This window comes from Dasypus novemcinctus, unplaced genomic scaffold, assembly GCF_030445035.2.
Source record: "Dasypus novemcinctus isolate mDasNov1 unplaced genomic scaffold, mDasNov1.1.hap2 scaffold_98, whole genome shotgun sequence".
In the NCBI taxonomy this organism is placed as follows: Eukaryota; Metazoa; Chordata; class Mammalia; order Cingulata; family Dasypodidae; genus Dasypus; species Dasypus novemcinctus.
The window spans coordinates 1,231,830-1,303,918 of NW_026688629.1; positions in this window are offsets into that span (position 1 = coordinate 1,231,830).

The following is a 72,089-nucleotide window of genomic DNA, read 5'->3' on the forward strand; positions in this document are numbered from 1 at the left end:
GCAGTCCCCTGAGCAGTATGTGCGGTGGTTCCCGGGGCTGTGAATAAGCAGCCAGGCTGATGGAAGGTCCTGGGTCCCGGGAACCCTCGGGCCGCCTTCCCACCCACCAAGAACCAGGAATAGGTCTGCACCATCTGGCCCGGCCCCTCTGGAAAGATGTGCGTGGTGGGAAGAGCTCTGGGGTCTAAGCACCGGAAGCACCCAAGAGAGGGCAGAAGGAAGGAAGAGAAGGGTGTTCAGAGTTGTCCAGGTCACCCATTCCTTTCTTTTCAACATTGTTACTGTCCGTCCCCAGGGCGTTCCTCAAGGCATCTGATTAGATAAAAGCCTTGGTTGAGGACCCTCAGCCTGGCGGACAGCTGGGCACCTGGGCTATCCATCAGCCCTCCTGGAGGGATGGTAGTGCCAGAAGAGGGACATCTCACTTTTCTCAGGCTGCTGTCACAAGTGCCATGAACTAGGTGGCTAAAAACACCAGGAACCGCTCTCTCAGCCCTGCAGGCTGAAGCCTCAAGTGCGTGGGCTGTTCTGGTGGGTCAGTCTTGGCCGCTGGGGAACCTGTCCCTTTGACAGCAAGCCTTCGGTTTTCAGTGCCTCCTCAGTCACCCTATGGCCTGCTCTGTCTCTCTTCCCATGGCGCACTCCCCTTCTATCTGTGCCCACACCTCCCTTCTAAAGACACCAGCCATCCTGGACTAAAGGTCCACCCACTGCAGTCGGCCTCATTCAGTTTAAATGATTCTGCTTGCAGTAATGCTTTTGCAAAAAGTTCATGTTCCCAGGTACCTGGGATTAGGACTTCAAGGTATCTTTTTGGGGCACACAGCTCAACCCATAATGTGGAACACAGATTCCCTTGGAAAGGAAGTTAATGGTGTGGAAAATAATTCCAAAAAATGCCTCCTTCCTCTTCTCCTAGCCAGCCAGTATTAGTGGTGCCCAGGTGAGTCCCCAGTTCTGGTCAACTTTCGCTGGAGTACTAGTGGGAGGCCTCTTGAGTCTCATGAGCTTCACTTCACACATAGAAGTGTAGTTTCAAGTTGAAGCAACTATGGCCCTCAGTCTGCCCCCTGGGATGACTCTTGAATCCAAGGTATCCCTCTGCCTGGCTTCTAGCATGTGGAAGGACTGGATGGAGGAAGGAAGGAAGGAAGGGGACTTCTGGGGCCATCTGACAAGGTACCTGTCTCTGCTGGCCATTGAAACGGAGAGGGGTGGAACGGAAGGGTTCCCGAACTTCTGCCAACACACACTTCATGTATTTTCTTCCGTGAGCAATAGGTTTTGAACAACTGTATAAATAGTTTCACTTATTAAATGGGGTTTACATTTTGAGTCTATGGTACCTATGATACTGCCAGTGAGTTGATGGCCATCATGTGATAATAGTGAAAAAGCCAGGACTCTTGGTGTCTGAAGTTGTTCAATGCTTCTTTATCGAGAGAATATAAAATTCATCTGGATTTTCAGAATAACAAAGAGAGTTCATGCTACACCATTTTGTTTGTACCTTTGAGGAGTCCCTTTCCATAGCACCCTAAGGTGGATTGTAGATTGCTCCTTGATAGGGTGTCACTGATGGAAAGTACTGTTGAGGACTGCACAGTGGGGCTTGTGGTTTCTGAAGCTTGAATGTGGTAGAAATGCAGAGCAGAGCCCCTGCCCCCTGCGGGCCAGGCCCAAGACAAAGAAGGGCAGAGTGAGCCTGAAGACTCAGTATCTCCTTCTTGAATTTGCCGGTCTGATAAGCAGTCCCACCTTCCAGGGCTGACTGAACGAGGGCGGGAGAGTGGCCTGGAGGTAGGAAGTGACTGGGGCTCTGCCCCTTGGAGGAAAATCAAGAATGAGCCATAAGCACCCCTTTCTATATGACACTGTAGGCACACTAAGGCCTGTGGGCCAAATCTGGCCCCCAGCCAGTTTTGATAAAGTTTTATTAGAACATAGCCACACCCATTCATTTCTCTATCCTCCCTGTGTAGGATGTCTTGGTTGAGTGATAGTGACAGAGCCCCTGGGACAGGAGAGTTCCCACCTGGCCCTTCACAGAGAAAGTCGCTGACTCCTGCTCTAATGCCTTACTGCCTCCTGGAAAATGGGAATTGTCTTTAGAATACATTCATTCAAATGGGATTTTATGTGTTTAAAGCATTTCATGGCCGTTTTGATTAGCTGGGGTTACAGGCAAATTCAAGTCCTGGAGCTTTGTTTATGCCAAAAGGAAATTATGCAACTGAAATAAATATTAATTAAAATCTAAAGAAAAGAGCCTTAAAAGCAACAAGAACAGCAAAAGGCATTTCAAAGTCCATTTGTGCCAATGTTCTCACCATGGTATTGGGATTATGGGCACTTGTATTTGATCAACTCCAGGGCTCCAGGCGCAGTTTCTCCAACCTTGGGATCATTGATCATAAAGAGTGTGAATTCTGTACTACAGGTTTGCTGAAGGACCAAACTGCCCCAAAATTCATTGCAGGTACGTTCAGCCCCTAGCAAAGCTGATCAAATTACTTCCTAAGTCAATTTCCTTGGAGCACAGTTAACAGTAGTCAGTGTGTTGGTTAGCATCCCAGGCTGAGGAGTCCCGGGTGGAAGTATCAGCGCTACGGTGACTAGCTATGGAGCCTTCACAAGTCACAGCCTCTCTGTCTCACTTTGCCATTCTAGGACAGATCAAACAGAACCGACCTCATGGTCCACTTATAAGAATGAATGTAATTAGCATGCATACAGTGGCTCACGGTAAGCCCTGGGTTAGTGGAGCTCTAATTACTGTTTGGTTTTTAATTTTTAATCTTTTAATTATCTTTTTTTAAAGTTAATAGATCACACAAAAAGTTACATTAAAAAACATAAGAGGTTCCCATATACTCCACTCCCCACTCCCATCAATTTTTTAGTTGTATTTTTTAAAGATACATAGATCACAAAAAATGTTACATTCAAAAAATATAAGAGGTTCCCATATACCCCCACCCCCCTCACTCCACTCCTCCCACATCATCAACCTCTTTCATTAGTGTGGCACATTCATTCTATTTGGTGAATACATTTTGGAGCACTGCTGCACCCCATAGACTAATTGGCTTTGGCTAGTGATGGTCAGTGCCCTTTTGCTAAGGATTGCGTCCACAGGGCCAAGCCTTTCCTTCCTGATCTGATCACTGTCAGAGAGGCACATGATAGAACCTTCAACCTGGGGGCTTAAATAAGCAGTTCTGGGGCATTGTCAGACTAGCCCTGGCAAACTGAGACAGTGGCTAAAAGTAAAGATTGACTTCCCATGCCAAGGGGTGTGTGTGTGTGTGTGTGTATGTGTGTGTGTGTGGCAGGGAGGCTCTGCTCAGTCCAGTCTCAGGAACCCAGGTGGAGGGAGGGTCACCAGTCAGGCTGTTGTCCTTTCAGTGTGAAGACTTTGGAGCTCCTGGCCATGGGTGCTTACATGCTTCTGCCTGAAGAGTCACACATGGTTCCTTGATCACATGCAAGCACCAGCAGAGGAACAGGGACGGTTATTCCTGTGGGTGGCCAGGAGTGCAGGAGAATTGGCTATTGGTGCCATCTACCACTCAGCTGATCCTGAAGTGCCCTCCACTATTGGGTCTCTGGCTCCATTTCCCACTGCTGGAAAGCCCTTGCTTCTCCTACCAAGTGCCCTTTCTCAGCCAGCAGCTCTATCTGCAGTACCAAGGTCTCCTCCACTGTCACGTCCATTTCCTACCCCCAGCACCACCAACATCAGCAACCCTCCTTCTGTGTCACCCTGCACTTTGTTCACACCTCAGCTATTTCCTGAGGGAAAACTGATGGTACACAACAAGGGCCAAACAAGTATCAGGAAACACTCAATTTCAACAATACTCAAAACACAAAGGGCCAAATGGATATCAAGAGAGAAAGGTAAATGGAGTTTGTTTTGTTTTGTGTTTTTATTTTTTTAATTCATTTTTAAAAATATTACATTAAAAAAATATGAGGTCTGCATGTACCCCCATCCCCCTAACCCCACTACTCCCCCCATAGCAACATTCTCCTCCATCATCATGACACATTCATTGCATTTGGTGAATACATCTCTGAGCATCGCTGCACCTCATGGTCAATGGTCCACATCATAGCCCACACTCTCCCACGTTCCATCCAGTGGGCCATGGGAAGATCTACAATGTCCAGTAATTGTCCCTGCAGCACCACCCAGGACAACTCCAAGTCCTGAGAATGCCTCCACATCTCATCTCTTACTCCCATTCCCCACACCCAGCAGCCACCATGTCCACTTTTTCCATACCAATGCCACATTTTCTTTGAATACTAACCACAATAGTTCATGAATAGAATATCAGTAAATCCACTCTAATCCATATTCTATCCCTCCATCCTGTGGACCTTAGATTGGTTGTGTCCATTCCACATCTATGTCAACAGGGGGCTCATATTCCACATGGATGCTGGATGCATTCCTCCTGCTTTCAGTTGTAGGTACTCTAGGCTCCATGGTGTGGTGATTGACATTCTTCATCTCCATGTTACCTGAGTGGGGTAAGTCCAATAAACCAGAGTGTAGGAGCTGAAGTCTGTTGAGGCTCAGGGCCTGACTATCACGTGGTCAGTCCAGAGATTTAGATGCCCTCGAAATATCTTAAACCCCAGCACCAACTACAATTCTGATAAAGTAACAGGAAAAGCTTGTGAAAAGAGATCACATCTGAGTCCAGCTCTATCACACAGAAACACAAACTCCAAAGAAGGGCCAACTGACATGGCACTGAACTCCATCTGCCATGACCATAAGACCTGTGGGTCTCTGTAGCCCTCAGAAGAACCAATACCTGGGGTTGTATCTACTTTATCTGTCTCTGAGACTCTGCTCAGGTGTGCATAATGGCAAACCCTCTGATAACGTCCAGGCTCTTTTTTAGAGACTCATAGCCATATAAACTCATTTGTCCTTTCCATTTCCCCCTTGATTTAGGCCAAAAAGCATTTTTAACTCCTGTTATTATATGTAGACAGGGATATTCTGCTGGTCCAAGTTGAACCTTTTATTCAAGGACATTTTCTAGTTACTTCATCAGCTGGTACTTGGTATTAATCCCTCGGCACCAGGGAGGCTTATCCCTGGGATTCATGTCCCATGCTGGGGGGAAGGCAACAAATTTATATGCTGAGTTTGGCTTCAAGAATGGCCATATTTGCGTAACATGGAGGCTCTCAGGAGGTAACTTTTAGGCACATTGCTGCTCTAGCCCTTGTTCTTATTTCAGGTGCACAGGCTAACAAGCATAGTCATTAGTATCAGGGGCTCATTGTTGGACCTTCATTCTTATTTGTCTTTGTTGTTGCACTTGGGGAGTTGTTGCTATTCCTTTAGGGACTGTGATAGAGCTTCCCTGGCTAGGAACTCAGCACTCCCTCAGTTGTTTTTAATTGTTTCCACTATGAAAATATCCAAACATTTTTATGTACCTTGGATATATGCCCTGTAGAACTCCCTGTCAACCATGTGTCCCCTGTCAATAACATCCCACACCAGATTCCTCCCCTGCCATTGTTGAACCTCTCTGTGATCCAAAACTTCCTGAAAAGTGAAGCCCAATATATTGCCAGGTTCCCTTAATAGTAAAATGGAATAAAGCGATGAGGTTAAAGGTTAGATATACAGTACATATTAATTTGGAAAAATTCAACATCCTATCTTTTCCTTTTCTTTTTTCTAATTATTAAGCTTATCTTCACAAGAGTTTTAGATCACAGTAATTCATATATACAATATACAGTAATCCCACATATCCAACATAATATCTTTTCCCTTCCACAGCAGTAATCTTTTAACATTCATACCATATTTACTAAAACTGATGTACAGATATGAGACAATAGCTTTCAAATAAGGTAACATATGTGTTTACATTGTGGTTTATTTTTTAGACTATACAATTTTCTATATTTTTAGATATCTTACGTTTTAAATTATGATTTATATTTAGCCTATCAGCCCCTATATATTTTTTGTGTAATTTTAAATGTCTTATATCCATCCTTGAGAAAACAGTGTTGATGATATAATAAGGAAGGGTTACTATTTTAGGGTATTGGATGGTGTACATCTTGCACAAGGTGCACCAGGGGCAGGCTTCTAAGGATTGTGTGAGTGCTCATTTCTTGGCTTTTTAAAACTGTGAAAAGTTTGTTAGGAAACACAGTACCTTTGTCTTCTCTTCATTCGCAGAATGTACTTTAGGATTTACCATACAGTATTGCTGAATAAATATTGTTGAATGACTGAGAAACCAGATGGTTGTGTGGGTTGAACAGATATTGCTAATTATGGGCGAGAAAGGAGAAGCAGTGAGACAAGAGGAAATTCACTTGTGAGTGGGTGTCTCCATTCATGACAGCCAACTCCAGAGGAGAAAAATTGGGAAATAAGATAGTTGAGTGTATTCAGAATCTTACTCCAGAAGCAACAAGAGGGAAATCAGTATGGGAAACCTTACAAGACTAGAGCCCACACCTTAATAAGGGTGACCTCCTCCTGGGAGGTAGGTGTCCACAGGGCTAAGAGATGAACATGGAGCTCCAAAGCTGTCACAAGGGACTAAACTGGTGCAAATTTGCATTGTGTTTTCCTTTCTTATCTCCAGAGAAATAATTATCTCAGGGAGATTGATACAAAAGAATACTTCATTAATGTGGTTCATGGGAATGGAATCCCTAATTGCTCAGATACTCTATGTGCTTCTCCTTCACTGTATCAAAGAAAACACAATTTGTCTTCTACAGACCTTGACTCATTCCATCTCACTTCACTTCTTGGGAACAGAGTTTCCAAATTCATTCATCTGTCAAGGAAGAACCTGCATTGGTGAACTTAGACCCTGACTTGATAATTTCAGAGCGACTTACAGAATCTTCACAGGTACTGGGGGAATATATTTTTGACTCCATGGACACCTTTTATTGGTAGAAGCTTTAAGGAAATCAGCAGATTATGACCACAGAGAAAACTTAAAACACAAAGTTCTGTCTTATTAAAAAGCCTGAGTGAAAATAGCAGATAAACTAAAATAGGTTTTTTTCCCAATCTGCTTCCTCTGATCTCTTACTCTTGGGTCTTCCCTCTCTCAGAAGCATTGTTTCCTTGTTTCTCTCATTCTTCTTTCTCTATACTTGTAGAAATTATCTGTTTACCTGTGTTTATTCATTTTTTTTTCTTTTAGTCATTCAATATATGTGGCTCTGGAATTCTGGTGAAGTGGATCAGAAATTACCGACTCATCCTGGGGAGGTTAGTAAAGGCATCACAAGGGAGATTTTAATTGCAATAAGGCTTGAAGGAGGATTTAGAGTAATTTCAGAAGGAGAAAAGGCTAGAAGTACATGAAGAAGAGATGACATGGACACAAATATGGAGTCAATAATTATATGGTGTGGTGAGGTGTTAAAAATAGTTCTTTTTAAAAAAGAAATCAACTTTATTGAAACATATTAAAAAGCATACAATTCCTGTGACATGTAAAATTTGTTGCATTTGCCTTAATGACATAATTGTGCATTTATTACTTCAGTCATTATTAGAGTATGTTCACTGAGATGTAAAGATTTTTCTTGTTTGTTTTTATAAATTCGCTATGAGATTTCTTTAGCAAAAATTATTATGGTCTTCTTTTTTTAAGATACATAGATCACACTAAATTTTACATTTTAAACTATGACATTCCCATCTACCCCACTCCCTAAATTCCCCATCCTCCCACATTAACAACCTTTCATCAGTGTGGCACATTCCTTTTATTTAATGAATACATTTTGGATCATTGCTACAAAGCTTGGATTATTGTTTACATGTTAGTTTACACTCTCTTCCAGTCCATTCAGTGTGATATGGTAGGATATATAATATCCTGCATCTGTCCATGAGATATATTTCAGGACAACTCCAAGTCCCCAAAAAAGCCACCACATCACACCCTCTTCTTCCCTCTCCCTGCACTCAAAAACTCCAGTGGTCACTGTCTCCATGACAGTGACACAATTTCTTCCATTGCTAGAGTCACAATAAGTCTATAGTAGAATACCACTAAGCCCACTCTAATTCTTATTTTATTCCTCTATCTTGAGGATCTTGGGATGGTGATGATCACTCCACCTCTAAATCAAGAGGGGCCTTAGATCCCACATGTCTGATGAATGGAATTCTGCTTGCAGTTGTGGACTCTCTCTGTTCCCTGGTGTGGTGGTTGACCAACATTTTGTTTGCTTTCAGATTTGGAGTTTAAAAATATAGCTGCTGTAAACGTTCATGTGTGGACTTTTGTGTGGACTCTAATTTTCATATTATATATATATATATGATATGGTGTGTATATATATATACCTAAAAGCAAAACTGCTGGATTGTATGGTAAGGCAATGTTTAGTTTTAAAAGAAACTGTCTTCTGGATGAACCATTTTGTGTTCTCACTAGCAGTGAATGAGAGATGTATTGCTCCATATACTCAACAGCAATTGGTATTCTCAGTTTTTAGGTTTTTATCTCTTCTAATAAACATGTGGTCATATATTATTGTGTTCATAGTCTTCCAAGTCCCTAATGACAGATGATGTTTAATTTTTAGAAGAGTTTTAATGAGTTTATTTATTCATTTATTTATTTAAATTTTAAAAATTTTAAAACAGGTTTAGATTACATAAATGTTACATAAAATATAGAGGGGACCCATATGTCCCACCCCTTCACCCTCCCACTCTTTCCCATAGTAACAACAACTTTCATTAGTATAGTACATTTGCTACAATTGATGAATGCATATAGAAACAATGCTGCTAACCATGAATTATAGTTTATATTATAGTTAAGAGCCTGTCCTGCACAATTTTAGGTAATGATAAAACATATAATGGCCTGTATCCGTCATTGCAATGTCATGCAGAACAATCCCAATGTCCTGAAAATGCCCTGATATAACACTTATTCTGCCTGCTCCCTCCTCTCAGAATCTCTGGTGGCCATGGCCTTTATATCAATGATAAACATTCTTCCATTGCTAGAATAGTAAGTCTATAATATAAAAATAATGTCTACTTTAGTCCATTGTTCATTCCCCAATCTTCAGGATTTTGTGATGGTGATGCCCACTGTTTCTAGTTGAGAGGGGGCTTAGATCCCTTGGGATATATGGGTGGAACTAGCTTGCTTAGAGGTGCAGACATTCTTTGCTCCTTGGGATAGGTGTTGTCCATTACCATCTCCTTATTAGTTGTTCTACATAGGTCCAATGAACTGGAGAGTAAGTGTTGAAACTCTGCTTAGATTAAGGGTTCAACTGGCACATGAACAGACCAAAAACATAATGCTCTGGCTCATGTATTTAACAAGGATAGTGCCAACACATGGCTTTATGTAAATAACATTTAGAGAAGAGCCACATGTTGGGAATCTACAAATGAGGCTAACTCTTTTACACTGGGGAGCATAAATTCCAAAGTAAGGTCTACTGACAGGGTGCCAAATTCCTGAGATTCCCTGCACTATTTACAGTGTCTAGATATCTCTAGAACCATCAGAATCCCTACTGTTTGAGGCACTGTTTACTGTAACAGATAGTGAGATTCTGCTGAGATGAGCATAAGCATAACCTCTGGAATGACCACCAAACTCACTTTAAAATCTCTTAATCATAAAATTTCATCTGCACTGAATATTTCCCCTTTTTGGCCAAGGTCTTTTTCAGAGACATTGCTAGTTGGCATTTGGTCATAATACCTAGGTGCCAGTGAAGTTGAGTTTCTTTTTATATATTGTATTTTGTATTTGTATTTTGAATTTCTTCCTAAGTTAGGATTCTGTTTATATCTTTTGCAGATTTTTAAATTCAGCTTATGCTTTCTTATTTTGTGGTGTTAATATTAATTTCTACATTTGTATACAAATCTTTTATCAGATGTGTTTTGTAAGTATTTTTCCAAATCTGCATGTTTTCTTACAACCCCTTATCAATGTCTTTCACAGAGTAGATATTTTACATGTGAATAAAAACTGACTTATAAATTTTAATCTCTCATGAATCATGCTTCCATTACTATATCTAAAAACTCTTTTGCAACCTATGGGCCCTTAGGTTTTCTTCACATTTTAGTCTAGCACTTTCACAATGCATTTTACTTTAACATGGTATGATTCATTTTGATTTAATTTTTGTGAAATGAATTCAATCAGTGCCTAGGTTCCTTTTTTATTTGACATGAGTGCATCCTATTGTTACCATATTCTAACTAAGTTCTTGGCTATGCTGCAGAAGTGAATTTCAAGAACACGCCATGTGAGTTAGGCCAGTAATTAATTCAGGTAGGAAGGGAAGAGAAATGGGAGAAAATAACAGAGCAGGGCCCCAGCAGGTAGTGAGGAGGAGGCTGAAAAGGGATGAAGAGGGCTAATTTACAAGCTACAATTCCCCATTATAGATTATAAGTCCCGAGGGTAACTTGCATGGCCACATGGCAGAGGAAAAATGATGAAAGTGACATGCAGAAGGCAAGACGGGTCAATAGGCAAAAAGCTAGGCAAGAGCAAGCTCAAACCTCATGGTTTGCTTTTAAACTGCTAGTTATCCACCCCTTTGCTAATGGCAGGGGAGGGGGTTTCAGCTGTTTGCTCTTTGGATTAATTACCCTGCCCATCAATTCCTTAGTGAGGACCCAGTGATAAAGTTCCTAGGGAAGATCCAGGCTTTTCCATATTCTCAGGAAGGAGGCTTTGTTCTGGGTAGCAAATCCCAGGGTGAGATTCCTCCAGCAGCCATCATTAGGGGGTTTTGATGTCCATGTGGACTCTGTCAGGTTCTAGATCCATCTATTCCCTATCTTACTAGCCTGCTTCACTTTTGTTCCAACACCACTTCTTGAAAAGATCATACTTTCTACACTGAATTACCTTTGTCCTCTGTGAAACATCAGTGGAACACATTTGTGTGGGGTCATTTGTCCATTTCACCAAAAAGATTTTTTAAATTAATGTGTTTTTATAATAACTGTTACAACCAAATAACATGGTTCCTACTACTTTGTTCTTCTTTTCTATTTTGTCACAGGGTACAAAAACATGGTCATAATGTTTGTTGCTTAAAATAAAGTCTGAGAGAATTTATCATGGAAATTATTGCCTTGGCAAAGTGTATTCTATTATGACCAAGGGTTTCTAGCCATCACAACTATCAAGGAGACGCAGGAACATATGTTTTCCCTATTTTCAGAAAAGGGTACTAGATCTCTATAAAATCCATAAAAATATTAACTTAATGTAATTACAATACAAACAGTACCATTTATTATATTTTTCTGATTATGGCTTGAGGCTAAATTGCCCTGCTTTGAATATCTACTCAGGAAATTCATCATCCACATGGAAACAGAAAACCAAACATATGCTTTAGAATTCATCCTCCTGGGGCTCTCAGAAAATACAGAGGTGCAGCCCCTCCTCTTTGGAATGTTTCTGTCCATGTACCTGGTTACATTCATTGGCAGCCTGCTCATCATCCTGGCCATCATCTTGGACTCCCATCTCCACACACCCATGTACTTCTTCCTCTCCAACCTGTCTTTTACTGATATCTGTTTCACCTCCACCACGAAACCAAAGATGCTGCTGAACATTCAGACAGGCAACAAAATCATAACTTTTGAAAACCGTCTCACCCAGATGTATTTTTTCATGCTTTTTGGACAATTAGATAACTCCTTCTTGACTGCAATGGCCTATGGCCGCTTCGTGGCCATCTGTCACCCCCTGCACTACACAGTCATCATGAACCCCTGGCTCTGTGGCCTCCTACTGCTGGTATCCTGGTTATTGAGTGTTTTGGACTCTCTTTTGCATAACTTAATGGTCTTACAATTGTCTTTTTGTACAGAGATGGAAATGCCCTACTTTTTCTGTGAACTTAATCAGGTAGTCAGACATGCTTGTTCTGACACCTTCCTCAATGACCTTGTGATGTATTTTGCAGGTGGACTTCTGGGGGTTATACCACTCACTGGGATCTTTTTATCTTACTATAAAATTATATCCTCAATTTTGAGAATCTCAACAGCTCGTGGTAAATATAAAGCATTTTCTAATTGTGGATCTCACCTCTCAGTAGAGACCTTGTTTTATGGTAGGTATTGGAGTGTATCTTAGCTCTGCTGCTACCAAAATCTCAAAGGCAAATGCAATAGCCTCAGTGATGTACACAGTGATTACTCCCATGTTGAACCCCTTTATTTACATTCTTAGAAACAAGGACATAAAGCAGGCCTTTAAAAAGCTCGGAAACATTCTGTCTATAAGAGGACACTTTGTCTCAAGTTTACAAAAGTGCTCATGATTAACAGAGATCAAACACTAGAAGATTCTTTTTTTGAAAATGAAATATTTTGTTGTCTTTTTTTGAAGATACATAGATAACACAAAATGTAACATTAAAAATATTAGGTTCCCATATATACCACTCCCCACCCCACCCCCACTCCTCTCACACCAACAACTTATGGTTGTGTGGATTATCATTTGCATTGTAGTTTGCAACTCCCCACAGTCCATTCAATGGCTTATGGCATGATATGTAATGTCCTTCATCTATCCGTACTATATCATTCAGGACAACTTCAAGTCCTAAAAATGCCTCCATGTCACACATCTTCCCTCTCCCAGCACTCAGCAACTCCCACAGCCACTGTCTCCAGACAGACTAGTGTGTCAAATCCTCAGCATTGTTGCAAGTATCTGTGAATCGTGTATTTCAGGCAGTGAAGCTTGGTTGTCACTGTGGGCCCCAAGGGGTGGGGGAGAGAGGAATAGAATAGATGGAAGATGGGACAACTGGGGGCAGTGGAAGTGTTCCACAAGATTATGCAGTGATGGATATAGGCTTTGTTAAATTTCACCAAAAAATTAAATGTAAACCATAGTACAACCAAATTTTTATAAAATTGTACAATCTAAAATATAAACCATAATGTAAACCATAGTGAAACCATGGTTTGTATCTATGTTTCAATATCTGTTCATCAGCTATAGCAAATATATGCACATTAAAAAGATAATTGCAGGGGGAAGAGAGAAAAGTGTTTGATGTTGGCATATCAGATTCCCTTATATTGTATATGTGACTTTATTGTGATCTAAGACTTTTTTGAAGACATTATAATTTTTTTTAAACAAAGGATGAAGACTCTGAGAAAAGAATGGGAGAGAGAGCTTTTCTACTGTACATACACAGCAACACCTATTACAGTGATGAAGGCAAAATGTAAAATATATTTTATGATATTTTGCATTTTAATACCCTGATTTATTTTTTACTTTTAGTTTTTCTTAAATATAGAATAAAAATATTCTATTTTTTATCTTTAAACCTATCACTAATATTTCATTTTCCTGTTAATTGAGTTTAGAAATATATTAGCATATAGTTTTGAAGAAGTTTTGGATCACAGAGTGTTTCAACAATTGCAGGGCAGGAGCACTGGTGTGGGATGTCATTGATGGGGGATGCATGGGCAGGGGGCAGTTCTCCAGGGTATTCATGCAGGGTATATAAATATATTTTGGATATTAATTGTCATATTAGGTAGAGTTTGACATGACAACTGAGGAAGTGCTGAGTTCCTATTCTGGGAACCTATGTTGCACTCCCCCGTTGAGGAGCAACTATCCCCCAAGTGCAAGAACAAAGAGCAGTGAAGAAGGATGGTCCAATGATGGGCCCTTGATACTGATGACAATGCTTATGAGCCTGTGTGCTTGAAATTTCAACTAGGTCTAGAGATGCAAGGTGCCTAAGAGTAACCTCCTGAGAGCCTCCATGTTGCTCAAATGTGGCCACTCCCTAAGTCAACTCAACATTACTTTCCCTCCAGCATGGGACATATCCGCTGGGTTGAGAATCCCTGGTGCTGAGGAATTACTACCAACCACCAGCTCGTGATACAATTAGAAAAATACCTTGAATAAAAAGGGGAAATGGGAATGACAAATGAGTTCATATGGCTAAGAGACTTCAAAATGAGTCAGGTCTTCAGATGAGTTGGACTGATGCATCTTTCAGCAGGATCTCAGAGACAGCCTAAGTAGGTACTACCCCAGGTAGTGGTTCTCCTGAGGACTACAGAGACACCTCATTCCTACGGTTATGGCAGATGATTCTGGAGTTCGGTGCCTTGCCAGAAGATACTACTTTGGAATTTGTACCCTGAAGTGTGATGGAGTTGGACTCAGATGTGATCTTTCTACATGTGCCTCTCTGTCACTTTTACTCAACCTTTTGTTGGTGCTGGGGTTGTTGTATGGTCAGGAGACTTGAATGAGCTTCAGGAGAGTTGCAACACCTGCTCTCAAATTCATTGGATTTGCCAGTGTCAGCTAACAGGGAGGTGAGGATGGTCAACCACCATACCAGGGAACCGAGAGAGTCTACAAGTGCAAGCAGGAGAATTCCACCCATCAGCCATGTGGGATCTAAGCCAACTTTCAATTTAGAGGTGGAGTGGACATCACCATCCCAGGGTACACAAGGTGGAGGAATAAAATATGGATTAGAGGAGATCTTAATCTAGGTACTTTGTAAGTGTATAGAGAGATAATCTTGCATTTGCCTAATAAAAACTTACATTTGTTTCATTTTGGTATATCACGGATTCCTATTTCTTTTGTATTATTTTACATCATGTGTTCCCTCATTGTATTCCTGGATTCAGGATTGAAGATAGAAACTGCTGCCTGGATTTTCAGCAGTAAAATATTTCATTCAGTTTATTCTGTATATATAAAATTATAGCAGGTGCTGGAGGGATGAAAGTGTATTGCAGTCACTCCCAGATGAAAGAAACTGCTTGTGTTTTATGGTGTTAGTGAAAAATAAGCTCTCCTAGCAAAGGCTCTGTACCACCTACCAGGGCTTGTTCATTAGTTCCTGAAAGAGGTCACATCCTGAACTGGAGATGTCATCTGACTGCTTTATATTAATCCACATTCTATCTCCAATATGTGCCTTTCTCCTGCACCTTCAAAATCATAATTCAAGTGAGGTTGTAATCAACAACACATTCCCTGATTTTTCAAACAATGATGGTTTCAATAATTTCTATCATTCTTCCAGCGATGTAAGTTTGCCCTTTAAAAAATATTTCCATATTGAAGGATATTTTCTGGAAATTTCTTTCAGCACTCCCTACAATAATAGTCCTCATTTATGGGTCATAAAAAGCAAATATGTGTTTTTCTGCCTTTCCTACTATATCTTATTCTTATATTAAACCCAGATATTAAGACATAATTTCAGACTTTTATGGAAGCTTGCTGTTTTCTTCTGGGTAGACTAAGGTGAATGCTTCATTCGTCAACTGATTTCCTTGCCATCACTACAAATGGCAAAGCAGAGTGGCATTTTGGAGGTAATGATTTCTCTGAGCTAATGGTCATATTTGAAGATGTTAATAATTGCTTACATATTTGTATTCACTTCAAATTCTTTGGCAAAGCTGTGAATTCATTTTCACTTGTAATTTATTGACACACAGGTTCAGTCTCTGATGTGAGTCATACACTTATCAGAACTGAAATTTTCAGGAAAAGATATTTCATTCATGCAGTTTTATAAAATGTCTATGTTTTGATTATACCTTAATCTGAAAATTAAAAATCCTCACCTTGTCACTTTTTTCTGGAATTCTCTCCAGTGCAAGTAAGAGCCCCACCTTATTCCACATTAACTTGAATTAGGATTCTCAGTAAAATCATTTTTCACATAAACCAGTTTGTCAATACCTTTCCTAGGTGCTTTCTTTAAATGTTACTGCAAACAATATATTGTGAATCATTTTTTCCAAGCTATACAAGAGCAATTATGTACCTTTACCACATGGAAATAGTGTCAGTGGTCTTCTCACTCCCAACAATTTGATGTATCAGTTCCCAATTGCTACCCTGCAAGACTGCTATTTTGTAATCAGGTCTGGTACAAAATAGTTTACATGAAAGGCTTATTTTTGAGCAGAAATCTCTTTCCAAATAAAAGCTTTTAAGAATTTTTACTTTAGTCCATTGTACATTATAATAACTAGATATTATTATTCTATTATAGATGTGTTATTATAGTAATTAAAGAATTTTATCATTGAAATAAAGGCATTGGCCACCAGAGGTTCTGAGGGGAGGGAAGGGAAGAATAAGGAGTAATATGGAGACATTTTGGAGACATAAGAATTCTCCTACATGACCTTTCAATGATGGAAACAAGGCCATTATACATTTTGTCACAGCCTATAAAATTGTCTGAGACTGAGGGTAAACTATAATCTACAGTGTAGTCCATGGTTAGTAGCAATGCTTCAATATGTGTCCTTCAATGTTAACAAATGTACAACTCTAATGAAACAAGTTGTTAATGAGGTAAAGTGTGGGATCTTGAGGGGCTGGAGCATATGGGAATCTCCTGTATTTTTAATGTAACATTTATGTAATCTAAAGCTTCTTTAAAAATAAAAACATATAAGAAAATTTTGAAAAAGAATCTTGAGAAAAAACGTGGTAGTCATGAACACTCATGTTACTGAAGAAACTAGAGTTATGTCTTTCAATATTTGGAAGTATGGAAAAGAGTGAAAAACAGTCCAGCTAAGAAAGGTGATACTTCTGTTATAATCAGGAACACTGTATAATCAAGAAGACTCCACTGGAATTATTCACCACACAAATATGCCCCCTTTCTTCAGTCAGGGAGAAGGAGGCTCATGTCTTCAGTATTGATTAAATAGGCACCACCACCTGCAGTTTCCCCATCTGGAGGACAGGAATACAAACCAGAAAGAGGGAGAAAAGACTGCTAAGAATAACCTACCCTACTGAAGTCACACCCTAAGAAGACTCAGTTGTGGATGCCAAACTTACTTGCACTTTGATTGTATTTATGAAGAGAGGGTGATTGGTATCTTTCAAAATCCCCTAAGAAACTTCCTGTTTCCTTTCTAAATATTTAGCTGGTACACTGATTCATAAGGTAACATTTTTATTAAGCAAATATCATATGTGAGTGATGGAGACCTTTTCAACTCTATTATATTCTCCTCGAACTTATGTTATTACAAAGATCTTTTCTTATTTCCCCATCCTGCATCTTCTCTTTTCCTTTAAAATAAAAAAGTATTCCTGGTTTTGTCAGTAGAATTTTATTCTTCTCCAGGATCCTAAAATATGTGAAAACAATGATTCACTCTAAACTGAGGGTAAAATTTGTTCTCATGTAAAACAAAGTTTATTCCTTAAGAGTCTATAAATGGCTATAAGGGGATAAAAGCATCATATTGTCTTTTATCAGTGAAACTTAAGTACAGTTAGGTTTTTTTAAAAAGGGAAACTTTGCAGAGAGTTCCTAAAATATAGATTTCATTGAAAGACACTTCCATAATTTCAGTGAGAGATAAACACCAAGTTACAGAGGGAAAAACTGTTTTTTTTCCTGGATAAGTGGGGGATTTATTTGCTGTCTGAAAACCATGAAATATATGTTACATAGAAGGAGGGCAAGATACATTTTGAGTGATCTGTGTTCTGTTTAATTGAATGTTTTATGAGTAGAATAAATACTTTGGGACCCTAACATGAGAAATTTAGAAAAGATGAATACTGCCAATTGAAGATTTACTGTCCAGAGTGGGGAAGTGAGAATAAACACACCCAGGTCCAAGGAACATCATTTAAACCAAGAGAAAGTAGAAAACTGTAACAGAACGCTTACCTATTATAATGCATTGTAATAAGGTAGCCCATGCCTAAGTGAGTATATTTCAAACATAGGAGCAATTACTCCTCCCTCCACTGCCAAGAACAGAGTTTGCAAGAGAAGCAAATTCTAGAGTAACAGTATTGAATGAGAAGGTCCTGGATTTCACATCCTAATGTCTTTCTCCAATGTCACACTTCCCATTTCTCCTCATTTCCAGATCATCCCTCTCAGAAGAATTGGAAGCACCTGCATATTAATAGCTCTGAGATACATCATCCTAAGTGTGGTTATATATATATATATTTTTCGTTTCCTGAATGAAAATATTTTGTATTTATTTATTATCCAAGAAGGAAAACATCAGTGGAACAATAAATCACTGAAATCAACCTGTAGATCTGTTTCACTGTGCAAAGAAAATATGAAAGGGAATGTTTTACTGGCAGTAAATGGAGGGACATGGATAAAATGTCAAGTGTAGTAGGTCCACAGATATAAATTTGGTTTATTTTCCATTTCTGTTTCAGGATTAGTGGGTCTTTGATTCCCATGGTAGATAAATTACTCCCATTCCTACTTGGAAATTTTACATTTTCATCATTGTACATTTTAGCTTCAGAGGTTCTATTTATTTAATTATTGAAATATACCATTTAATATAATTGCAATATTCTCTTTAATCTTCTAAAACTCATTAAAAAGTGTTGTTTCATATTCTCTGAATATTTTCAAAATCTGAAAAACTTAAAAGCTTTTATTCCTATCGTCTGTCTTTTTTTCTGTCTTTTAGTCATGATAACTTGCTTTCTTAGGGTCTGTATAGATATTTTTAATTTTTGAAAAGATACTTAGATTACACAAATATCATATGAAAAAGATAGGGGATTCTAATATGCCCCACTCCCCACACTTCCCACATTTTCACACATGAACAACATCTTTCATTAGTGAGGTACATTCATTGCAATTGATGAACAAACTGTGGAGCATTGCCACTAAGCATGGACAAATGTTTACATTGTAGTTTACACTCTCTTCGACATAATTCCATAGGTTATGGCAAGATATAAAATGGTTTGCATCTGTTATTGCAATGTCTTTTAGGACAATTCCCAATTCCAAAAAATGCCCCTGTCTTATAACTTTTTACTGTTTCCTACCCTCAGAACCTCCAGTGACCACTACCTTCAGATTCCCTACATGTGGCTTTTCTGTCCTTTCATTTGTACTTGTAATTAGTACTAGAGTTTGTAGGTTTATGTACAAGTGACTTAAGTTTGGGGGATGCCCATGTGCCAGCTGGGCCCTGAATCTCAATATATTTGCAACACTTACTCTCCAGGTCATTGCTTTCACCCAAGACAACAGGCAAGGGGGTGATGATGGACAACTACATACCAAGTAACAGAGAAAGCCTAAAACTGCAAGCAACATAGTCCCATCCATCAGCTCTAAAGGATCACAGCCCCTCTCTATTAGATGTGGAGCAGACATCACCATCCCAGAATCCTCTGCTTTGGGGAATGAAATTTGGACTAAAGTAGACTTACTGGTATCTTACTATGGACTTATTGTGATTCTAGCAATGTAAGAATTTATCCATTGATATACTGAGTTTTAAAATTCTGCTGTTTAATTTGAGGACATATTTGTGTGAATTCTTGGAGGTCTCAGTGGAAAAGAGAGGATTCACATTTTACATTATTTGGAAATTAGCAAGCTAAAACAATTTAATGTTAAGTTGTGCACCTTGAGCCTTTAAGGTCACAAAGCTTCTGTGATTTCAGACTGCATGCTGGATCCTCATTCAGAGAGCTTTGGCACTTGTAGCACCATGGTCAGGAGAAGTGTGTCTCTTCATACACATACTTGATTAATGTATTTATACTTTGTTAACCTTTACAATGCAACTATAATTCTAAGGATCCCTCTTTTATACAGGAATCTCTTACCAGAGTTCCCACTTAGGATAATTTTCTAATTCATTTTCATATACAACATATTTAGTAATATGGAATCTCAAATTCCTTAATGTGGACAGTCTCTCAAAACTGCAGCTGGCATTTGAAATCCACTACACATCACAGTCCATTTTATTATTTATTTTGTGGCTAAACTAATTCATTCTGTTAGGCCAGATTTGGGATGAATTTGAAATATTCAGGGAAATTTGTAGGTGTGAATCCTCATATTTTAAAAAATAACACATCAAAAACCTATCTACAGGGAAGCAGACTTGGCCCAGTGGATAGGGCATCTGTCTACCACATGGGAGGTCCCCATGGGAGGTCTGCAGTTCAAATCAGGGCCTCCTTGACCTGTGTCCAGTTGGCCACACACAGTGCTATTGCATGCAAGGAGTACCATTCCACGCAGGGGTGTCCCTGCATAGGGGAGCCCCATGCGCAAGGAGTGCACCCCATAAAGAGAGCCACCCAGTGTGAAAGAAAGTTCAGAGCGCCCAGGAATGGCACCGCACACACGGAGAGCTCACGCAGCAAGATGACACAACAAAAAAGAAACACAGATTCCCATGCTGCTGACAACAACAGAAGCGGACAAAGAACATGCTGCAAATAGACACAGAGAACAGACAACTGGGCGGTGGGGGCAGGGAGGAAGGGGAGAGAGAATTTTTTTTAAAAAGCCTAACTACAGATTTGTGGGAAATAGAAAAAGAAGGGCAAACTGTACCTAAATCTAGAAGAAGGAGAAAAACAATATAGATTTCAGTGAAGAGAAATGAACTAGAGTATAGAAAAAACAATTGTGTGAACCAATGAAATTGTTTCTTGGAAAAGATCAATAAAATAGAAAAGGTTTATTTAGATTGAAAAAGAAACAAGAAAGAGGATGTAAATTACCAAAATAAAAAATGTAATCAGGGATGTTGCTAAATATTGCTGATATTAAAGGGATTATGAATTAAATCTATGAATAATTGTCTACCGAAATCTAGAAAATAGAAGAAATGGACCAATTCCTAAAAACATGCAATTTATCTAAATTGACTGAAAAGAAATAGATCTCAACAAAAACATAATGAGTAAAGAAATTCAATTAGTTATCAAAAACTTCTCAAAACTAGAAGTCTAGGATCAGACATCTTCCAAAATGAAATCTATGAAATATTCAAAGATGAATTAATGACGATATTTTTCATAACCTTCCAACTTGAAGTCAAGATACATATAGCTTCCAAACTCATTTTATGAGACTAAAGTTATTTTGATGCCAAAACTACATAAAGCATATCAAAGAAAGTAAAGCAAGGAGCAATTTCTCTCATAAATATAGATGCAAAGCACTTAACAAATACTAGCATGTCAAATCCAAGAGAATATTACAAGAATTACCCACTAAGACAAAATGGGATTCAAAATGAATGTTCAACTTAAGAAAATCAATGTAATATACCCATTAACCTAATGAAAAGGAAATCACATGAAAATCTAAATTGATGCAGAAAATGTGAATGATAAATTCCAACACCTTTTCTTGATAAAAATACTTAGAAAAATAAGAATATAAATAACTCCCTAAACAGAATAAACAAAATATATAAGAAAACACAGGTAATCTTATCCTCAATCCTGAAAGAGTGGAAGTTATCTCTTTGAGATCTGGAACAAAACAAGGATGACTGCTTTCAATATTGCTATTCAGTATTATACTGGAAGTTAAGAAATTAGGCCATAAAACTAAATAAAGTCTACCCAATTTAGAAAGAAAAAGTAAAATCATCTGTTTTAAGAAATGTGGTGATCCTTATCTATATCATGACAAGCTGCCCCAAGAAAACCCTAGAGATCATAAATGAATTCAACCAAATGAAACCTATCAGGTTTACATGAAAAAAAAAAGTTTTATATTATACAACAGAAAGAACATTCTTAAATGGACAATAAAATAAATCCACTCACCATACCATCTAAAAGAAGAAAATGCATAGGAATAACTTTAACTAAAAAGGATGCACAATGAAAACTTCAAAAAAAAAGTTGAATGAAATAATAAAAGAACTAAGTAAATGGCAAGGTATTCTGTGTTCATGAATAGGGAGAATTAGTATTGTTAAGATGTCAGTACTACCCAAAGTTATCTACAGCTTCGATGTAATTCCCATCTAAGTCCTAAGAGCCTTTTTAGGAGAAATGGAAAAGCTGATCCTGATATATGGAAATATACTCCAGGAGGATTGCAGTACCATCTTATTATGTTGCATTTACTTATTTGCTTATCTCATGCCTTCTAAAGTCTGTGAGCTGTTTGAGCAGAAGCAAAATATCTCACTCTTCTATTCATTCCCAGAATATAACTTACTATTTACCATACAGTATTGTTGAATAAATATTTGTCAAATGATTAAGAAATAAATGATTGAGTGATTTGCACATATATTGTTAAGTTTTGGGGAGAATGGAGAAGAAGTGAGAGAAAAGGAAATCTTGTTGAGAGAGGGAAGTCCCATGACTCCAAAGGAGACAGATTGGAAACAAGATATTTTAGTGTACCCAGAATCTTTTTTACTATCAGTGATAGAGAAACCATTTTGGGAAACCTTGTAATATTAGAGTTCACATCTAAAGAAAGGTGACTTCCTACAGGGAAGGAAGGTGTTCAGTGGGATAAGAGATGGACATGATTCTCCTTATCTGTCTTCTGAGGTTCAAAACTGGCACGAATTTGCTTTGTGGTTTTCTTTCTTACCTCCAGAGAAGTATGTATCTTATCAAGAAGAGAGACAAAAGAATAATTCATTAATGAGTTTCATGGGAATGAAATCCCTAAAGGTCTCTGTGGCAGGTTGATACTATTTATGAATGCCAAGAAGAGATTTCAATTATGTTTGTAAACTGGTCTGTTCCTCTGTATATGATACCCTTTGATTGATTTAAATTCATTTTTTTTACATTTACTTAATTAAATCAAGATTAGAGCTTTGATTTGATCATATCACTGGCGGTACTCATGGTTGAGTCCCTGCCCCCTTGATGTCCTATATAAATGAACACTCACTCATAAAGATACACTGGAGAAGACACACAGCGGAACATAATTTCATAGATAGAGATTTTTGTTTCACTGCTTTTTCTTTTTCTAAAATTTTGGGAAGAATCCGGTTCAACACATGACATTTAGTCATCAAACTATATGAAGAACTAAATAAGAATTTGGGAATGAAGAATTGAGTGACACATTGTTTCTTTTATAAAAGAATTTATCTAAACAATTTAAGAGACATAGAAATGAGTACATGCAATATCCTGAGCTGGCTCTGAATTCCTAGTGAAGAGGGTCTAGAACTTTGGACTCATCCTGTGTTGTGTGAGTTAATGAAGGCATCATATGGGACCTCATGATTGAACTGAGCCTTGAAGGAGGAATTGGAATAATTCCATGAGGATGTGGAGGTAGAAGCACAACAAAAAGAGATAAGAGGGACACAATTGTGAGTTCAGTATAACCATAGGATGTGGTGCAGTTTTAGAAATAATTCTGAATATCTGATGAACAATGATGGGCATTCATGAAAAGTTGAAAATGAGCCTTGTAAAAGAGAGTCTTGTATTCTGTCCACAAATTGGATCTTTATGTTTGAGGTTATTGGAGTCTGTGTATGGTTTAGAGAGAGTGATGTTCATGAAAACCCTTGCCAAGTAGAAAGATTTCTCTGGGTTAATATGACTCTATCTGTTGTAAAAACTTTGGAAAGATGATGAGGGATGAAAATAGAAGAGTGGATGCATGGAAGGAGGTGTGATGAGTTAGCATATGTGGGGTTGAATCATAAAGTTTTCACTATTAATGCTTGGCATAATGTCAGTCATTTCATGTTTATCATTTTATTTAGTTATTCCAATTACTCTGTGAAATCGGAGTAATTTTCCAATGCATATAATTCTGTCGGTATTGAATCTTGGAGTTTTATGATCCCAGGAATTTGCATTTCACTAAAAATTTTACTTCTTAATAAACTTAATATTTAGAACAGTTTTAGAGTTGCAGAAATCCTGTAAGGATGTTATAAATAGTTTCCAAGAACCTCTTACCCCCTTTCCCCTGTTTGTACCATCTGCCATCCAAAATAACACCTTTTATTTATTTGTCATAACTTCTTAGTCACTTTGTGACTGTGGCAGCTTCTCAGACTCTTCTTGGTTTTGATAACCTGGATACTTTCGAGGAGTGTAGGTAAGATATATTGTAAAGTTTCCCTCAGTTTGAATTTTTTGATGTTCTTCTCATGATTAGACTGAGCTTATGGGTTTTTGGAAGAATGCACCAGAAATAAAGTATCATTTTCATACCATCATAACCAGGGTGCATCCTATCAACATGACTTATCATTGTTGATATTGACTTCTTTCAGCAGTGTTTTGTGGTTCCCCAGCATAAAGTTCCTCATATCTCTAACCTTCCTTATATCACCTTTGGGAAGAAGTCACTAAGTGAAACCCATACTTCAAGAGTGGGATTTTTCTCCATGGCCTTGAAAAAGTAATATCTACATAAATTATTGATTTTTTTCCTGTAAGAGAGATTTGTCTCTTCTTATTTATTTAATCAATTATTTATTAATATCAGGATGAACTCATGAAATTTATATGATACTTTTAGTAGTGATACAATATTACTTTTCTTGTTTAATTTGTTCCACTTTTGGCCATGGGGGTAAAATGTCAGCTGTACTCTTTGTCTGTAGTATAACCCCATCATTGAGAGTTTTATTTTAGCACATATTTACTCTATGGTACTATAAATTGTGCCAGTAATTTCTTGCATGTTTCTCTCCTAGAGTCAACAATTTCTCCAAGAAGATACTTATTGGATAATGGTGATAAATTCCATGTTCTGAGTTCCATGGTACTGTGCCTTCTAAGGCCTCTCTGAAGAGAGTGTGAGGAAACATACGTGTGTATATACATGTTTATAAATATGCCTACATACAACACTCTATATTTACTGATACATGAGTTAATAAATCTAAACTATTAACATATAGAACATTCTAGTCTCCTCCCTTCCTTATCTATAATCACCTATTTCACAGTGTGAAAAATATTCCCTCATCTGTCAACTATCTATGAAACTTGATTCCAGTGCAAATGCATAGAAGTATTAGAATTGTTAATCCATACATGGTGGGTTGGTACATTGTTAATTATAGAACTGTACTTTCATAGTTTCTTTAGGCTTTATTTTACAGAGTCCATTCATATCCAATATTACTTCTTTGTTTAAAGTTTAAAACATATCATTGAAAATGTCTTTAAAGATAATTAATTATGAAAATAATAAACACTTACAGGGAATGAGTAGATTTTTTTCCAAAATGTTACACTGAAAAAATATAAGAAGTTCCTTTACACCCCACTCCCCACCCCCAATTGCATCATTTTTAAGTGTATTGATACATAGATCACAAATTACATCAAAAAAATAAGAGGTTCCCATAAACCCCCTACCCCACTCTTCCCACATCAACAACCTCATTCATCATTGGGGTTCATTTGTTGCATTTGGTGAATACATTTTGGAGCACTGCTGCACCACGTGGATTATAGTTTACATTTTAGTTTACACTCTCCCCCAGTCCATTCAGTAGGTTATGGCAGGATATATAATGTCCAGCATCTGTCCTTGCAATATCATTTAGGACAACTCCAAGTCCCAAAATTGTCCCCACATCACCTCTTTTCTTCCCTCTCCCTGCCCTCAGCAACTACTGTGGCCACTTACTCCACATCAATGCTCAATTTCTTCCATTGCCAGTCACAACAATGTGTGCGTAAGTGGCTCTCTGAATCTTGAAGTTTCAGAATCAGCAAGGCCAACTCTTTCTTCATCATCTCTCAACACTCTATTCTTAAAAAACTTTTTATATTTTATGGAAGTATATCATTCATACATTAACATGCACACTAAAGATTGTGATCTTACAAAATATTCATACATAACATCACACAGGTGTCTCATACATCACCCTTTCACCAACTCTTTGCATTGTGAAACATTTGTTACAAACTGTGCATGAACATCATCACAATATTACTACCAACTATAGTTCCTATCTTACATTTGGTGTATTTTTTCCCCAACCCATATTATTTTTTAAATATATTTTTATTACAAATATTGTGAACTTGCAAAACAATCATACAGATGTGTAAATTTCCCATACAATTCCACACCCTTGTTGAACATTTGTTACAGATTATGAGACAATATGACCAGACTATTACTACCAATCATGGTCCATTAGCATGCTTTTTTTTTAGAGTCATGCAAACCTTTATCTTTCTTTTTTTTTAAAGATTTATTTATTTATTTATTTCTCTACCCTTCTCCAGCCCGACCCCAGTTGTCTGTTCTCTGTGTCTATTTGCTGTGTCTTCTTTGTCCACTTCTGTTATTGTCAGCAGCACAGGAATCTGTGTTTCTTTTTGTTGTGTCATCTTATTGTGTCAGCTCTCTGTGTGTGTGGCACTATTCCTGGGCAGGCTGCAATTTCTTTCACGCTGGGCAGCTCTCCTTCTGGGGTGCTCTCCTTGGGCATGGGGCTCCCCTACGTAGGAGACACCCCTGCATGGCAGGGCACTCCTTGTGTGCATCAGGACTGCACATGGGCCAGCTGCACATGGGTCAACGAGGCCCAGGGTTTGAACTGCGGACCGCCCATGTGGTAGATGGATGCCCTAACCACTGGGCCACGTCCTCTGCCCATAGCATACATTTAGCACACTTTTTCCATACACCTCCTTTATCAACACAGTACAGCTTGACATTTATGCAAGAATATTATAGTATTGCTGTTAACCACAGTCTATAGGTCACAATAATTGTAGTTTTCCATGTATATACAATAGTGATATACATCTGTTCTAGTTCACAGAAGAACTTGCTTGTATTTGCACCCTTAACCACAATTCTCAACTGCCTCTGGGTTTACTGTGTATTTCAGTCCTTCAGGTATTCTTTTATTTTTTTAAAAGATGTGTTTATTTATTTCTCCCCCCCACCCTGCCCCAGTTGTCTGTTCTCTGTGTCTATCTCCTGTGTGCTCTTCTTTGACCGCTTCTGTTGTTGTTAGTGGCACGGGAATCTGTGTTTCTTTTTGTTGTGTCATCTTGCTGTGTGCTGCCTGCCATTCCTGGGCAGGCTGAAATTTCTTTTGCACTGGACGGCTCTCCTTATGGGGCTCACTCCTTGCGCATGGAGCTCTCTTATGCGGGGACACCCCTACGTGGCAGGGCACTCCTTGTGTGCATCAGCACTGCACATGGGCCAGCTCCACATGGGTCAAGGAGGCCTGGGGTTTGAACTGCGGACCTCCTATGTGGTAGATGGATGCCCTATCCACTGGGCCAAGTCTGCTTCCCTCTCAGTTATTCTTTAGCTTTCTTTCTATTGACATTTACTTCCCCAGACTAACTTTTTCAGCCATAATCCCATTTATAATCCAGTTACTACTCACTATAATGTGTTATTATCAGCTCTATCCATCACTACACTTTTAAGTCCAGTTAATTAAAACTTCTACAGGAGGAGGCAGGGCAAGGTGGTGTCTGAGTGAGTGCAAGTGCAAAGAAGCAGCAAAGTGGTGTTGGAGTCTTGCCAGAGCAGGCTGTTTCAGGACCTTGCAAGGCAGGTGGTGTATGGACATCTGTTTTTTAGAGACAGTGATAGCAGTAGTGCTTGCTAAAGGTAGAATTGCAGGTTACAAGCACAGAGGTTGAAAGCTGTGGGGAGGCGGGACCCTTCCACTTATGGCTGGTGGCCACAATGTTCCCTGAGAACTGTCAGTTGTGTGGTGGTGTCCCTGGGCACCATGATCCCCAGATACGTGGTCCCCAGGTCTGTGTCCCCTAAGCTCCATAGCCCGCATTCCACACACCTACATACTCTGAGTCTGCAGTGTCCTGGGCTTCCGTTTCCCAAGTCCAGCACTTCTGGAGGTCCGGGATTGCCCAAGCCCTCCAGTTTTGGACTGACTCCATGAGTGGGAGGGATTCGGTAGAAGGTGCAGCAAAGGGGCCAAGCGAGTGAAGGTTAAATTTTCTGGTTCTCCCTCCCTCCTTTTTCTGTGTATCTGTGCTTTGAGGAGCATACCAGCTGGCTTGAGGAGAGCCTGGGAAGAAAGGAGTAGTGAATCTACTGACAAAACCCAATACACCTAAATACCCTGTGATATGAAACTTCGTCTGGGAGAAGGTGGAGTCGGAAAATCAACTAGCCCTCTCATAGCACACCTAAAAGAGAGGGACTGTAGGAGGTGCTTTCCAAGCTTCCAATAGCATACTTGGGGTTCCTGGTGAGCTGTGGGTGCTCTCTCTCTGGAAAACAAAAGTCACTGTTTTCTGTGCAGAGCTGGTTCAACAAGGACCCACTTGAATCTCCTACTGGACCTCTCAGGCAGCTTTCCTGCTGCCCTGGGTGACAGGGAAGTAAGGAGGGGAAAAGGGGAGAATGTCAAATCCCTAAGCATTTTATTTAACTGCAAAGAGATACCTTGCTTGAAACTTTGTCTGGCATTTTATTGGGTAGTCTTCTTGTTTTCTTTCTCTTAATCCCCCAAGGTCCTTTTTCTCTTTCTTTTTCTTTTTTCTCTTTTTCTTTTTCTTTCTTACTTACCCCCTCCTTTTTGTCCCTTTTTTCCTTTTCTTTCATCTCCTTTTTTAAATTTTTTAAAATATTAGGTGCAGCAGGGAGTGCTTCTCATTTGCTGTATTTCCTCATTCTCCATTCCACTTTTGTGTGTATATTGATTTTGGTCACCAACACTATCCCCTTTCCTCTACATCTTTCTATCCTCCATCATTTATTGTTTCTCTTACATTACACATCTCTTTGTTTGCCCCCCTATTTTTCTGAATTTATTTCTAATACCTTTGCTCTGTTTTCTGTCTTATATTTACTCTTTATATTACTGTCCTTTTTTTACTCTTTCCCTCTCTCCTGAACACACTGGCCTTTTAATTCACACTATATTCCTCCCCATATTTAGTTTACTGTCTCATTATACATACACTGCTTTTCATACTGTTATAAGTATACATACCTTACATGGGTCAAATATCCATTCTCCTAGATCACACATGGTTCCTCTTAATATTTATTATCAATCCTACTATTGTTCATTTTTCTTCTCTTACTCTTTTGGCTTTCCCTGACCTTAATATTTTCCTTCAAGTGAACTTAGCCAACAACAAGGAAATAGAATAAGAAGAACAAAGTGACAAAGAGAAGAATTAACACACATGCAAAAACAACTAATTAAACACCAAACTAGACAAAGAAGATAAGCAACTGATTAAAACCATCAATATAAAATGATGACAAGACAGCAACAAAAAATTACAAACCAAAATAATAATCAGGAAAACATGCTCCAATCCAATGAACAAACTAAAATCAGGAAGAGTAACAGAACATCAAACAAGTAATTAAAGTTCTCAAAACATATATTAGGGACAAATTTGATGAGGTGGAGGAAGAGATTAAGAATATGAAGAAAACAGAGAGAATACAGAAGAAATTGCAATCATACACAAAAAGATAAAAGATGTGATGGTGATGAACAGCACAATTCTAGAAATCAAAAATACACTCTCAGCAAATAACAGCAGACTCAAAGAGGCACAGAAAAGAATTAGTGGTGTGGAAGACAGTATATCTGAAATCAAACAGATAGTAGAAGTGATCGATAAAAAGAAAGAAAAATTCCAGCATGGATTTAGGGATCTGAATGGCAATGGAAAACACACAAACATATACTTTACAGGCATCCCAGAAGGAGAAGAGAAGGGAAAAGGGACAGAAGGGGTGTTGGAGGAAATAATGGCTGAAAACTTCCCAAATCTACTGAGGGAGATGGATGTACATGTCCAGGAAGCACAATGCACTCCAAACAGCATAAATTCCAACAGGCCTACCCAAGACATATACTTGTACAATTACATGCTAGGCCACAGAAAAAGTCTCAATGAATTCAGAAAGACTGAAATCATACAAAATAATTTCTCTGACCACAGTAGAATGAAGCTGGAAATCTTCAAGGGACAGAGACCAAGATTTGGCACCAAGATTTGGAAGTTAAACAGCACTCTTAGAAAAACAGTGGGTCAAGGAGGAAATGACACAAGAAATTAATAACTACCTTAAAACTAATGAAAATTATAACACAACATATCCAAACTTATGGGATGCAGCAAAAGCAATACCGATAGGGAAATTTATAGCCATAAATTCATACATCAAAAAAGAAGAAAGAGCTAAAATTGAATAACTAATTGTACAATTGGAGGAATTTGTGAAGAAAACAACAAACTAAATACAAAGGAAGAAGAAAGAAAGAAATAACAAAGATCAGCACAGAACTAAATGAAATAGAAAAAAAGAAAGCACTTGAAAAAATGAGCAAAACCAAGAGCTGGTTTTTTGAGATCAATAAAATTGACAAACCGTTACCTAGACTAACAAAGAAAAAAAGAAGGAAGATGATGCAAATATGCAAAATAAGAAATGAGAAAGGAGATATCAACATTGACCCCACAGAAATAAAGACTATTATAAAAGGATACTTTGAAAAACTATATTCCAAGAAAAAGGACAATTTAGAGGAAATGGACAAATTCCTAGAAACACATAAGCAGCTTACATTGATGAAAGAAGAAACTGATGATCTCAACAAACCAATCACAAGTAAAGAGATAGAATCAGTCATTAAAACCTCTCAACTAAGAAGAGCCCTGGGCCAGACAGCTTCACAGGTGAATTCTACCAAGCATTCCAGAAAAAACTAACACCAATCATGCTTAAACTCTTCCAAAAAATAAAAATACAAGGAACATTGCCTAACTCATTCTATGATGCCAACATTGCTCTAATACCAAAGCCAAAGACACCACAAGAAGGGAAAATTACAGACCAATCCCTCTAATGAACTTAGACATGAAAATCCTCAAAGAAATACTTGCTAATCATATTCAACAATACACTAAATAAATTATACACCATGCCCAAGTGAGATTCATTCCAGGTATGCAAGGATGGGTCAACATAGGAAAATCAATTAATGTAATACACCATATAAACAGACTGAAGGAAAAAGAATCACATGATCATATCTATAGATGCAGAAAAAGCATTTGACAAAATACAGCACACTTTCCTAATAAAAACAATGCAAAAGATCAGAATAGAGGGAAATTTTCTCAACATGATAAAGAGCATATATGAAAAACCCACAGCTAACATCATTTACAATGTTGAAAATCTAAAATCTTTCTCTCTAAGATCAAGAAAAAAAGAAGGATGCCCACTATCAGCCCTTCTATTTAACATTGTCTTAGAACTACTTGCTCAAGCGCTGAGGGAAGAACCAGACATGAGAGCCATCCAAATTGGAAAGGAAGAAGTGAAAATTTCACTATTTGCAGATGATATGATCCTATTCATAGAAAACCCTGGGAAGTCTACAAGAAATCTTCTAGAACTCATAAATGAGTTCAGTAAAGTCACAGGTTACAAAATCAATATGCAATAATCAATACCATTTCTGTATACCAATAATGATCAATCTGAGGATGAAATCAGAAATCAAATACTATTTCCAATAGTAAATAAAAAAAATAAAATACATAGGAATAAATTTAAATAAAGATGTAAAGGACTTATACACAGAAAACTACAAACACTGCTCAAGGAAATCAAAGAAGACCTAAATAAATGGAAGAATATTCCCTGCCCATGGATAGGAAGACAAAATATCATTAAAATGTCTATCCTACCAAAACTGATCTATGGATTCAATGCAATCCCAATAAAAATCCACGCAGCATTCTTTAATGAACTAGATAAACTTACTATGATATTTATTTGGAAAGCAAAGTGGTCCCAAATAGCCAAAGACATATTGAAAAAGAAAAATGAAATTGGAGGAATCACACTACCTGACTCCAAAACGTACTACAAAGCTACAGTTGTGAAAATGGCATCGTATTGACAGAAGGATAGACATACTGACCAATGGACTTGAAATGAGAGTTCTGATATAGATCCTCAAATAAACAGCCATATGGTATTCAACAAGGCCACCAAACCTCTCAACTGTGAGAGAATGGCCTCTTCAACAAATGGTGCCTGGAGAACTGGATATCCATATTTAAAAGAATGAAAGAGGATTACCAATTCACACCTTTTACAAAAATCAACTCAAGATGGATGAAAGACCTAAATATAAGAGCCAAGACAATAAAGACTTTGGAAAGCAATGTAGGGAAGCATCTACAGGACCTTGTAATAGGAAACGGCTTCATGAACTTCACACCCAAAGCATGAGCAGCCAAAGAACAAATAGATAAATGGGCTTCCTCAAAATTAAAGCCGTCTGCACCTCGAAGAATTTTGTCAAGAAAGTGAAAAGAGAGTCTACACATTGGGAGAAAATATTTGGTAACCATATATCTTATGGGAGAAATATCCTGCATTTATAAAGAATTCCTTTATCTTGAAAATAAAAAGACAAGCAACCCATTTAAAAAATGGGAAAAAGATTTGAACAGATGCTTCTCAAAAGAAGTTTTACAAATAGCTAAAAGGCACATGAAAAAATGCTCAAAATCACTAGCTACTAGGGAAATGCAAGTCAAAACACAATGAGATACCATATTACTCCCATAATTCTGGCAGCTATCAAAAAATCAGAGATCTACAGGTGCTGGAGAGAATGTGGAGGAATGAGAACTCTCATCCACTGCTGGTTGGAATGCAGAAGGACCCAGCCATTCTGGAGGACAGTTTGGTAGTTTCTCAAAAAACTAGGTACAGATTTACCATATGAACCAGCAATTCCACTGCTGGGTATATACCCAGAAGATCTGAAAACAAGGACACAAGCTGATATACACACACCAATGTTCATAGCAGCACTATCCACTGTTGGCAAAAGTTGGAATCAATCCAAATGCCATCAAGAGATGAATGGATAAATAAAATGTGTATACATACAATGGAATACTACTCAGCTATAAGAACAAATACACTACAAACACATTTGATAACATGGATGAATCTTGAGAACTTTATATTGAGTGAAGTAAGCCAGGCATTGAAGGACAAATACTACATGACCTCTCTGATAAGAAATAAGTAAACTAAGCTGTTTCAGAGAGATAGAAACAGCTTCAGAGTGACTGGATGATATGCTTAAAGGAAGTTGGGGAGTAGAGAAAGGGTGCAAGCTGACACCTGCATGGGTGAAAGCTATGATAAGCTGAATATAAGTATTTGTACAGAGGAGGGATAAAATGGGGGCATAAGGATACCTCGAGGCAGGGCTTTGTGAGCATGAGGGGGGCTGGAGATGAAAGGATGGATCAGATGGCCCAATTTTTGGGGGGGACGGTGGGCAGAACATTTGAACATAGGAAACTGTCAGGTATGTGGTTGAAATTATAAATTAGAGAAAACTCTAGAAAATATAGTATGGAAGGTTACCTGTTTTAAGATGCTTAAGGGGGGGGGTCTGACACATGGAAAGCTTCTAGGGAGAGTGTCATAATGGGTTATACTATTGGGTGGAGACCCATACAATGAGGGTGAAAGTATACCCACATCCTGGGGAGAACTGATGTTCTCAAATAGAGGGAATTTTACCTCTTGAGAGAATTGGTGGCTCCCAGTGGGTTAGGGCAGTCGAGTACATCAAGCTCTCAACATTGTTGCAAGTCTCTCTGAATATGGTCCTTCATGTAATGAAGATTGAATGTCACAGTGGGCACTGAGAGGATGGGGAAAAAGGTGTTGAATAGATGGAATCATTGTAACTGTGGGTCAATGGAAGTATTCCATAAGATCATGCAATGATGGATATAGGACATGTTAAATTACACCAAAAATGTATTAAAGTCTATAGGCTAAAATATAAATGATAATGTAAAACATAAGGTAACTAAAAATTTAGAAAATAGTATAGTCTAAAATATAAACCATAATGGAAACTCAAATGGAATCATGTTTGAAAGCTATTGTTTCAATATCTGTACATGAACTGCAGCAAATAGAATATGAACATGTAGAAAGATCAATGTTTGTGAACGGACAAAGGGTTTGATGTTGGATATGTGGGAGTACCATATATTGTATATGTGAATTATTGTGATCTAAAACTTATGTGAAGATAAACTTAATAGTTGGAAGAAGAAAAAAAAAGACAGTATGTAGACACTGAGGAAGAAATGGAAGAAATTGCCTTGCCACGGTATATGCAGGGCAACACCTACAGCAGTGATGAAAGGCAAACTGTTAAAACAAAACTTTCAGTTTTTCATTTTTTGATACTCCAATTTATTTTTCCTTTTTTAAATTTTTCTAAATTAGTATATATTCTGTATCTAACCTTTAAAACCATCATTATACACCATTTTGCTATTTATGGAATCTGGCAATATATTAAGCTTCCTTTCTAAAGAAGTTTTGGAGTACAGAAGAGTTCAACTATGGCAGGGGAGGAATACTGGTGTGGTGTGTTATTGAAAGGGGGCACGTGATTGGGAGGGAGTTCTCCACGGTGTGTACACAGGGTACATGAAAATGTTTGGGTATTTTCATAGTGGTTTCAGTTAAAAATGACAACTGAGGGAGTGCTGAGTTCCAATCCAGGGGAGCTCTATCACATTCCCAAATGAACAGCAACAATACCCCAAGTGCAATGTCAAAAACCAATAAAGATGGGCGGCCCAGCAATGAGCCCTTGATACTGATGGCTACGATTATGAGCTTGTGTGCCTGAAATATGAACTAGGCGTAGAGCTGCCAGGTGCTGAAGAGTTACCTCCTGAGGACCTCCATGTTGCTCAAATGTGGTCACTAAGCCAAACTTAGCATGTAAATGCATTACCTTCCTCCCAGCATGGAACATGACTTCTGGGGATGAACCTCCCTGGTGCCAAGGCATTACTACCAAGCACCATTTGATGATGTAATTAGAAAAAGACTTTGAATAAAAGGGCCAACTCAGACCAGCAGAATATCTCAGCCTACATGTAATATCAAGTGTTTAAAACTGCTTTTTGTCTTGGACAAAAGGGGGAAATGGAAAGGACAAATGAGTTTGTATGGCTATGATTCTCCAAAAACAGTTGGGAGGTCATCAATGGAGTAACGTTTATGCACATTTCAGCAGGGTCCCAGAGACAGCCAAAGTAGATAGAAACCCAGGTACTGGTTCTCCTGAGGGCTGCAGAGACCCTATGTTCATGGCAGATGGCTCTGCAGTTCAGTGCCATGTCAGTTGGCCCTGCTTTGAGTTTGCATTCCTGAGTGAGATGGAGTTAGACTAAGATGTGATCTTTCTACACATGCCTCTCCTGTTACTTTTACCAGACCTGTAGTTGGCTTTGGGTTTCGGGTATACTCAGGCGGCCTGAATCTCTGGACTGTCCATGTGACAGCCAGGCCCTGAGCCTCAGCAGGCTTGCAACTCCTACCCTCTGGTTTATTGCTTTTATCCTGGCCAGCTAACAGGGAGGTGAAGAAGGTCAACCACCACACCAGGGAGCCAAGTGTGCCCACAACTGCAAGCAGGAGAATTGCATCCATCATCCATGTGGAATGTTAGTCCCTTCTTGATGTAGAGGTGGACTGGACAGAACCATCCCAGGGTCTACAGGATGGAGGAGTAGGATATAGATTAGAGTTGACTTACTGGTGTTCTTCTGGGGAACTATTGTGATTAGTAAGGGAAGAAATTGTAGTAGTGATGTGAAGAAAGTGGTCACGGTTGCTGCTGATGTTAGGGAGAAGGAAGAAAAGATATGATGTGGGTGCATTGTCAGGATTTGGAGTTGTCATGGGTGATGATGCAGGACAGCTGCTGGACATTGTGTTTCCTGCCATGACCCACTGGGTGGACTGGAGAAGAGTGTAGATTACTATGTAGACCACTGTACATGCGGGACTGCAGTGCTCCAAAATGTATTTACCAGGTGCAGTGAATGTGCCATGATGATGCAAGAGGTTGTTGTTGTGGGAGGAGTGGGGTGAGGGTGGTGGGAGGTATAAAGGGGCCTGTTATTTTTTTAATGTAACATTTAAAAGAAAATAAAGAATAAAACTTCTACATACATTAAGCATCTTTATTCTCAAAAATCCTCTTATCTCCTAATAACATATACAATTCCATGTGTTTATTATTTGTATTTAGTTTATATTAATGAGAGCATGCAATATTTGTCCTTTTGTGTCTGGCTTACTTCACTTAGTATAATGTCTTCAAGACTCATCCATGTTATCACATATGTCCCAATTTCATTTCTTCTTACTGCAGCATAATATTCCTTTGTATAGACCACATTTGTTTATACATTCAATCATGAAGGGACTCTTGAGTTGTTTCCATCTTTGACAATTGTGAACAACTTCGTTATGAACATTGGTGTGCAGATGTCTGTTTATGGCCTAGTTTTTAGTTCATCTGGATATATTCCTTGTAGAGGAATTGCTGGATCATGTGACAGTTCTATATTTAGCTTCCTCAGGAACCTCCAAACTGTATTCCATGAAGGCTGCCCCATTTTACACTCCCACCAACAGTGAAGGAGTGTTCCTGTTTCTCCACATCCTTTCCAGCACATATTGTTGTCTGTTTATTTTTTTTAATAATGGCCATTCTATATGGTGTTAAATGATATCTTATTGTTCTTATAATTTGCATTTCCCTAATAGCTAGTGATATGAAACATTTATTCATGTGCTTTTTGGCCATTTGTATTTCCTCTTTGGAGAAATGTCTATTTAAATCTTTGGTCCATTTTTAAATTTATTGCTTGCTTTTTTATTGTTGTGTTGTATGATCTCATTATATAGCATGGAAATCAAACCCTTATCAGATAATTGGTTTCCAAATATTTTCTCCCATTGTCTTGATGCCTTTTCACCTTCTTGATGAAGCCCTTTGAATCATAGAAATGTTTAAGTTTGAGGAGGTCCCATTTATCCATGTTTTCTTTTTTTGCTCGTGCTTTTGGTGTAAGGTTTATGAATCCTTCACCTACCACCAGGTCTTGAAGATGTTTTCCTACATATTCCTCTAGAGGCTTTATTGTACTTCCTTTTATATTCAGGTCTTTGGTCGACTTTGAGTTTATTTTTGTATAATATGTGAGATAGGGGTCTTTTTTCTTTCTTTTGGCTATGGATATCCAGTTCTCCCAACAAAATTTTTTGAATAAGCTTTTCTTCCCCAACTGGGAGGGCTTGACAGGATTGTCAAAAATCACTTGGCCATAGATGTGAGTGTCTGTTTATGAACCATCAATTTGGTTCCATTGGTCTATGTGTCTATGTTTATGACAATACCATGTTGTTTTTACCACTGTAGCTAATTGTATGATTTAAAGTCTGTAAGTGAGAGTCCTCCAACTTCACTTTTCCTTTTGAAAATGTTTTTGGTCTTTTGGGGACTCTTACACTTCGATATAGACTTGATAATTGTGTTTTCCATTTGCTAAAAAAAAATACTGGTGGAATTTTTATTTGTATTGCATTGAATCTGTATATCAATTTGGGTAGAATTGACTTCTTAATGATATTTAGTCTTCCAATCCATGAGCAAGAAATGTTATTCCAATTATTTAGGTGTTTTAAATTCCTTTTTGCAATGCATTATAGTTTTCTGAATACAAGTGTTTTGCATCCTAGGTTAAGTTTATTCCTAAATATTTGATTCTTTTTGTTGCTATTGTACATGGAGTGTTTTTCTTGACTTCCTCCTCAGATTGTGCATTTTTCATGTAAAGAAACACTACTGATTTTTGCTCATTGATCTTGAATACTGACACTCTACTGAAATAATTTATTAGCTCTAGCAGTTTTGTTGTAGATTTTCCAGGACTTTCTAGATATATAATCATCATCTGCGAATAGTGAAAATTTTAATTCTTCTTTTCCAATTTGCATGCCTTTTATTTCTTTTTCTTGTCTAATTGCTTTAGCTAGAAACTCTACCACTACATTGAAGAACAATGTGGTTAGTGAGCATCCTTGTCCTTTCCCTGATGTCAATCAGAAAGTTTTCAGTCTTTCACCATTGAATACAATGTTAGCTGTGGGTTTTTCTTATATGGCTTTTATCATGTTGAGAAGTTTCCTTCAATTCCTATTTCTTTGCGTATTTTTCTCAAGAAAGGATACTGTATTTTGTCAGATGCCTTTTCTGTGTCAATTGATAAGATGATGTAATTTTTCTTCTTTGACTTATTAATGTGGTGTATTACGCTGATTGATTTTCTTGTGTTGAACCAGCCTTACATGCCTTGTATATAATCCACTTGATAAAGAAGGATAATTCTTTTAATGTGTTGTTCAATTTGATTAACAAGTATTTTATTGAGGATTTTTGCATCTATATTCATTAGAGAAATGGGCCTATAACTTTATTTTTTTGTAATAAGTTTATTTGGCTTTAGTGTTAGGGTGATATTGGTTTCATAGAATGTGTTTTGTAGCATTCCTTCTTGTTCAATTTTTTGGAAGAACTTGAGTCACATTGGTATTAAATCCTCTTTGAATGCTTGGTAGTACTCACCTGTGAAACTGTCTGGTCAAGGGCTTTTCATTTTGGGGAACTGTTAAATGACTGTTTCAATCTCTTTACTTGTGATTGGTTTGTTGAGTCTTCTATTTCTTTGAGCATCAGTGTAGGTTGTTTGTACATTCTTAGGAAGTTTTCTATTTTATCTACATTGTCTAGTTTTTTTAGCATAAAAGTAGCATAAAATTGTTCATACTCCCCCTAAAATGAACTACAAAAACCATACAGTCTGACTCATGCCTATCTATTCTCACTTCTCCCTCCTCATTGGATTCCAGAGCCTCTGTCTTCTTCAGTGCACCTGTCAAACTTGGGGTCTATGCTCAGCTTGTCCCCATGCTTGTAATATCATTTTCTACATCTGTGTCCCCTTTTCCTGCCTAGTCTCAATTCCTACTCCTCCTCAAGGTATCTTCTCTAATTTCCTTACCATGGAAGGGTTTTTCTTATTGCCATATCCAGATTAGGGCATCCCATTCTATTTTCTCATTGCATCCTGAATCGCCCTTCAAAGGCCAATGCCAACAATTGAACTTTTCAGTTAGACTAATGAGGACAGTTTCTGGCTCTATGGTATTCAATTTTGTATCTTCATGGAATAAATACTTAAGGTGTATTAATGCAGACATGTTGAATGAATGAACATACACACACAAATGAAATGCACACATAGTATCACACTTTTATACATTCACAAAATTTATTCAATTAACATATTGATGTCTAGTGTGCACAAGGTGTTGTGCACAGGAAACATTTCCTCTGAAGGCTTAAAGAGTAAAACGCATAATGTCATTTCAATGTCAGGGTAAATTCAGGTCCAGTAATTCAGTACTAGTGACTATAAATTATACCAGGTTAAATGTGATTCAGAAGTAGAGTGATTAAAAATCTGATCCCATCTTCCACTTTAGTACTTCCAGTAAGCAAGTATATTCATTTTTAATGCATTCAGGTGAAAGAGGGGTACAAAAATTGTTTTAATATGATACCTAAAATGACTGGGCAAGAGCTATACAATGGTCCATTCCACCATTCATACACCACATGGTTTTCACACCTGGTCCATGCTATTTCCTCAATAAACTACTTGTCTGTGCCTGCCATTGTTTCTGCAGCCTCTAGTAATGGAAAAATGCTGTGTTTCTTGGTACAGAAGTCAGTTAAAGTTTACGTATCAGCTTGGTCTCCATGTCTTGACTGCAAGCACCTCTAGGGCTAGGGGCAACAGGGTATTCATCTGTGCACTGTTTGCACTGCAAACTATTCTGATGTTGGGGAATTATTGGTTTCTGAGTCCAAAAGCTGGAATCTCAGAAACCAAAGTTATGGACACCCAGTGTGCTACAGATGTGGCCCGATCAAAGCTTTGCTTATTATTCAATCAAGTAAAAGTGAAACCTCTGAATCAATTTAATCTAATATGCCCAGAGGAGCTGACCAGTTCACAAACAAAATCTAACATCTATTTTTGGAATTCATAATCAATATCAAACTGCTACAGAGTGTGTCCAGAAACAGAACTTATATGTAGGTATTTATTATCCTCAATATATAGCAATTCAAATATGTGGAAAAATAAGGAATATTCCCAAAATGTTGTTGGATCTTTAAAATAACCACCGACAGAAGAAAGGAGGGAAACCTTTATCATGCATTCCAGGATAATTAGGATAAAAGGAAATTTATAAACAAAAAACTGAAAACCAAAGTGGAAGTCTATTCAAATGTATTCCAAACATACAAAACTAACTAGAATATGAGTATTCAATATTAGATTTAATGTAATGAAAAAGGACAAAAAAATGTAATTTAATGTTGAAAGGTAGGATGATGTGACTGTCATTCTCCTGACATTATTAGAGAAAAAATGTGATTCACTTCTTAATTGGTGAAGGTAAATGCAAGCATGGTGTTGATTTTCTTCAGGCATTCTATTTATTGCAGGACAATATTCAGTTACAACTTAAGAAGTCTTATTGTCCACAGAATATGTTCTATACCATAATCCATGGTGAGTGTTCCTATCTGGTCTTAATAAAATAATATAGCACCTAGGAGCAAAGATGTAGCCTAGTAATCCAGCACTGGAAGCCAAGCTGCAGAAGATTTCAATGGCTGCCATGACCTTCCCCTTGGTGCTGTGGTAGACAGAGAGGAAACTGACCCAAACCCTGCAGAACACCAGCAAGGTGTCAAGCAGGTTCCTGGCCATGAAAGCTACATTGAAGCTCCAGAGGGCCAAGCAGCCCAGGTATCTCAGAACACAGTAGAAGGCAGTAGCTGAGCCCTTAAGACACTCAATGGTAATATAATCAGGCTCAGTGTGTGCATCTTTATCAATGAATGGGGGAGAGGTTCTGAACCAGATTCCAGAGAGTATCATCTGGATTAGGGAGCAAATGGAAATAGCAAAGTTAGGTGGCCCTGATTCCAAACACTGCCTCATCCTTCTCCCTAGAGCAGGGACCTTGAATTCCAGAACCACAGTGATTGTTTTGGCCAAAACAGTGGGCACAGCCACTGCAAAAACAATTCTAAATGTGATTTGTCAGAGGATGCAGATGGCTGTGTTGGGATAAATGATGAAGAGCAAGGAGCATAGGAAACACAGGGTAAGGGAGATGAGCGGGATGTAGCTGAGGATCCATTTATTGGCCTTGACGGTGGGAGTGTCTTGGTGCTTCACAAAGACCCCAAGAATAACAGTAGTGAGGAAAGAGATGCAAAGAGCTGTGCAGACCAGAGTCAACCCCAATGGGTCTTTTGGAGGGAATGAGTTCTCTCATTGTTTGCATTCTGATGATCTGGACACTTCACACAGTGTTCTACATCTGGTGAGAAATGCAAAGTGTCATCAGCCCATGTTCAGTAATTCTCACTTATTCACTTGACCCAAAAGAATAACATTGGACAATTTCAGCCAAAATTGTCCAGCTTGTGATGATTTTAAATAACCCTGTGCTTTAATGTGCTTGTTGTTCCTTCCCCAAACTTTCTCTTAGACCTCTGGCTTTCCTTTAAATATTCAGTCCATCAATTTGATAACAGTGTAATTTATTTACTGTTGAGCTTCCATTCTTTTCTTGTCCACACATCATACTTTTTCTAGTAGATTTTCTGCTTGTTTCTGTAGATGGTCCCTGTATAATTTTGATGTAATTCACTATTGACTAGATCTATGTTAAATAATTTATTCCACTTGTGGCTTGACCATTCATTGCCAAACAGAAAATATCAGTATTAATGTAATTAACATTCATTAAACTTTTCCTTTAAGGTTGATGATATATGATGATACATGTCTTATTAAACAAATTTTCTCCTTTGAAAATGAAAACATTCTTCTCCTTTTTGTTTCTTTAAGGTTTTTATTTTTACATTTAGAATTACAATTTTCCTGATATTGATGAATCTGCATGTGACCAATTTGTTTCTAGATATGTCATTTGGTTCATTTTATTTCCTTTTTATCCTTATGATGAAACAACATTATAGTGACTTAAAAAAAGAAACAGGTAGAATATACATTCCCATTTCACTCCTTGTTTTAAAGTTTGTCTTAGCAAAGCTTTTTGAAAATGATCTCATAGGAATGATTTAATAAGTTGTAATTGCCCCATAAAGTTGTGATTGTGATAACAATTGCATTGACTCAGTCAATCAATTTGGAGATAATGATATCTTTAAATATTGAGCCCTTTCAATTATGAACATGGTTCATCCCTCCATTTATTTAGTTTTCTTTAAATTTTTCTTGATACCTTTATTATAGAGAAGTCTTTCCAAACTTTCCTAAATATTATTTTTAGGCATTTAATACTTTCAAGATATTTTAAATATCATGTTTGGAAGTTTCATTTTATAAAGCCCTATGAGTTGCATATATAAGAAGCTTTTATATTACCCTTGTATTCAGACCACTAAACTGAGTTTATAAAATCTTCCAGATCTTCAACTTATGCAATAAACTCCTTTCCAAATTATGTCAATTTTACTTTATCCTTTCAAATAATTATTCCTTCCAATCTTTTTCTTGCCAATATTGCTTTGGGAAGGATCTCCAGTGCATTGTTAGATGTGTTAATATTGAAAATTTTTGTTTTGTTATTAATCTCCCAGGCATGAAATAGTTCAATATGATGTGAAATTTGTGTTAGTTTTCAGGAAGTATCTTTTAAAGGATGAAGATGGTTCTTCTCAATTTTTATTTGATAAGTTATGCTTTTGTTGTTTGTTCTAAAATCACTGGTGGGTGTTGAATTTTATTAAGTATTTTCCTTCATTCACTGAGATGACAGTTTCTACTTTTCAGGGGGTACATATACTGAATTACCTTGCTTTGCCATGATAAATCCTCTTTATAAAATATTGCTGGAATTAGACTGCAGATTATTTTTTTATGATATGTGAGCTTATGTTTAAAAAAGCTAGAAACCTGTAAATTTCCTATTTTTAATGGCCTTATAAGATTTTGATACAAATGTTAAGCCGTAATCATAAATGGAGATATTTTCCCATTTTTTCCCTATTCCTTGGAAAAGTTTGAGTAAATAAGTATTATTTTTTCCTTGAAAGTTTAGTGGAATTCCCCAATAAGGCCATTGGTCAATATGAAAATTTATGAGAATGTTTTAATCTATAGATTCAATCACTGAAGAAGATATGAATCTTTTCATATTTTTTATTTTGGGGGCCTATTTTTTGGCAACTTTTATTTTTCTAGGAATAGGTGAATATCATTTATTTTTTGTCTTTATTTTTTAATATTACATTAAAAAAATATGACGTCCCCATACACCCCCCAACCCCCTCACCCCACTTCCCCCCCATAACAACAACCTCCTCCATCATCATGATACTTTCATTGCATTTGGTGAATACATCTCTGAGCACCACTGCACCTCATGGTCAATGGTCCACATCATATCTCACACTCTCCCATATTCCACCCACTGGACCATGGGGGGACATACAATGTCTGGTAACTGTCCATGCAGCACCACCCAGCACAACCTCAAGTCCTGAAAATGCCCCCACATCTCATCTCTTCCTCCCATTCCCTACCCCCAGCAGCCACCAAGGCCGCTTTCTCTACAACAATGCCACATTTTCTTTGATTACTAATCACAATATTTTATGAATAGAATATCAGTAAGTCCGCTCTAATCCATACTCTATTCGTCCATCCTGTGGACCTTGGAATGGTTGTGTCCACTCCACATCTATATCAACAGGAAAGGCTTGTGAACAAAGATCACATCTGAGTCCAGCTCCATCACACAGAAACACAAACTCCAAAGTAGGGCCAACTGACATGGCACTGAACTCCAAGTGCCATGACCATAGGACCTGTGGATCTCTGTAGCCCTCCAAAGAACCAATACCCGGGGTTGTATCTACTTTATCTGTCACTGGAACTCTGCTGAGGAATGCATAAGGGCAACCCCTTTGATAATCTCCTGGATCTTTTTGGAGACTCACAGCCATATAGACTAATTTGTCCTTTCCATTTCCCCCTTTGATTCAGGTCACACAGCATTTTTAACTCCTGGTATTATATGTAGATTGAGATATTTTGCTGGTGCGAGTTGACCTTTTATTCAAGGTCATTTTCTAGTTACATCATCAGCTGGTACTTGGTAGTAATCCCTCCATGCCAGGGAGGCTCATTCCTGGGAGTCATGTCCCAATCTGAGGGGGAGGCAACACATTTACATGCTGAGTTTGGCTTCAAGACTGGCCACATTTGAGCAACACGAAGGCTCTCAGGAGGTAACTCTTAGGCACCCTGCAGCTCTAGGCCTTATTCTTATTTCAGGTGCACAGGCTCACAAGCATAATCATTAGTATCAAGGGCTCATTGTTGGACCTTACTTATTTTTTGGTCTTTGCTATTGCACTTGGGGGATTGTTAGTGTTCCTTTAGGGGCTGTGGTAGAGCTCCCCTGGCTAGGAACTCAGCACTCCCTCAGTTGTTTTTAATTGTATCCACTATGAAAATATCCAAACATTTTTTTGTACCCTGGATATATGCCCTGTAGAACATCCTGCCAACCATGTGTCCCCTGTCAATAACATCCCACACCAGTATTCCTCCCCTGCCATTGATGAACCTCTCTGTGATCCAAAACATCATGAAAAGTGAAACCCAATATATTGCCAGGTTCCATTAATAGTAAAATGGAATATAGTGATGAGTTTAAAGGTTAGATATAGAATACATATTAACTTGGAAAAATTAAGGTAAAAATAAATTGGGGTATCAAAAAATTTAAAAATGCAAAAGCTTTGTTTTGGATATTTTACCATCCGTCACTGCAATAAGTGTTGCCCTGTATGCAAATAGGCAAGGCAAGTACTTCTGTCTTTTCCTCAGTGTCTATGTCCTCTCTTTTTCTTTTCTTTTCTCCTAACTATTGAGCTTCTCTTCACAAGAGCCCTAGATCACAGTAATTCATATATACATTATATACAGTACTCCCACACATCCACCATAAAACCTTTTCCCTTCCACAGTGATATTCTAATAACTTATTCATATCATATTTACTGAAACTGATGTACAGACTCTGAGACAATAGCTTTCAAACAAGGTGACATCTGTGCTTACATCGTGGTCCATACTTTAGGATACACAGTTTTCTAAATTTTTAGTTATCCTATGTTTTACATTATGGTTTACATTATTAGTCTGTCGTCCCCTCTATGTTTATGGTGTAATATTACATGTTTTATATCCATCCTTGTGTACTCTCGTGAAACTCCTCTCTTATCCCTACATTTACCTTGGTTCTATCCATTCAACATCCATTTTCCCCTCCCCTTGTGGCCCAAAGTGACAGTCAACCTCCATTTCCCAAGGAGCCACGTACAGAGATACTTGCAACAGTGTTCAGGGCCTGAATTGCTCAGCTGCCCTAATGCCCTGGGAGCCACCCTTTCTCTCAAGAGATACAGTTCCCTCTATTTGATGGCATTAGTCCTCCCCAGGATGTGGGTCCACCCTCACTCTCACTCCTTGGGTCTCTACCCAATGGTGCAACCCACCCTGGCAAAATGAGCATTCAGACATTCCCCAGGAGTCCATCCCGCATCAGACCATCCCCTCCGAGCATCCTAAACAGGTAACACTCCTGATTATATTTTGATACGATTTTCTCAGTATTTTACTCTTAACCAACACCTGACTCTCTCCTATGTTCATATGTTGCCCCTCCCTCCTCCCAATTTTTGGGCAATATTACCCATCCACCCATCCCTAGCCCCCCTCAAATCTGCAAAGCCCCACCCAAAGGCAACCCCTTGCCCCCATTTTATCTCTTCTTTGTACTCATACTTACCATCAGCTCATCATAGATTTCACACCTGCAAACGTCGGCTCACATCCTTCCTCCACCCCCCGATTTCCTGTAAGCCTATCTTCCAGTCTCTAGCTCTTTGAGGCAGCTTGCTTATTTCATATCATTGAGGTCATGTAGTATTTGTCCTTAAATGCCTGGGTTGCTTCACTCAACATAAGGTTCTCAAGATTCATCCATGTTATCACGTGTGTTTGTAGTGTATTTGTTCTTACAGCTGCATAGTATTCCACTGTATGTATATACCTCATTTTATTGATCCACTCGTCTGTTGATGGGCATTTGGGTTGATTCCAACTTTTGGCGATAGTGAACAATACTGCTATGAACATTGGTGTGCATATATTGGTTTGTGTCCTTGTTTTCAGTTCTGCTGGGTATATACCCAGGAGTGGTTTTGCTGGGTCATATGGCAAATCTATGGTTAGTTTTTTGAGAAACCACCAAACTGTCATCCAGAATGGCTGGATCCTTCTGCATTCCCACCAGCAGTGGATGAGTGTTCCCCTTTCTTCACATCCTCTCCAGCATTTGTAGTCTTCTGTTTTTTTCATAGCTGCCAATCTTATGGGAATAAGATGGTATCTCATTGTAATTTTGATTTGCATTTCCCTGACAGCTAGAGATTTGGAGCATTTTTTCATGTGCTTTTTAGCCATTTGTATTTCTTCTATGGAAAAGTTCTGTTTAAATCTTTTTCCCATTTCTTAACGGGTTGTTTATCTTTTTATTTTCAAGATATATGAGTTCTTTATATATGCAAGTTATAAGTCTCTTATCAGATATATGGTTACCAAATATTTTCTCCCATTGTGTGGGTTCCCTTTTTAATTTCTTGACAAACTCCTTTGAGGTGCAGAAGGCTTTAATTTTGAGGAAGTCCCATTTATCTATTAGTTCTTTTGCTGCTCGTACTTTTGGTGTGATATTCATGAAGCCATTTTCTATTACAAGTTCCTGTAGATGTTTCCCTACACTGCTTTCCAAGGTCTTTATGGTCTTGGCTCTTATATTTAGGTCTTTGATCCATCTTGAGTTGATCTTTGTATATGGTGTGAGATGGTAATCCTCTTTCATTCTTCTACATCTGGAGATCCAGTTCTCCAGACACCATTTGTTGAATAGGCCATTCTCTCCCAGTTGAGAGGGTTTGGTGGCTTTATCACATATTATATGGCTATATATATTAGGTTCTATATCATAACTTTCAATTCGATTCCATTGGTCTGTGTGTCTCTCCTTATGCCAATACCATGCTGTTTACACTACTGTTGCTTTCTAGTATGTTTGGAAGTCAGGTAGTGTGATTCCTCCAATTTCGTTTTTCATTTTCAATATGTCCTTGGCTATTTGGGCCTCTTTCCTTTCTAAATAAATTTCATAGTTAGTTTTTTTAGTTCCTTAAAGAAGGCTGTTTGGTTTTTATTGGGATTGCATTGAATGTGTAGATCAGTTTTGGTAGAATAGACATCTTAGTAATATTTAGTCTTCCTATCCATGAACAGGGAATATTCCTCCATTTATTTAGGTCTTCTTTGATTTCCTTGAACAGTCTTGTATAGTTCTCAGTGTATAAGTTAAATTTATTCCTAAATATTTTATTTTTTTACTTACTATTGTAAATGGTATTTGTTTCCTGATTTCCTCCTGATCTTGCTCATTATTGGTGTACAAAAATGCTACTGATTTTTGCACTTTGAACTTATAACCTGCGATTTTACTAAACTCATTTATGAGTCCTGGAAGCTTTGTTGTAGATCTCTCAGAGTTTTCCATGTATAGGATCATGTCATCTTCAAATAATGAAATTTTGACTTCTTCCTTTCCAATTTGAATACCTTTTATATCTGGTTCTTGCCTCAGTGTTTCAGCAAGTACTTCTAAGACAATGTTAAATAGAAGGGGAGACAATGGACATCCTTGTCTTGTTCCTGACTTTAGAGAGAAGGAATTTAGGATTTCTCCATTGTAAACGATGTTGGCTGTGGGTTTTTCATATATACTCTTTATCATGTTCAAAAAATTTCCTTGTATTCCGATCTTTTGGAGGATTTTTATCAAGAAAGTGTGCTGTATTTTGTCAAATGGTTTTTCTGCATCTATAGTTATAATCATGTGATTTTTTTCCTTCAATCTATTTATATGGTGTATTACATTGACTGATTTTCTTATGTTGAATCATCCTTGCATACCTGGAATGAATCTCACTTGGTCATGGTGCATAATTCATTTAATGTGTTGTTGAATACAATTAGCAAGTATTTTGTTAAGTATTTTTGCGTCTAGGTTCATTAGAGAAATTGGTCTGTCATTTTCTTTTCTTGTGGTGTATTTGTTTGGCTTTGGTACTAGGGTAATGTTGGCATCACAGAAGGAGTTCAGCAATGTTCCTTCTGTTTCAATTTTTTGGAATAGTTTCAGCAGGATTGGTGTTTGTTCTTTCTGGAATGTTTTGTAGAATTCACCTGTGAAGCCGTCTTGCCCTGGGCTCTTCTTACTTGCGAGGTTTTTAATGACTGATTCTATCTCTTTACTAGTGATTGGTTTGTTGAGATCATCAATTTCTTCTTTTGTCAATATGGGCTGCTTATGTGTTTCTAGGAATTTGTCCATTTCCTCTGAATTCTCATTTTTGTTGGAATATAGTTTTTTCAAAGTATCCTCTTATGATAGTCTTTATTTCTGTGGGGTCAGTGGTAATATCGCCTTTCTCATTTCTTATTTTGTGTATTTGCATCTTTTTTCTTTTTTTGCTTTTAGTCTCGCTAAAGGTTTGTCTATTTTATTGATCTTCTCAAAAAAACAGCTCTTGGTCTTGTTGATCGTTTCAAGTACTTTCTTATTTTTTATTTTGTTTAGTTCTGCTCTTATCTTTGTTATTTCCTTCCTTCTTCTTCCTATTAGATTACTTTGTTGTTGATTTTCTAATTCCTCCAAATGTGCAGTTAGTTCTTAAAGTTTTGCTCTTTTTTCTTTTTGATATATGAATTTATGGCTATCAATTTCCCTCTCAGTACTGCTTTTGCTGCATCCCATAAATTTTTGTATGTTGTGTTATCATTATCATTTGTTTCAAGGTAGTCTTTGATTTCTTTTGAGATTTCCTTTTTGACCCACTGTTTTTCTAAGAGTGTGCTGTTTAATTTCCAAATCATGGTCTGAAATCTGGGCCTCTGACCCTTGCAAATTTCCAGCTTCACTCCACTGTGGTCAGAGATATTATTTTGTATGATTTCGATCTTTCTGAATTCATTAAGCCTTTCTTTGTGGCCTAGCATATGGTCTATCCTGGAGAATGATCCATGTGCACTTGAGAAAAATGTATATCCTGCTGTGTTTGGGTGTAATGATCTATATATGTCTATTAGATCCAGCTCCTCTAATATACTGTTCAAATGTTTTGTTTCTTTAGTGATTCTCTTTTGAGATGTTCTGTCCAGAGTTGATAGTGGTATATTAAAATCCCCCACTATAATTGTAGATGCATCTATTCTTTCACTTAGTTTTTCCAGGATTTGCCTCACGTATTTAGAGGCCCCCTTGTTAGGAGCATAAATATTTATGATTGTTTGATCTTCTTGACAGATTTTTCCTTTTACTAAAATGTAGTATCCTTCTTTGTCTCTCAACATTGTTTTGCATTTAAAGTCTATTTTGTCTAATATTAATATAGCTACTCCTGCAATTTTTTGATTATTGTTTGCTTGTAAGATTATTTTCCAACCATTACCTTTCAACCTCCATGAGTCTCTGGGTATAAGATGTGTGTCTTGTAGACAGCATATAGATGGGTCATATTTCCTTATCCAATGTCCCAGTCTGAATCTTTTGATAGGTGAGTTAAGTTCGTTGACATTCAGTGTTATCACTTTCAAGGAATTATTTGTGTTAGCCAAATTTTGATTGGAGTTGTGTTTGTCATATTTTGTGTGCTTTTTTCCCTTGTCTTTTTGTCTTTTTTGTTGCTCTTATACTCTCCTCGAACTCTGCCTGTCCTGTTTTTTCCTTTCTTCCTGCAGAATTCTCTTTAGAATTTCTTAAAGGGGAGGTTTCTTGTTGTTCTAGATATGTGCATGTTCACATCTTAGTATATACACATATATTTCCTTACACTCTCTGCAGAGAGGCCCTCAAGGCTGCAGTAACAATGAGCAGAGATAATGCCCAGATTTTAGGTTTTAAAACCATTCTCCAATAAATGCCTTCTTAGAGAAATTGCTCTTTCTAGGAAAGAAATATGCAAGAAGGATCTGGAATATTTTGTAGTACCAAAAAGTAAATAGATGTAAAATAAACCCGTCAATGATAGGGTTATAGTAAAGAGCAATAGGATGCACTGCAAAGAGCTACCATGGCTAAAAAGTAGAACAAATTGAAAATCAACAACAAAAGTAGTATCGTATCACACCCCAAAGTTTGAAATAAATGTCAGGAGTCAATCCTGTCAGAATTGAGCCAACTTCCCTCTAGAGTCTGTAGGACTTGGGTGGTCTTTGCCATGTTTACTACCTTTTGTTTCCCAGCTCTGAAACATTCAACTAAGGCTCTATGGAAAATTTCTAAACAGTTGGGCCTGGTCATGTCATTGGGATCCCATTGGGGGTCCTTGTCTGGGAACTGAGTGTGGGCATATTGATCTCTGTCCAGGCTTCCACCAGATGGGTGCTCTTTAAGCCAGGTGAAAGCTCCTTTTGTGACTCACATTCTCTCCTTGAAGGTGAGTAAGGTCATAAGGAGCTGCTTACAGTCAGTCAGCCCTGGTGGGTTTGCAGGTATGAATGATAGACTGGAAGAGGTCCATCATGACCTGAGGCTTCTCCAGGTATGTGGGGTGTGACATTTCCAGATAAAGAGATCAGTAGTAGTGAAGTGTCCTCCTTGTATATGGTCATCAGCATCATAATAAATTGGAGCCCAGACTTCAGAGAGAGGTAGCTGCAGGGTGGCCCTTCTCCCTGCTCCACCTGTCCCTGGGGCTACTCGTGGTCTGAGTTGCTATCTTTCAGGGACTCCTCCTGAGTGATGGCCAGCACTATGCTGCCAGTGGTCAAGATTGGTGGAGACAGCCACTGCAGAGGGGCAGAGGCTGCACTGTTTGGAGAAAGCGGCTGTGGGAGTGGCTGCGGGAGTGGCTGGGCCATGTTGCTTGGAGAAATTGCCTGCAGAACCTGCTGTGGGAGCGGCTGCTGCAGCAGGTGCGCTGTGTTGCTTGGAGAAAGCAGCTGCGAAACCGGCTGTGGAAACAGCTGCAGGAGCAGCTGGCTCCTGTTTCTTGGAGAAAGTGGCCGTGGAACTGAACCGGCTGTGGAAAGGACTGTGGGAGTGGCTGTAAGAACAGCTGGGCTGTGTTGCTTGGAGAAAGCAGCTGCAGAATCGACTGTGGGAATGGCTGTGGAAGCGGCTGCAGGAACGGCTGCGAGGTAGCGCTGCTCAGGGAGGACGGTGGGTGTGGGGGCAGTGAGGTCACGCTGTTCAGGAAGGATGGCAGTGGAGACAGCTGTCAGGGTAGTGAGGACATACTGCTCAGGGAGGACGGCAGTGGTGATGGCAGTCGGGGCAGCGAGGTTGCATTGCTTGGGAAAATTGGCTCATCCCCACTCCTCGGCACGGGCACTGTGGGAACAATCTCATAAGTTGGTGGCCCCTCTAAAATGGGTGGGTTGTCACTAGATTTGGGGCTTACTTTCTCTGGACCCTTTGCAAGGCACCTGTTTGGCCTGGTTCCTGAGACAGCACCTGTGAGCTTTTGTATCAGGCAAATCCTGGCTTCCTTACTCACCCTTAACTAGAGCGGACTTTGACTTGCAGTGTCCTGCAAGGCATCAATGTAGGGGAACTGGCCAGGGCACTCTGGTTTTCTCGTTAACATCTCATGGACTTTACAGATGATCCGGGGTCAAAGGAGCCCTCCTGGGGCCAGCCCATGCCAAAAGCCAGCCATTGTAGTTCACAAAGCATTCTAACATTTCCTGGTTAGAACTTTATGCCACATCTTCGTGGAAAACTCAGGGAAAGTTTTTCTGCATATAACGTAATGGGGTCCTACTTTCTGTGCTTCCCATGTTTCCTCTGTGTGTTGACACTGCAAACACTCACTCAGCCTTTTGTTTCAACCATCCCCAGCTGTGTCCATTGTGGGAACACAAGGCGCCTCTTAGCCTAAGCAAGTCAGTATAAGCTCCGGACTCGGAAGAGGGTTGTTTTTCAGGGAGGTGCCCCAGACTGCCCTTGACCAGAGCGGTTACCACAGAACTGTGGATCTTTTCATGTGCTTTTTGGCCATTTGTATTTCTTCCTTAGAGATATATACAAAGAATACTCAAATCTCAACCATATATATTCTCCTGTTTCTATCATTGATGGAGAATTAAAAATGAAACATAACACATGAATCTATTTTCCTGGTTAATCATAAGCATGTCTAACCCAGTACAGCTCATGATTAAATGTCTCATTGTGTGTTTGCAGCAGGCTATGTTCTGAATGTCACAGTTACTTTCAATGGGGAGAAAAATGAAGGAAGGAAGCTTCTTCTCTGACCATTAGAAAAAACCTCAACCATAAGAATAAAAACATTCTAATTTTAGAAATAGCTAAGTGATCCTAATAGTACCTTTTAAAAAAATACATAGGTAGGAAAAAATATATGCAAAAAAGTTCTACATATTAGCCATGAGGGAAATGCAAATTAGAACCTCATAGGACAACACTACCACTAGTATGAAAAAAATGAGAATATCAAATAGTGGCATGAATGCAGAACAACAGGAACTCATATGTTTTACTCATATGAATACCAAACAAAACAAAATTGCCACTTTGGAATATAATATCAGTTTCTTCTAAAGTAAATCATACACTTAACAAATATTCCTTTAGTCCCACTTGTAAATATTTACTCAAGAGAATGGAAAATATTTCCACATACAATCTTGTACACAAATCTTTAAGCACTGTTTTCTTGGTCACAAGAACTCAAAAAAATAAAAATAAAAATGATCATGAACAGGGTGAAAAATAGAGGAATGAGGAGAAAGGGCAGCCTGGTAAGTGTAACTGGGGGTGTGAGTGTCCCCTCTCATTCCAGAAAAAAAGGAGACAGAGGTAATTTACTCCTAACACTAAAGACTCTGAGGCCCTCCTCTATTTACAAACAAAAGGAGAGAGACAGTTCTCTGCAGAGCTGGCTGATAGACAAGGCAGATTCCCATCAACAATTCATAAGGCCACGTTCTTACATAAAAAGATGGAGATGATGCTATGGACAGAACTTTTCTTTGAGCCTTGTGATAGAAGATACCCTGAGTATATCTCCAGCCTTGGGGAGGCGCCTTTGACATAGTCATGGAACATTTTTTGTGAGGAAATCCCTCTGCCCATGTTACCAGGCAGCCTGGATCAACCAAGGCTCCTACTGCCAGCAAGCCTTGGGCCAGGTGAGCTATCAGCAGGAAGGAGGGTCACACATCAGTCACAGATCAAACCCAGGCACCCACTCTACATGGGTCCACACACCCCTTTACAGAAGTGTCCCTGCCTCCTCCTGTATAGAAAGCCCAGTCCACTCCCCCTTGAGAAACTGTGAATATTGAAACAATTCTTATCCGAGAGCAGTGACTAGTAGTCACTTCTATTGGTATTATTTCCCGTAGTATTGTTATTGATGTCTTAACACCTTGCCTGGAATAAACAGAATCCCTGACAATTGCATACATAAGATCACAGATGGTTCCCATTTGCCCTTCCCCAAGATCTGGGGATCAGCGGTCTCTGTGTTCTCAGGTCAAGGGTGGCATCAGCTCCATATAGTGGCCACTGGCTGGCCATCCTATGGTCTTCCCCTACCAACCTCCTTCCACAGGCCTCCCCAGGATTTTCACAGCCAAAACCAGATCCCAAAGCAGAGATATATGAAGGGCAATCCCAGGATAAAGGTCTCATCCCCAAATGGGTCACCACTATGGGGACTTTGCCTAAAACACTTGTTGAATTTCAGCTTAAGAATTAACTTACCTTTAGAGACCAGTCCTCACACTGTTATTCCACAGGAAGGTTCTGAGCTTAGATGGAAGGATGTCAACTGTCACAGGAATTTAGTGCAGGTTCCCAAATGTGGCATTAATGAAGTTCTTTTAGTTATCTGAGAATAATTTCCTATAGGTGGCTTCAGGCTTGGTTGATCGTTTAAGATGCAACTCTAAGGAAGCAGCTGTGTCTCAAGCAATTGAGCTCCCATTTACCATATATAGGACTCAGGTTCAATTCCTGGAACCTCCTGTTAAAAAATAAAGGCATCCCAGACCTGTGCAGTGAGGTGCAGCCCCTGATCCCACATGCAAAATGAAGCACCAAAAAGAGGATGGTGCAACCAGATAGAAAAAAAAGATACAATCCCTTACCTTTGTTTCCAAACCCATAGCAGATTTCAATCACTTCTTTCAAATGCAGACATTCTGAAAGCTAGAAGCATCAGTGTAAATGGAGTATGGAATACAGCCACAGGCTTCTTTCAACTACTCCCCCCACCCCCACCCAGGTCGCAGGTTGAAAATTAGAGGGCCTCTGGGAAACCCCCAGTCTGGGGCAAATCCCATTCCTCACTTTTCCTACCCCTATTAGAGAATGACTGGCATGGAGGCAGACATTTAGCTTCTACCCAGATGAACTTTCTAGATCTCTGTGGACATTTCCTAAAAGGACACAGCAGAGAGTTGATGGGCATAAGAGAGGGAGGGCTCTGAGTGGGTGGGGATTCCATGGAGGGAGCCAAGCACCTGGGGGGAGGAGGGTGATGTGAAGTGGTGCCCAAGTGTAACATCACATATGTGTGATCAAGATGTCCCCAGTGCTACAATCGGAGCCTGGGTGTGACAGCTGGAGCTGGGATAAAATATGGAGAGAAGAGTCTCGGTGAAGGGAGGATGCTCTCTGGCACCTGTTCCTCCTTCTTGACTCCCCATGACATGTTTCCCACTTGGGACATACTCCTGTCCAAATCTGGGGCCAGGATCCAGGTATATGCTCCCCTTCCACAGCTTCCCTCTCTACCCTTGGGGCAGCTAAAGAAAAAGCAGTGGAACACCAGGTGAAGCCCCTTTTTGGGTCGGAAAGGAAATTCCACAATTCACATGCTCAGGGAACACAGGAAGCACATGAACAGGATGTGCAACTGTGGGGAATTTAAATGGAGGATTTTGTCGTTGACCCAGAAGACATAACCACCAGATGGCAGTGACAATCTATTCATCGGACATGGTGTTGACTGTTTTGTAGGATGGACCCCTACAGAAAAGCTTCCAAAGGCCACAGGTGGGAAGGAGTCCACTGAAGGGGAAGCAGGGCAAGGAGTGCCAAGGCAGCTTGGGACCATATAAACATCCCTGCTTACCTACAAATTGAGAGCCTATGTTGAGTTAGTTTCCTGGGGTATGCAAAGCCAGTTAATGCTAAATGGCTAAAAAATGTTTATTGGGCTAATTTTAAGACAATTGCAAGTGTAATTATTTGAGTTTTGCTGTGCCTCAAAGATCTCAAAATAAATTTATTTCTTCACAGGTATTTTCTCAAGAGGATTTTCTGCAAAAGTGACAGCTAGGCAAGCCAGTCATGAGAGTTTTAAAGCTACTATATCTGAAATGACTCATCAGCATTCCCAACACTGCTAAGCCCCTCCCACAAATGATTTGTCCCTGACCCTGTCCTGAGAGCTTTCAATGTGGAGGGATTCCTAGGGAAGCCTCCTCCTAGGGATGAATCCCCAAGGTCTGCTGCACAGGATGACAATCATCATAAAGTTAAACACACCATTTGGAAGGTCTTTCATTTCTTGGTAGTGTAAGGGTAAGGCCACATTGGGAAAATAGGAATAGAACTACATTAGGAAATGGGAATTGCATGTGCCTTCAGATAAATAAATAACTTAGGCTGTCTCCAAGGAGAGTGTCAGTAAATAACTTAGGACTGTCCCCAAGAAAAGGGCCAAGAAATAACATGGGACTGATCACAAGAAAGGGCTTTTAAAAAAGAAAAAAATAGATACACTATCTTCAGCTAACCACAGTGTTCTGCTTCTGTGCCTGCTTGCTTGCTAGTAACTCTCCCCCCCATCCTCAAAGGCTATAAAAACACCTCTTCCCTTAACTCAGGGCTGCTGTCTCCTCCGCATAGGATGAGACAGTCCCTGCACAGCTAATGAAGCTCTCAATTGGAACTTTATTCAAAGTCTGAGTCTGGTTAATATCACTAATCCATAACAGTAGATAGATGTTTGTTTATTAAGAGACAATTCTAGGCCAAGTAATGCCATTTATAATGGCTTCCTGATCCTTTTTTTAATGTCAACTGACTTTCTTAAAGTAAACTCCCATGGGGACTCCTAAATCAAGGCAAAGTCCCACCTGGGTCTCTTATGACCACTTTCTGTCCTGGTCTACAGACCACAACCCTGTTTCCTACTTCACGCAGTTGCCTAAATAAGACCGACTATAGGCCCTGGGGCCAGTGAGGCCAAACTAACTGTGGCTATATTTACCTACAGACACATTCACACCAATATTAATGTCTACCTATTTATATTTGTCTATGCATATTAACTTAAAAGTACAAAATAGACCCTCTCTACCACTCTGTTTACAGGTGCTTTAACACAATTGTACATGATTTTTTTTTGCATGGAAACATGACAATTTAAGACAACTCCTTTCCCCCTTCCTGTCCTTTTTATATATTCCCTAACCCTCCCATTCCTCCATAAGCTCAGGACAAATGCTGTTTTTGGTCAGCAGAATCCTGCTCATTCTCTGCCTTTCCCCACCAGCCATCCCCTGAGTGGTCACCTTCTCTGAGTCCTGTTCCTCCTGAGCCCGAGACCCACAGATACACAGCCACCCTTTCACAGCTCTGATCCTGTGGGCAGAAGATGCAGATTAATGCCACGTGGTGGTCCAGGGTCATGGCGGGCCTAGGCATCCCTGTTAGTCCTGATGATTTCAAAGTAGAAATCTTAACTACTTACAGATGCTTTTAGTTCTTGGAATGTATTTTATTTAAAGGATTTCTATGAACAGGAGAGCCAGTTAGGAGAGTTTGGTATATAAATGAAATAACAAACTGGTGTTATATTATTTATGGAAAAATAAAACAATAGAGGAATTTCTGTGACTGGATCTGCCAGGTAAGGGGCTTTGAATTTTTGTGATGTGGTGGGTTTTTTTGAGGTCCCAGGGCCAGAGATTGAACCTGGGACATTTTAAGTGAGAAATCATCACTTATCCCCTGACGTTTTTTTTTCATTTGTTTCCTTGGTGTTTCTTTTTTGTTGTGTTTTTCAGAAGGCACCAGGAACCAAACCCAGGATCTCCCATGTCAGAGACAGGCACTCAATACATGAGCCACAGTCACTCTCCTGAACTGTTTTTACTTAACAATAACTCCCTGATTCTTTTAATTGTTCATAGTAATTGGGAGAATAATAAAAGAACAATAAATCCCTTACTCTGTTAATGTCTTATTTATGCCCAGTCATTTTAGGATTTCAGTTAGGGGTCAAGAGTCAAAAGAGCTTTGAAATAATTTTTAAACAAAAAAAATCTGTGATTAAAATATTAGTTTCCTTTCCATAATAACCATTCCCAAAGATGATCATGAATTTAATTCTAGACATAGTTTGCTTATGCTGGCTTACTCAAGGATAAATAAGGTAAAAGATAGTGAATCAACAAAAGCTCCCTCAGGCTCTATTCCAATTCTACAACTGACATATGAGTCCTAGGCCCTCATTTCGGGATGGGGACACTGAGGCCATGTGAAGGAAAGGGACAGACCAAGACCCATAAACGTGAAGAGGCAAGGAAGAACCACGGTCAGCACTGGGCTCTCTTTCACATTCAGGACCCCTATTCAGGCTGACCTTTGGTGTTTTGTCTGTGGGGAATGGGGTGGGTTCCCTCTCTCTGAAGCTATGTGTGATAGTCTGAAGATGTTGCCTGCAGACCAAGGCGGGGTGCAGAGAGGAATGGGGTGACCCTGAATTTCTGAGGTCCAGACCTCAACATGTGTTCTTTACCCTTAAACATGGCTACTGCTTACTGTGGTCTCATCAGTCCTGGCCCCACTGCTCAATGTCTGGTGGCCTTGGTCAGACGCAAGGGAGGAGAAGCAGATTTCCTGTTTGCTATGCAACCAGAAAATGACTCAAATTCAGAGGGCAAGTGCTGGGGGTCTTGAATGAGAAGAGCCACTTCTCTTCTGGGCTGAGGGTTCTGGCTCCAGACAAAAATGAGGGAATCCCAGTAGAAAGCTGTGCCCTACAAAGTTAGATGGTATGTGGGGGGAAAGGGTAGATATCATTCCCAGGTTTCTGCTTTTAAAATAGTTGAATAAACTGAGAAAATTGATTCACTTGTGAAAAGTACTTGAAATCATTATGTAAACTGTGATATGATAAAATTCTTTAAGCAATTGCAATTCATTCACCAACAAGGTGACAAATCCTATCAAATAGCAGTGACATGTCCTTCACCCTGTCTAGTTGCTGAGTTTGGCATTCCTGCACAAAGGTCCTTTCACACTGACCCATCCCTTCCTTCACCAGCACTCTTCCCAACTTCTCTTCCTTCCTATATTAACTTATTTTCTTCTGAAATTAACAAAGACTTTGCATAAAGAATTCAATCAAGAAAAAAAAAATGGAGAGAGGCAAGATGGTGACAGATTAAGTACACCTACATCATCTCTCCTAAGTAAAACAACTGAGTTCAGCAAAATCCTTCCTGACTGAGCTGTTTTGGGAACCCAAAAAGCAGGAGGCTTAAGGGCATCCATCTGCAGAGAGCATAACAAAAAGCGTGATTGTGCAAGGTCAAACCATGAGTTTCTGATGCTTCAGGCAGGAGCTCTTGGACAGCTGAGCCCCTCCCTCAGGGCAGGAGCCACAGGATTCCCTGACCCTTGCCAGTCAGTCAGCTAGAAGAGACAAATTCTGAGAGTGGGAGGGTTCTGGTGAAAGGTGGAGAGGGATCCCCTGAGTGTGGGTTCTACGGTCTGGAACCCCTTTTTTTAGCTTTCAGAAGCATACCAGCTGGCCTCTGGAGAAACCAGGAAGATGGGAGAGGTAAATCTGCTGAGGCCGTCTGATTTACCTAGCCTCCCTGGGATAGGGAAAATTGGTCTGGGAGAAGGTGGAGCCAGGCAATTAACTAGTCCTGTGCAACTCCTCTAAGGGAGGGGGACAGTAGGAAGTGCTTAATAAGCTTCCAAGAGCATATTTAGGGTTCCCAGCAAGGTGTGGGTGCTCTCTTTCAAAGAGACTGAGAGTCATTTCGATGCTGCCAGCTTGTTTCTTGATTGGTGTGATTCCACTTTCTTGATTTTCTCATTTCTGTGTGTACTTATTTTGGCAATCAATGCTGTCTCATTTCCCTCCTGCATCTTTCTAACTTCCACCTTCTGTTGTTGTCCTTACCTTCCAATTACCTTTGTTTAGTCCCCAATTTTCCTGACTTTTTAATTCTAACCGTTCTGTTTTCTATCCTTTATTACCTTTCTATTTTTATCCTTTCTTTTCTGTTTCCCTCTCTTCATCACACTGACCTGTTAATTCACACTATATTCTTTTTGATATTCAGTTTCCCATTTCCTTGTAGGTGCACCACTTTTTTATTCCTGTATTTCTACACAGTTACATTAGTTTAATATTCAATCTCTTAGGTCTTATATGATTCTTCTGCGAACATTTACTATCAATATTACTATTAAATCTTTTTTTTAACTTCTTTTGCTTCCCCTGGATGTAAACTTTTTCATTCAAGGGAACTTAGACAACAACAAGGAAATAGAATAAGAAGAACAAAGTGTAAAATAGAAAACTTAATACACCCACAAAAACAGCAACTAAATAAAACCTGAGACTACATGGAGGACATAACCAAGTGAAGAAACCCATCAAGATAAAATGATGAGCAGAGAGCCACAAAAAATTACAAAACATACCAATAATCAGGAAGACATGGCCCACACCAATGAAAAAAACTTAAAACCAGAAAGAGAAGCAGAACTTTGAACAACTAAACAAAGATGTCCAAACTAATATCATGGCTCATTATAATGAAGTGAAAGAAGAGATTAAGGATATTAAGAAAACACTTGCAGAGCCTACTAAAGATATTGTAAACATATGGAAAAAGATAACAGAATTGTTGGTAATGAATGGCACAATTCAAGAAATAAAAAATAAATAAATAAAAAACACTCTAAGCAAATAACACCAGAATTGAATAGGCAGAGGTAAGAATCATTGAGGTGGAAAACATTAAATCTGAAATCAAAGAAAGAGTAGAATTATTAGATAAGAATTTAGAAGAAATCCAATAGAGACTTAGGGATCTGAATGACAACACAAAATGCACAAATATCCCAGAAGGAGAAGATAAGGGAAAGGGGACAGAAGGTTTTTTGGAGGAAATAATGGCTGAAAAATTCCCAAACTTACTGAGGGAGATGGATGGTACATGCCCAGGAATCACAGCACAACCCAAACAGTATAAATCCCAAAGACCTAATACAAAACATATCTGAGAAATTATCTGATGCTCAAGACAAAGAGAAAATATTGAAAGCAGCAAGAGAAAAGAGAACCATCGAACACAAGGGAGGCTCAATAAGATTAAGTGCTGATTTCTCATCTGAAACCATGGATGGAAGAAGACAGTAGTATGACATAGTCAACATACTAAAAGAAAAAATTTTCCAGCCAAGAATACTCTATTGAGTAGAACTGGCATTCAAAATTGATGGAGAGCTCAAAATATTCACAGATAAACAGAAACTAACAGAGTATGCCAATAATGAATGTGCTCTTCAAGAAATACTAAGGGGAATTCTGTAGCTTGAAAGAAAAAAACTGAAGTCGGAGTTGGAGGACAGTTTAAGACGAACATAAAAGACAAAAAAGAAATAAAAACAACATATGACACACACAACTTCAAAGAAAATATGGCTAATGTAAGTAATTTCTTGTGAGTAATAACACTGAATGTTAATGGATTAAACTCACCTGTCAAGAGACACAGATTGGCAGAATGGATAAGGAAATGTGACCCATCTATATGCTGTCTATATGAAATTCACCATAGACCCAGTGATTCAAGAAGGTTGAAAGTGAATAGCTGAAAAATAATATTACAAGCAACTAATAACCAAAAAAGGCAAAAGTAACTATACTAATATCAGACAAAACAGACTTTAAAAACAAAACTATTGTGAGAGACAAAAATGGGCACTACATATTACTAAAAGTGGTAATCTATCAAGAAAGAACAATCATAAATATTTATGCACCTAATCAGAGTGCCTCAAAATACATGAGGCAAACACTGGATAAACTAAATGGAGGAATAGATGACTCCACAATCATTGTGGGAGACTTTAATATACCATTATCATCACTAGACAGAACATCTTGACAGAGAATCAATAAAGAAACAAAGATTTGAATAATTTATTAGAGGATCTGAACCTAATAGACATATGCAGAACACTACAACAAAATACAGCATAAATACATTCTTCTCAAGTGCATATGGATCATTCTCCCAGATAGAACACAGGCTAGGCCACAGAGAAAGTCTCAATGAATTCAGAAAGATTGGAAACATACAAAATAATTTCTCTGACCACAGTGGGATGAAACTGAAAGTCTGCAAGGGCTGGAGAATCAGATTAGGCACAAGGATATGGAAGTCAAGCAACACACTCTTAGACAAACAGTGGGCCCAGGAGGAAATCTCAAAAGAAATCAGCAACTACTTTGAAATAAGAGAAAATGATAACACAACATATTAAAACTTATGGGATGCAGCAAACGCTGTACTGAGAGGGAAATTCTTAGCCATAAATTCATATATCATAAGAGAAAATAGCTAAAATCAAACAAATAACTGCACATTTAGAGGAATTGTTGAAAGAATAAATAACCCCAAAGGAAGAAGGAATAAATAACAAAGATCAGAGCAGAACTAAATGAAAAAGAAAATAAGAAAGCACTAGAAAAAATAAACAGAACAAAGAGTTAGTTCTTTGAAAATAACAATAAAATTGACAAACCCTTAGCTTTTTCCTGTGTTTTTTTTTAACACAGAAAAAGGACCAAAGATGTGATTAGACAAAATAAGAAATGAGAAAGGGGATATTACCACTGAACCTACAGAAATAAAAGGAATCATAGGAGAATATTTTGAAAAACTATATACCAACAAGAACACATAAGCAGTTGACATTCACAAAGGAAGAAACTGATGATCTCAACAAACCAATCACAAGTAAAGAGAAAAAACCTGTCATTAAATCCACCCAAATATGGAGAGCCCTGGGTCAGACAGCCTCGCAGGTGACTTCCACCAAACACCTGGAAGGAACTACCTCCAATTCTGCTTAAACTCTTACAAAAAATTGAAATAAAAGAAACATTGTGTAACTCATTCTAGGATGTCAACATTACCATAATACCAAAGGCAAACAAAGACACCACAAGAAAGGAAATTAACAGACCAAACTCTCAAATGAACCTATATACTAAAATCCTTAACAAAATACTTGCTAATTGTATTCAGCAACACATCAAATGAATTATCCACCATGACAAAGTGGATTTCATTCCTAGTATGCAATGAAATCTAAACATAAGAAAATTAATCAGAGTAATACACCATATAATCAGGTCAAATAAAAATCACATGATCATATCTATAGATGTAGAAAAAAGCATTTGACAAACTACCCACCCTTTCCCAATAAAAATACTGCAAAAGATAAGAATAGAAGGAAACTTTCTGAACAGGATAAAGGATATATATGAAAAACACACATCTAACATCATATACATGCTGAAATTATAAAATCTTTCCCTCTAAGATTAGGAACAAGACAAGAATACCAATTATCACCTCTCCCATTTAAAATTGTGTTAGAAGTACCTTGTCGGGCATGAGGGAAGAAACAGATATAAAAAGTATCCAAATTGGAAAGGAAGAGGTAAAATTTCACTCTTTGCAGATGACATGATTCTCTACATAGAAAGCCATGAGAAATCTAAAACAAAGCTTCTAGAACTTATAAATGTGTTCAGTAAAGTCACAGGGTATAATATCAAATGTGTAAAAATCAGTAGGATTTCTCCACACCAATATTAAACAATCTGAGGAGGAAATCAAGAAAAAAATACCATTGCAATACCAATTAAAAAATCAAATACCTAGGAATAAATTTAAACATGTAAAGGACTTATATTAGAGAAAACTACACAACATTGTTAAAGGAAATCAAAGAACACATAAATAAAAGGAAGAATACTCCTTGTTAATGAATAGGAAGAATAAACATCATTAGGATGACTATCCTATCCAAACTCATCTACACAGTTAATGCAAAGCCAATGAAAATCAACACAGCATTTTTTAATGAACTGGAATGTCTAACTATGAAATTTATTTAGAGGGGAAAGTGGCCCCAAACAGTCAAAGACATTTGAAAACGAAAAATTAAATGTGAGGAACAATATTACCTGATGTTAAATCATACAATAAAGCTACAGTGGTCAAAACAACATCGTATTGGCAGAAGGATAGACACACTGACCAATGAAACTGAATTGAGAGTTCAGACACACATCCTCATATATAGAGTCATCTGATATTCAAGAAAGTACAAAGCCCACTAAACTGGGAAGAATGGCCTCTTAAACAAATGGTCCTTGGAGAACTGGATATCCATATGCAAAAGAAGGAGAGGATTACCAACTCATGCCTTATACAAAAATCAACTCAAATAAATGAGAGATCTAAATATAAGAGCCAAGACCATAAAGACCTTGGAAGACAATGTAGGGAAGCATCTACAGGAACTTGTAATAGGAAATTGCTACATGAACTTCACACCCAAAACACAAAAGCAAAAGAAAAAATAGATAAATGGGACCTCCTCAAAATTAAAGCATTTTGCACCTCAAAGGAGATTATCAAGAAAGTAAAAAGACAGCTTACCCAATGGAAGAAAATATTTAGTAACCATATATCTGATAGGATCCTAATATCCAACATATATAAAAAATCCTATTTCTCAAAAATAAAAAGACAAACAACCCATTCAAAATGTGGGCAAGAGATTTGAGCAGATGTTTCTCCAAAGAAGAAATACAAATGGATAAAAGACACATGAAAAGATGCTCAACATCACTACCTATTAGGGAAATACATAGCAAAGCTACAATGAGATACCATCTTACCAATTAGACTTGAGGCTATTAAAGAAATAGAGTAGTGCAAGTGTTGGAGAGGATGCAGATGAATGGGAACCCTTATCCACCGTTGGTGGAAATGTAGAAGAATCCAGCCTTTCTGGATGACAGTTTGGCAGTTCCTCAAAAACTAGCTATAGATTTGCCATATGACCAGCAATTTTACTGCGGGGTATATCCCCAGAAGAACTGAAAACCAGGACATGAACTGATAGATGCACACCAATGTTCATAGCGGCATTATTCACTTTTGCCAAAAGTTGGAATCAACCCAAATGCCCATCAAAAGATGAATGGATAAACAAAATGTAGTATATACATACAACAGAATACTACTCATCTGTAAGAAAGAATACAGTACTAACACATGGGATAACATGGATGAACCTTGAGGACCTTACGTTGAGTAAGTAACCCAAACATTGAAGGACAAATACTACATATCTTCTCTGACATGAATTAAGCAAATCAGACTGTTTCGGAGAGCTAGAGACTGGACGATATGCTTATAGGAAATGTGTGTGTGTGTGTGTGTGTGTGTGAGCTGATGTCTACATGAGAGAAATCTATGATAAAATGTGGGTAAGTTTTTGTGGCGTGAAGGGATAAGATGAGGGCATAGGTATACTATTGGGTGGGGTTTTGAAGGTTTGGGGGGTTAGGATTGGGAGGGTGGGTTAGCTGGCCCATGTAGTTGAGGACAAGGGTTGGGGGAGGGGGAGAACATGGGAGATTGTCAGGTATGTGATTAAAACTACATGTTGAGAAAACTCTTTAGAAAATATATTAAGGAAAGCATACTTGTTTAAGGTGTTTGATGGGGAACATTTGGCACAGGATGTACCTGGGACAGACTTCTAGGGAGTGTGTGAGGGTTCATCTTGTCATATTGTGTTTTGTTAGTGGGTGGAGATACTTACAATGAGTGGGAAGGTATTGTACGCCCATCCTGGGGAGGCCTGATGTTCTCAAACAGAGGAGAAGGTGTCTCTCAAGACCATGGGTGGTTCCCAAAGGGGGAGGATAGACTAGAGTGTCAAGCCCTCAGTATTGTTGTAAGTATCTATGAATCTTGTCCTCCAAGCAGTGAAGTTTGGTTGTCGCTGTGGGCCCTGAGGGGAGTGGGAGAGAGGAATAGAATAGATGGAAGTGGGGTTTACTGGAGGACAATGGAAGTGTTCCACAAGATCTTACAAAAATGGATGTAAGCCCTGTTAAATTTCACCAAAAATATATAAAAGTGAATAGTCAAAAATGTAAAACATAATGTAAACTATACAGTAACCAAAAAGTATACAGTCTAAAATATAAGCCATAATGTTAGCCATAACGAAATCATGGTTAATAGTTATATTTTAAAATCTGTACATCAGCTGTAGCAAACGCAACATGCACATGTAAAAAGATCATTGCTGAGGAAGGGGGAAAAGGGTTTGATATTGGGTATACGGGGGTTGCCTAATTGTATATGTGATTTTATTGTGATCTAAAACTTTAGAAGTTAAAACTAAAATTTTTTAAAATGATGTAGATACTGCAGAAGGAATGGAAGAGATTGCCTTGCCACTGTACTTGCAGGGCAACACCTATTACAATGATGAAACACAGAACATCAGGAACAAAGTTTTATGATATTTTTCATTTTTTAATACCCCAATTTATTTCTTTATTTTAGTTTTTCTAAATTATTATATATTCTATGTCTAATCTATAAGCATGTCAATACTGTTTCATTATCCTTCTAATTGGATTTGGCAATATATTAGACTTAATTTTTGAAGAAGTTTTGGATTACAGAGAGGATCCACTATGACAGGGGAAGAGTACTGGTGAGGGGTGTCATTGAAAGGGAATATATGGGTGGGAGGGAGTTCTCCAGGGTATGCATATAGGATATATAGATATGTTCAGATGTTCATTGGATATTGTCATAGTGAGTAGAGTTACACATGACAACTGAGGGAGTGCTGAGTTCCCATCCTGGGGAGCTCTGTTGCATCCCCCAGTGGAAGAGCATAATCCCCCAGGTGCAAGGGAAAAGACCCATGAAGAAGAATGGCCCAATGATGGGCCCTTTGTACTGATGACTATGCTTATGAGCTTCTGTGCTTGATATTTAAACTAGGCCATGAGCTGCAGGGTGCCTAAGAGTTACCTCCTCAGAGCCTCCATGTTGCTCAAATGTGGCCACTCTCTAAGCCAAACTCAGCATGTAAATGCACTGCCTTCTCCCCAGCGTGGGACATGACACCCGGGGATGAGCCTACCTAGTGCTGATGGATTGCTACCAATCACCTGCTGGTGATGCAACTAGAAAAAGACCTTAAATCAAAGGGGGAAGTGGTAAAGACAAATTAATTTATATGGCTAAGAGATTTCAAAATGAGTTGGAAGGTCATCAGAGGGGTCGCACTAATGCACATCTCAGTAGGATCTGAAAGACAGCCAAAGTAGATACAACCCCACATACTGGTGCTCCTGAGGGCTACAGAGACACAGAGGTCCTATAGTCATGACAGATGACTGTGGAATTCATTGCCTTGCAGTGGGCCTTACTTTGGAATTTGTGCTCCTGACTGTGATGGAGTTGGACTCAGATGTGACCTCTCTACACATGCCTCTTCTGTCATTTTTACTGAACCTGTGACTGATGCTGCAGTTTGTGTATGCTCAGAAGACTGGAATCTCTGGATGGTCCATGTGTCATCTGGGCCCTGAATCTCGACAGAGTTGGAAAACCTACTCTGTGTTTCCTTGGACTTACCCAGATCAGCTGATGGGGAAGTATAATGGTCAACCACCACACCAGGCAACCAAGAATGTGTACAACTGCAAGCAGGAGAATTGCATCCATCAGTCATGTGGAATCTAAGTCCCCACTTGATTCTAGAGGTGGAGTGTACATCTCCATCCCAAGTTACACAGGATGGAGGAATATATTACAGATTTTAGTGGGCTTGCTGGTATTCTACTATAGAACTACTGTGACTCTAGCAATGGAAGAAAATTATGTCACTGATGTGGAGATTGTGGGCATGGAAGCTACTGAGGGCAGGGGGAGGGAGTAAGAGGTGTGATATGGGGCTTTTTGGGGACATGGAGTTATCCTGAATGATATTGCAGGGACATAACCCACTAGGTGGACTGGGGTAGTGTAATCCACACCATAAACTATAATTCAGCTGTGTAGCAGTGTTCCAAAATGTATTCAGCAAATACAATGAATGCACCACACTAATTAAAGAAGTTGTTGATGAAGGAAAAGTGGGGGATGAGGGGGTGGGCCATATGGGAACCCCCCATATTTTTTAATGTAACATTTTGTGTAATCTATGTATCTTTAAAATATTTATATATATATAAAATATATATTAGAGGAACCAGCAAGATGGCGGCAGAGTAAGGAGCTCCTAGAATCAGCTCCTGCTACGGGGCAGTTAGTAAACAGAAAGAGCTCTCTGGAGCTAGCTGAAGCACCTCTTTGGGTGCTCCAGGAAGCCAGAAGAGCATCCTGCAATGTCCTTGAAGGAGTAGAAGATTCATCTGAAGATGAATCTTCAGAGAAGACTCATAATTAGAGTACTCCATGCCACAGAGGTCGGTGCTTATCATCCACTGAAGGCACAAGCCACCTTGGGAGCTGTTCCATGGCTGGAACTGAAAGCTCCACTTCCCCAAAATGGGGGAGGAAGAGTCAGTTGGGCACGAATTTCAGCTACTGATGAGTAAATTCAGTGTGCTATGATATAATCCTGAGAACAGCTAAAGTTTGAGACTGTCCAAGTCAGAAAGAGGTGGGGAGCCACCAACTTAACTCTGCACCTGGCATGAGGGGAAGCAGGGTAGACTGAGGATCCCAGTGCTGGTGGCGACCGGCTTCTTCCAACCCAGATCATATTACAGCTCAAGCCTAGGCCCCAGTGCCTTATTCAGCAGGGAGGAAGCTGCAGAGACCTGCATCAGCCTCTCTGGGAAATTACCAGCTAAGCCGTGGAGGCTGGTGACTATCCTCCTCTGGCTGCAGGATCCACCCCAGAAGCTATTCTGTGGCTGGAATTGGAAGCTCCATTTCCCAGAAATGGGGAAGTAGGAGACAGTTGGCTGCCAGTTTGGGCTGCTGATTGGTAGACTCAGCTGGCTAAGATATAACCCTGGGAAAAGCTGGGGTGTGAACCAGCCCAAGTCAAAAAGAGTCCAGTAGCCATCATTCTGACTTCACCTACAGCCTGAGGGGAAGCCAGGCTGACTGAAATTCTCAGTGTTGGCAGGAACCAGTTTCTTTCATGCAGATCAGCCTGCAGCCCACCTAGGCTTTCAGCCCTGCCTCTGGCAGGGAGAAGCCTGAGGAGCCCTGCACCAGCCTATACAGGTAACTGCAGGCAACTTTGGCTGTAAAAGACTGAAAACTCAGAAGTCTACCAGGGCAACTGTAGTCATCTTTGACCTGCACTGCATAGATTGCTGCCCACACCTGCAGCTCCATCCCTGTCCCAGGCAGGGGAGAAAAAGTTATGAAGCTTCATCAGTCTCTCTGGGCAACTACAGTCTAGGCCTGCACTTGGGTTATTCTACATAGCTGTGACTCTGTCCCTACCCCTGGCAAAGGGGAAAGTTGGAAGAAGCTTCATTGGCCCCTGGCACAATGAGGGCAGCTTGAGCCTCCATAGCTTACAGCACCAACTACATGCTTGGTTCCTTCTGCTCAACCAGCAAGGGAGAAATGATAGGAAGCCCTAAACTAAAGAGAAAAACTGCACCCAGAATAAATTCTCTAGTAAGCCAGATGCCAAGACACCAACAAAAATAGTACAATCCACACCAAGAAATAGGAAGCTATGACCCAGTTAAAGGAACAAGATAAGCCTACAGATGACATAAAGGAGTTGAGACAACTAATTACAGATGTTCAAAGAGATCTTCTTAATAAATTCAATGAGATGGCCAAAGAAATTAAGGATATTAAGAAGACACTGGAGGTGTTTTTGGGACTTTGAGTTGTCCTGGGTGATGCTGCAGGGACAGTTACTGGACATTGTATGTCTTCCCATGGCCCACTGGATTGAACGTGTGAGAGTGTGGGCTATAATGTGTACCATTGACCATGAGGTGCAGTGGTGCTCAGAGATGTGTTCAACAAATGCAATGAATGTCTCATGATGATGGAGGAGGTTGTTGCTATGGGGGGAGGGGGAGGGAGGGAGTGGGGGGTATATGGGGACCTCATATTTTTTTAATGTAATATTAAAATATAAAAATAAAGACAAAAAATAAAAAATAAAAAAAGAAGACACTGGATGAGCACGAAGAAGAATTTGAAAACATACATAAAAAATAGCAGATCTTACGGGAATGAAAGGTGCAATCAATGAAATTTTAAAAACATTGGAATCATATAAGAGCAGATTTGAGGAGGCAGAAGAAAGGATTGGTGAACTTGAAGAAATGGCCTCTGAAAGTGAACATATAAAAGAACAGATGAAGAAAAGAATGCAAAAAAATTGAACAAGGTCTTGGGGAAAGAAATGACAGCAAAAGCATGCAAACATAAAAGTCAGGGGTGTCCCAGAAGGAGAAATGAAGGGAAAAGGGGCAGAAGAAATATTTGAAGAAAAAATGGTAGATAATTTCCCAACCTTATTGAAGGACAGATCCCTGTCCAAGAAGCACAATGTACTTCCATCCAAAAAATATCCAAATAGACCAACTCCGAGACACATATTCATCAAAATGTCAAGGGCCTAAGACAGAGAATTCTGAGAGCAACAAGAGAAAAGAAATACATAACATATAAGAGAAATTCAATAAGAGTATATGCTGATTTCTCACCAGAAATCATGGAGGCAAGAAGACAGTGGTCTGATATATTTAAGATACTACAAGAGAAAAACTTCCTGCCAAGAATCTTATATCCAGCAAGTCTGTCATTCAAAAATGAGGGTGAGATTAGAATATTCACAGATGAACAGAAACTGAGAGAATTTCTAAGCAAGAGACCAGATTTTTCAGAAATACTAAAGGGTGTGCTAGAGCCAAAAAAGAAAAGACAGGAGAGAGGGGCCTGGAAGAAAGTCTAGAAATGAAGATTATATCAATAAAAGTAACTAATAGTGTCAAAAGAGTGGGGAAAATACAATATAACAGATAAAACTCAATAGTCAGGAATAAACCTAACCAATGTTGCAAAGCACTTGTATTCAGAAAACTGCAACTCAGTGTTAAAACAATTCAAAAATGGCCTAAATAACTGGGAGAACATTCCATGCTCATGGATTGGAAGACTAAATATCATCAAGATGTCAATTCTACTCAAGTTGATATATAGACTTAATGCAATCCTAATAAAAATTCCACCAGCATTAAAGAAAAAATTGAAAACACAATCGTTAAATTTACTTGGGATGGTAAGGAGTCCTGAATACCCAGAAACATCATAAAAAGGAAAAGCAAGCCCTCATCTCCAGACTTTAAATCATAATACCTACATATAGTGGTAAAAATAGCATGGTTCTAGCCTAAAGACAGACACAATAGACCAATGGAATCAAATTTATGGTTCAGAAACAGACTCACATATATGTTCAAGTGATTTTTTACTAGCCTGTCAAAGTCACACAGCTTGGACAGAACAATCCACTCAACAAATGGCACTGAAAATATTGGACATCCATAGCTGACAATAGGAAAGAGGACTCCTATCTCACACCTTATCCAAAAATTAACTCAAAATATATCACAAACTGAAAATAAAAGCAAGCACCATAAAATGTATAGAAGACATTTTAGGAAAATATCTTCAATACCTGGTGGTGGGTGGTGGATTCTTAGAAGAGATAAGAGAAGGACTGAGTGGACTACTGATGTTTAATGTATGTAGAATTTTTAATTAGCTTTACTGTAAAGGTACGGAAATGTATAGAGTGGATGGTAACACACAGTGAGTAACAGCTAGTTTATAAATGGAGATGTGGCTGAAAATGGTAGTCTAGTTCTGAAAATGCCAATTGACAGAATGCTAGGAAATAATCTAGCAACTGAGTAGCATAGTAAACTAAGAGGTGGGTGAGAATTGTGATTGATGATACAGATGCAAGAGTGTCCTTTGTTAGGTAAAACAAATGTAGATCACTACTGCTGGGTGTTGGGAATATGGAGAAGGATGGGAAAAACACAGCTGGAGTGACCTATGGACTGTGGTTAGTAGTAATAATATAATATTCTTGCATCTGTGTGAAAGATGTACTGTGTTGGTACTGAGGCAGTACAGAAAAAGTGAGCCAAATGTACACTATGGACATGGTAAAAATCAGTTGATATTACTTCATCTGTAGCAAATGACACACACCACATTGTGGTGTGTTGATGGAGGGTGTTGTTTGGGAATTCTGCACATATGCATGATTTTTTATAAGGTTACAACTTCTGTCATAGAAAATATTTAAAAAATAATGAGGTGGGTTGGGGAAGACACAACAAATGTAACATAAGGACTATGATTAATAGTAAGATTTTGACAATATTCTTTCATAATTTGTAACAAATGTCTCATGACAGTGCAAGGTGTTGGTGGAGGGTTGATGTATGGGACCCCTGTATGATATTATGCAGGTTTGCTTTGTAAGTTCACAACAACTTATACTATACACTTAATTGTTTATGTATGCTCATATATGAATGATGTAAAGATAATAATTGGATTGGTTAGGGGAAAATTGTTTAGTAGTAATATTTTGACAATACTTTTTATTAGTTAAAAAGTTTTAAAAATAATATGTTATTGGTGGTAGGGTGAGATATTATATATGTTTATTTGATGTTATATATGTTTTGTAAGTTTACAACTACTATACACTTACTGTTTATGTATGTTTATGTATGAGTGATATAGTTCAATGAATTTAAAAATACATTAGAGACAATAAATGCAGATTTTCAATGTTCAATGACAGAATTAGTGATTTCAAAGACAGAACACCTGAACTGGAAAAGACAGGAGAGTAATAGAGAAGACAGTGGAAAAAGTGAAACAAGTGTTCAAGAAATCAAAAAACAATGCAAAGTACACAAATTTACACTA